Source organism: Mustela putorius, unplaced genomic scaffold, assembly GCF_011764305.1.
Source record: "Mustela putorius furo isolate JIRA1106 unplaced genomic scaffold, ASM1176430v1.1 tig00000174_pilon_pilon_pilon, whole genome shotgun sequence".
Lineage (NCBI taxonomy): Eukaryota > Metazoa > Chordata > Mammalia > Carnivora > Mustelidae > Mustela > Mustela putorius.
Genome location: NW_025421304.1, coordinates 17949503 through 18014868, shown reverse-complemented (window position 1 = coordinate 18014868; position 65366 = coordinate 17949503). Strand labels below are relative to the sequence as shown.

At 50.2% G+C, this 65366-nt stretch overlaps 4 protein-coding genes across 5 annotated transcripts; 2 read left to right on the top strand and 2 right to left on the bottom strand.

The window, feature by feature from the left end:
* Nucleotides 1-7443: 7443 nt before the first annotated feature.
* On the top strand, nt 7444-19803 carry DOK4 (docking protein 4). The gene is made up of 9 exons (XM_004744250.3): nt 7444-12101; nt 12666-12913; nt 16486-16593; nt 16755-16869; nt 17150-17269; nt 17365-17554; nt 18262-18400; nt 18518-18641; nt 18746-19803. The coding sequence occupies exons 2-9, from the start codon at nt 12848-12850 to the stop codon at nt 18862-18864; spliced, it is 981 nt and encodes a 326-aa protein (XP_004744307.1). The 5' UTR covers nt 7444-12101; nt 12666-12847; the 3' UTR covers nt 18865-19803.
* A 320-nt stretch (nt 19804-20123) lies between these two features.
* On the bottom strand, nt 20124-32913 carry POLR2C (RNA polymerase II subunit C). The gene is made up of 9 exons (XM_004744249.3): nt 32747-32913; nt 32514-32563; nt 30088-30156; nt 29663-29715; nt 22659-22787; nt 22176-22227; nt 21786-21954; nt 21582-21656; nt 20124-21086 (listed from the first exon to the last, which is right to left on the bottom strand). The coding sequence occupies exons 1-9, from the start codon at nt 32830-32832 to the stop codon at nt 20942-20944; spliced, it is 828 nt and encodes a 275-aa protein (XP_004744306.1). The 5' UTR covers nt 32833-32913; the 3' UTR covers nt 20124-20941.
* A 1960-nt stretch (nt 32914-34873) lies between these two features.
* Nucleotides 34874-48402, bottom strand: COQ9 (coenzyme Q9). Of its 2 annotated transcripts, none has more exons than XM_045076110.1 (9): nt 48291-48402; nt 45316-45484; nt 43453-43588; nt 39653-39795; nt 39297-39381; nt 37703-37807; nt 36203-36358; nt 35837-35890; nt 34874-35519 (listed from the first exon to the last, which is right to left on the bottom strand). In XM_045076110.1, the coding sequence occupies exons 2-9, from the start codon at nt 45432-45434 to the stop codon at nt 35484-35486; spliced, it is 834 nt and encodes a 277-aa protein (XP_044932045.1). In that variant the 5' UTR covers nt 45435-45484; nt 48291-48402; the 3' UTR covers nt 34874-35483. The 2 variants fall into 2 exon arrangements, with proteins under 2 accessions (XP_044932045.1, XP_004744303.2); XM_004744246.3 differs by having other exon boundaries at nt 48280-48390.
* Nucleotides 48385-64489, top strand: CIAPIN1 (cytokine induced apoptosis inhibitor 1). The gene is made up of 9 exons (XM_004744247.3): nt 48385-48521; nt 53496-53685; nt 54326-54478; nt 55918-55994; nt 56650-56818; nt 58466-58539; nt 59410-59525; nt 63228-63309; nt 63798-64489. The coding sequence occupies exons 2-9, from the start codon at nt 53529-53531 to the stop codon at nt 63906-63908; spliced, it is 939 nt and encodes a 312-aa protein (XP_004744304.1). The 5' UTR covers nt 48385-48521; nt 53496-53528; the 3' UTR covers nt 63909-64489.
* Nucleotides 64490-65366: the final 877 nt, after the last annotated feature.

Here is a 65366-nt window from a genome sequence, read left to right as displayed (position 1 = left end):
GGAGGCCGCATGGGGAGCCTCAGCTTGCACTTGACCTGGCAATAATGAGGCACCCCTCTCCCTCTACTCTGGGATGATATCAGAGGAAATCTAGTGGAAACTCAGGGCTTTCACCACCACCCAGTGGCAGTGAAATCCACCCCCAACACACACACACACTGTGGTTTTAGTCGAGAACAGCCCTACCCAGCAAGAATGAGGAGCACTGCCCTCCTCCTCACCAACAGAGGCCAAATAGAGAATCTAGACCTCTCTCTCCACTTGGCTGTAACCAGGTGCTGGCCACCCCCCATTTCCTATCCCCTGCTGGAGCAGAATCAGAGGACACCAGCTAAAACAGAAAGCTTAAATAAGATCTAGAGTCTCATAATATGAAAGTGGCCAGAGTTCAAAACATCACTAACACCAAGAACCAGAATGATCACAAATGATTACAAAAAGACAACCAAGGAGCACCTGGGTGGCTCAGTCCGTTGATCATCTAACTCTTGGTTTTGGCTCAGGCCATGATCCCCAGGGTCATGAGATCAAGCCTGTTTCAGGCTCTGCACTCAGTGGGATGTCTCTTTGAGATTCTCCCTCTCTCCCTCTGCCCCTCCACTGGCTCATTTTCAATCTCTCTCTCTCTCTCTCTCAAATAATCTTAAAAAAAAAAAAAAAAAAAAAAAGGTAACCAAGAAATTTCAACACTGAGATGACAGAGATGTTAGAATTCTCTGACAAAATTTTAAAGCATCTGTGATAAAAAAAAAAAATGGTTCAATGAACAATTTCAAATATACTAAACACAAATGAAAAAATAAGTCTCAGCAAACAAAGTGTCAAGAAAACTAAATGGAAATTTTAGAACTGAAAAGTACAATCACTGGAAGAAAAACTCAGTGGGTGGGCTCAACAGTAGGATAAAGGAGACAGAGGAAGGAACCAGTGAACTGGAAGATGGAACAATAGAAATTGCTCAATTTGAACAACAGAGAGAAAATAGACTGAAAAGTAAAATAAAATAAAAAGGAACAGAGCCTCAGGGACGTGTGGGACTGTAACAAAAGGTTTAATACTCATTTCATCAGAGTCCCAGAAGGAGAGGAGAAAAAGGGCAGGTCTGAAAAAGTACTTGAAGGTAATGGCCGGAAATTTCTCAGGTTTGGTAAAGGATATAAACCTACAAATTCAAGAAGCTGAATGAATGCCAAAGAGGACAATCCAAATAAAGCCACTCGGAGACCCATCAAAATTAAACTTCTGAAAGCTAAAGATGAAGGGAAAAAGTCTTGAAAGCAGCCAGAAGGAAACACCACCTTACATATAAAGGAAAAACAATTGGAACAATAGATTTCTCATCAGAAACCATGGAGGCCAGAAGAAAGGAGCAAAATAATTTTTAAGTGCTGAAACAAAAGAACTGTCTTACCAGAGGCCCATACCCATTGGCAGTGTTCTTCAGGAATAAGGGAAAATCTAAACATATTCAGATGAAAAAAAAACTAAGAAAAATTATACCTATCCTAAAAAAAAAAAAAAAAAGACTAAAGAGAATTCTCTAAACAGAAAGAAAATAATGAAGGAGCCTGAGAACATCAAGAAGGATGAAAGAACACATTAAGCAAAAATATGAGCAAATACAATCATCCTTCTTTTTCTTCTCAAGTTTTCTAAACTATGTTTGAAAGTTAAAGCAAAAATCATTACACCACCTGGTGTCGTTCTAAAATACATAAAGAGAAAAATTTAAAGATGATTCAGTTATAAATTGGGGAGGGTAGAGGGACCTAAAGGGAGGTAAGATTTCTCTATTTCTTTTTTTTTTTCCCTAAGATTTTATTTATTCGACAGAGAGTACAAGGAGGGGGAGAAGCAGACAGAGCCAGAAGGAGAAGCAGGCTCCCCACTGAGCAAGGAGCCTGAGGCAGGGCTCCATCCTAGGACCCTGGGACCATGACCTGAGCCAAGGGCAGATGCTTAACTGACTGAGCCACCCAGAGCCGCAGATTTCTCAATTTCATTCAAACTGGTAAAATGATCACACCAGTAGACATCAAGTTATAGGCTTGATGCAATACCTACAGCAACCACTAACAAGCTGTACAAGAAGATACACTCAAAAACATAATAGGTAAACCGAAGTGGAATTGTAAGAAATGTTCACATAACTCATGCGAAAGCAGGAAAAAGAAAACAAAAACAAAAAAAGAACAGACAAAACCAGAAAATGAAACAGCAGACTGAAGCTCTAGCCTATCAAGAATTACACTAAATGCAAATGACCTAAATACAACAATAAAAAGTAGGTATTTGCCAGGTTGGATTAAAAACCACAACAAGGGGCGCCTGGGTGGCTCAGTGGGTTAAGCCGCTGCCTTCAGCTCAGGTCATGATCTCAGGGTCCTGGGATCAAGTCCCCCTGCTGAGCAGAGAGCCTGCTTCCTCCTCTCTCTCTCTGCCTGCCTCTCTGCCTACTTGTGATCTCTCTCTCTGTCAAATAAATAAATAAAATCTTTTAAAAAAAAAACACACAACAAAATATATGCCATCTCCAAGAGACTCACTTCAGATGGAATAATAGAGACAAGTTGAAAATTAAAGAATGGAAGAAGTTGTATCATGAAAACACAGATCAAAGAAGCAATTAATTAATATTAATTATCAGCAAAAGTAGACTTCAGGAGAAAAAAAATTGCAGAGACAGAGAGACAGTATACACCACTAAAAAGATCAATATATTGGAAGGATGTGACAATCCTAAATATGTAAGTACCACAAAACAGACCTGCCAGATATGTGAAGCCAAAACTGATAGAACGTGGGGAACCCGGGTGGCTCAGTAGGTTAAGCACCTGCCTTCAGCTCAGGTCATGATCCCAGGGTTCTGGGATCAAACCCCACGTTGGGCTCCCTGCTTTGTGGGAAGTCTGCTTCTCCCTCTGCCTCTGCCACTCCCCCTGTTTTTGTTCTCTCTCTCACTCACTCTCTCTCAAATAAAGAAATCTTAAAAAAAAAAAAAAAAAGACCTGATAAAACTGAAGAGAAATAGATACATCCACAATAATAATTGAAGACATCAATAGCCTTCTTTCAACTATTGATGGAAAACTAGATAGAGAATGAGCAAGGATATAGAAGAACCCAACGACACCATCGCCAAATATCCAATTGATATTTATATGACAATTCACGCGAGAAATTGAATGCTCTTCCCCCAAGATCAAGAACAAGGAAAGGATGTCAGGTCTCACTACACTTTCTCCACATAATGTTGAAAATTTCAGCCAATGCAAAAAGGTAAGAAAAGGAAGTAAAAGACATACAGACAGGAGAGAAAGAAATAAAATTGTCTCAATGTGAAGATGACATGATCATGTAGAAAATCTCACAATGGTGCTGGAAGAATTGGACATCCACAGGCCAAAGGGGAAAAACATCACCTTATGTCTTGTACCTCCTACAAAATTTAATTCAAGAGGGATCACAGACTTATATGTAAAACATAAAACTTACATGTAAAACACACTTATATGTAAAACTTACATGTAAAACTGAAACTATTGAAGCTTTAGAATAAGACATAGGAGAGAATCTTTAGGATCAAGGCTAGGCAAATAGTTCTTAGACTCTGCACCAAAAGCACAATCCATTGAAGGAAAAGTTGATCATTTGGACTTCATTGAAATTTTAAAATTTTGCTTTGTGAAAGATCTTGTTAAGTGGATGAAAAGACAAGCTACAGACTGGGAGAAAATATTTGTAAAACACATATCCAAAAAAGGACTAGTATCTAGAATATATAAAGAACTCTCAAAATTCAACAACAAAAAAAAGCAAATAATCCAACTAGAACATGGACAAAAGACATGAAGAAACATTTCACGGAAGAAGATAGCACACAGATGGCAAATTAGCACATGAAAAGATGTTCAGCAACATCAACCATTAGGAAAATGCAAATTTAAGCTGTAATGAGATATCATGACACACTTACCAGCATGGCTTTAAAAAAATAAAAAAGGGAAGCAGTGACAACAATAAATGCTGGCAAGGATGTGCAGAAATGGGATCATTCATACATTGCTGGTGGGAATGTCAAATAGTATAGCCACTCTGGAAAACAGTTTAGCAAGGTTGGGTTTTTTTGTTTTTTGTTTTTTGTTTTTTAAACTAAACCCAATTACCATATGACCCAGTAATTGTACTCTTAGGCATTTATCCTGGAGCAATAACGACTTGTGTCTGCACAAAAACCTGTACATGAATGTTTATAGCAGCTTTATTCATAAGAGCCCTGAACTGGAAACAACCCCAATGTCTTTCAATGGCTGTACGAATAAGCCAACTGTGGTACATCCACATCATGGAATACTACTTGGCCGTGGAAGGAATGAACTAGTGATACACACAGGAACTTGGATGACTTTCCAAAGAATGAGGTGGGGTGAAAAAAGGCCATTCCCCAAAGATCACATACTTAGGATTCTAATCTTATAACATTCTGGAAATAGAGTATAGAAATATAGTACAAAAATAGTATAGAAATAGAGAACAGATGGGTAGTTGCCCAGGGTGAAGGAGGGGATAGAGTGGGAGAGTGGGAGGGCAGGGGGTGTGGTTATAAAGGGCAACATGATGGATGGATCTTGGCAGTGACGGACACGTCTGTATCTTGACTGCTTCCGTGTCCATATCTGGGCTGTGATACTGTACAGTGGCACAGATGTCACCACTGAAGGAAACTGGGTAAAGGTACATGGATCTCTCTGGACTGGAGCTTACAATTTCACACGACTCTTCAACTGTCTCAGAATAAAAGGTTTCATTTTAAAAAATCTTTTTTTTTTAACTTTTTTTTTTTTTTTGACAGAGAGGGAGATCACAAGTAGGCAGACAGACAGGCAGTGAGAGAGGGGGAAGCAGGCTCCCTGCTGAGCAGAGAGCCTGATGTGGGGCTTGATTCCAGGACCCTGAGATCATGACGTGATGGAAAGCAGAGGCTTAACCCACTGAGCCACCTAGGTGCCCCTCATTTAAAATATATATATTTTTTTAATTTTTAAAAAAGAGTTTATTTATTTATTTGCCAGACAGAGATCACAAGTAGACAGAGAGGCAGGCAGAGAGAGAGGGAAGCAGGCTCCCTGCTGAGCAGAGAGCCAGATGTGGGGCTTGATGCCACAACCCTGGGATCATGACCTGAGCTGAAGGCAGATGCTTTAGCCCACTGAGCCACCCAGGTGCCTCTCATTAAAAAAATCTTAAGTGACAGTAGTCCACTTGGTGAGTGGATTGGGTGAAAATGATGAAGATAGAGAAGGAAGATATTTGTGAAACCCACTCTAGAGAAGATGCTTTTTTTTTTTTTTAAGTTTATTTCTTTAGACAGAGCGTGCGTGCATGTGTTTGCGTGTGCTCCTGTACTGGCAGGGGAGGGGCAAAGGGAGAGGGAGAGAGAGAACCTCAAGCAGATTCCCTGCTGAGCAGGCCCTGACCCCCATGCCCCTGAGACCATGACTCAAGCTGAAATCAATAATGGGACACCTAACCGACTGAGCCACCCAGGCACTCCGAGAAGATGCTTTTTTATCATGAATACTGTTGTTGTTGTTGACCAAAAGTCCTCCAGAGGTTTCTGTCAAAAACAGTTTGCTGTAATGGATCGAGTGCTGGGGGCTCTATCGGCCATGGTCTGAGGGAAAGCAGGTGGGGTCAAGTCTGGGAGATGCGTGGGGAGTTCAGAAGGGCGAGACCAGAAAGGCGAGACCTAGGCCAGACCCAGACCCAGCCCCAGCTTGGCCCGCAGGGACCAGGGCAGCAGTTTCCTCCTCTGGCCTTGTGGGGGAGGTTAGCTCGGGCCCACGGTAGGAGGCTGCCAGGGTCCTGGGGAGCACTCTTGGTGGTCCCCGGCACCATAAGGACTATCCAGGGAAATGGAAGCAGCCCTTTAAAAAGCTCCCCGGGGAAGCCTGGGTGAGGCTGAGGCCCTGTGTCTCTGGGGCAGGGGCATGGACGCCGTGGACGCCATGGGTGAGTGCCGAGGTGATTCTTGGCACTTCCATGCCTTAGGCCTGTCTCTCTGAGGACACCTGAACAAGGCTTGGACTTGGAGGTGTTTTCATCTCTCAGGGTTTCTGTTGTCCAGGTGCAGCCTTTCGTTTAGTTGTTGTTGTTGTTTCTGGGTGTTGTTTTGTTGTTTTTTGGTGGCAGCAAAGCTAGGTTTATTGAGCATTAGCACAAAGTGATGGTACAAAGCTCCGAGGAGGGAGGGGACACACAGAGGGAGGGGACACGAGGAGGGAGGGGACACGAGGATGGCCTTCTGTTTTGTATATTTGGTCTAAAGCTGTGGCTAGTGTGTGGCAGAATCACCTAGCTGCTTGAGAAAACAGAGTTCTGGGCGCTACTCCCAGAGATTCTGATTTCATGTGGGGTGGGGCAGAGGTTTGCATATCTAATAAGCTTCAGAGTGAAGCTGGTGATGACCCTTCTGGCCCCAGGAGCACACTTTGAGAACCACTGGTGCACGGGGTGGGGGCGGTGGCATTGTACAGACATGAAAACCAATGGGGTGAGGCCTTCCCACCCCAGGAAGTTCCCCGGGTCCTCATCCCTGCCCGGCTGAGAAGGCCTGTGGTTTGAGATTCCCCTGGACAAGCCACAGGGCACCGGCCCAACAGGCCTGAGGGGCAGGAGGTGAGTGCATGTGCTGGAGGGTGACAGCGAGGAATGGGGTTTGGACTTAAGGCCAAAGTCTCAGGGGGGACTGAGATTGGGGGTACTGGGTGTTCTGAGGGTAGAGCGGAGGCCAGGGGAGGCAGAGGCTGGCAGACTGCTAGAGGAACTGACCTTGGGGGTAGAGGTGCTGTTATGGCTCCCCGAGTGTGTGTGTGGAGGGTTGGGGGGACCGCTGAGGAGGCTGCGGGGAGGCTGGACTTGGAGGAACCTGGGAGACCTATTGGGGATAGGGGAGCAATGGGCGTGTGTGCGCGCGCGCAATTCCTGAAGGGATTGGGGGTTGAGATTTGGGGGCTGGAAGCTGTTCTAGGGTTCAGCTTTCAGGGTGGGGAGGTGATAGGAGGCTGGGATTGGGGACCCAGGGAGGGGTGGTGGGGCTGGGCGGGTTACCGAGGGCGAGCTGGGGGGGGGGCGGGGTCGGTAGTGGGTGTCCCGCGGCTCGGAGGAATACGGCGGGGGCGGGCCTCGGAGCGGCGGGGTGGGGCGGGCCCCGGGCGGCCGGGCGGCGGGGGCCACGCAGTCGAGTCTCCGCCGGAGCCAAGACCGGCGGCCGCGCCTCCCTCGAGCTCCCTACCCGGAGCCCGGGACGCCACCGCCCCGCTGCCCCCGCCGGCCGCGCCGTGACGCGGGCATGAGCCTGGCCCGCCGCCCGCCGAGCAAGCGCCCCGAACCCGGGCCTTGGCGCCCAGGTAACTTGGGGGGCGAGGCGGGAAGGGGGCCTTAGGCCGAGCCCGAGCCCGCGAGACCCTCAGGCGACCCCAGCTTGGGAACTCTCCAAGCTCATGGGACCTACCTACTCTGTCGGCGGAGGGGCCCTCAGGGACCCGCCCCCAAAATCCCTCCCCTGGATCCCCCGGGCCCCTGAAACTCTCCCCGAGCTCCACCTACCCCAGCTCTCTTCTCCAGGGAAGCCCAGGTCAGGGCCTGCCCTCACCCCTGCCCCACAATCGCCTTCGGAGAAGCCCAGGCTCCTGTGCTCGCTGCTCTGGGCCTGCCATCCCCAGGGGGAATATCCCAGCCCCCACCCTCCCCACTTTCCTGCTCCCCATGGGCTGCTGTCTCTCAGCCCCCCCAAACTCCAAGAGACTTCTCTACCCCAGCTGCCCACTGCCCACCCCCGCCTGCAAATGGTTGCTATCCTCCAGCTTGAAGCTCATGGCCAGCTCCCCTCCTTTCCTTGAACCTTCCTCCTGTGGCTCTGGGGGACAGTCAGCCTTCTCCCCCAGAGTCCCCAAGGCCCTGCTTCCAGTGAAATGTTTTCTGTCACTGCAAAGCGGGATGAGCAGAGGCTGAGCACCTGGGTGATGTGGGCAGAGCAGGGCCTCTGAGCCGGCCAGCACCAAGCAAGCTGCGGGGGCCGGTTAGTTGCCGGGATACTTGCATGGAGCATGGGCTTTAGGGGTCTGCAAGTCAAGGGCAGTGAGAGGCCCCGCAGGCTCCAAGGCAGTCCTTAGAGGCTGGTCTTGTTTAATACAGATTCTTTTTCTTGCCCCTTGCGAGAAAGCTGGGTCTCAAGCACAGGCCATTTCTACTCCTCTTCAGGGATGGGTTGTCAGGACCTGTGCCCCCTCCCACCCAGTTGCTTGCCTCTCTGTGCTTGGGCGCTGGTTACTTTTAGCTCTCCCTTCCTGGGCAGGGCACAACCCTGACCAAGGTGGGGCAGCCTGGCCAGGCCTGGACACAGTGTCAGCAGTATTCTGTCCCCTGAGGCAGCTTTGAACTGAACTGGGTCCGGGGTCTCGCTGTTTTTCCAGGAACAACAGCTTGCTGGCCTTGGCAGTCAGCCCTCTGAAAGCCCTGGGACCCAGCAAAGTGGGAGCCCATAGCTGCTGACACGCCTCTGGAAGTTGAGCTGGGTCCTGCCAGGTGGATATGGTTGATGGTGGGAGGAAGGATGAGAAGGACAAATGCTGGAGAGAATTAGCTTTCAGGCCCCAGTTACTGAGCACCTTCTCTGCACTAGGCACCAGTCTGTGCCCTGGGATGGAGCTACGTATAACTAGACTGACAAGGCACTGATGTTCTAGAGTGTTCTAGGAGACTGAGAACAGCCAAGTAGGAAAGGAATAAATAGATGAAGGAACAAGACAATTCTGTAGTGATGTGTGTGATGGATAGAGACTGACTGGCAGGCTTCTTTGGCCAGGTTGGTCAGGGAAGCCCTCTAGGAGGAGGTGACATTTGAGCTGAGACCTGAATGAGGCGGTGGAATGAACCTTGGACCGTCTGAGGGAACAGTGTTGTAGGTGTGGAACAGCAACTGTGGGGTTCCCGCATGGGGAGGATTTAGGCATCTTGAGGAACAGATAGGAGGCCATGCACATGAGCAGCAAGGAAATGTGGCCAGAGGGGTGGGCGAGGGACCAGGAGAGAGCAGAGCGGTGGTGTGTGCCCCGTAGCATCACTTTCCCAACCTAAGGGCCCAGGACACCATGGCTGTTCCGATGTTCCCTCCTCCCTCTGTTCCTCTCTGTCCAGGTCTGTCTTTGCCACCCACCTTGGGTAAGACCTGTATTGTTTGAGTTGGTGGTTCCCCATGAGGGGTTTTCAGGGGTGGAGGCAGAGGGTGGAAGGGGAGAATCCTCTCCTGGCTCCTGCTGACAAACATACCAGGGCAGAGGGGACCTGAGTACAGGTGATGCGAGATGTCCCTGGTGCCAGAGAGAATCCTGCGATAGGATCTTTGCCAGGGGGCGAGACAGCTAGATGACAGCTTGTCCAGGTAGGGCTGTCCTTGAAGCCCTGATAAGATCCTATCTGGCATGGGGCGGGGAGGCCCAGCCAGGCAGGCAGCCGCTCCTACTCAGCCATTGGCTGCCACCAGCAGCAAGTAGCCTCTGTTCTGGAGCCAAAGCCTCCAGGCAGAATCCAGGTGCGGGGAGGGAGTGCTTAGAGCTGGCTGTCCTAGGGGGGCAGGTGGGCAGGGGGCACCCTGTCCCGCAGCTCTGCTGGGCACCAGGGAGTATCCCTGCCCCTGCCCCCGCCCCCCAGGACACCTGCCCTTCCTGGGGAGACCTGGGGAAAGGGGCCTTGGAGTCTGGCTCTCTCTGGACAGGAGCCCTTGGTGGCCTGGCTCAGGGTGGGTCCTGTCTCTCGTTGATTGGCCATGTTGATGCCAAACTGGGTAGGGGGAATGGGGTGGCCCTGCTCCCCTCCTGCAGGACTGAGGGGGCTGCTGGGTACTCTGCTTAGGTTTTCTGGTTGTTGAGAGTGGAGCTTCCAGGTTTGAGACCTCAGGCCTTGAATGAGTGGGGCATTCTTCCCAGCTGCGGGCGGGCTCATGAGAGGCAGAGCAGATGGTACCGCTCATCAGTGATGGGGAAAGTGGCCTCAGCCTTGTTCCTGGCCTTCCCAGCAACAGTGCTACACTCCTTGATGCCCCTGTGGACAGGGCACAGGCCCTGTGGGCACCCCCTCTCCAGCTTCATGCAGTGCAGTCCCTCAGGGGGATGTGTGTGTGCTGGGTTCTGATCCCACTGCCTGTCAGATTTGTGGGTCCACCTGTTGGCCTTTCCCCCCTCCCCTTTGCTGTACCACCATGGGTCCCGGGCTGGGTCTTGGTCTTGCAAACTCCACTAGGGACTGAGTGCGGCCAGGTGAGCTGCCAAGCCTTTTGCCACCCAGGCTTCCTGTGGAATTTTGCTCTTTTGCTGGTTTATTTCTGCGGGGCTGACTCTAGGGCTTGGGGAATGGACCTGTGCTTGGACAAACACAGCAGTGGTGCTCCTGAGAGTGTAGCATCACAGTCACCTGGGCAGGTAGCCGGTTGGTGGAGCCCTGACAAGAGGCCTGCGCCAGGCAGGTGGAAGGTTTGGTTTTGGCGGTTTCACAGCATTCGAAATAAAAATAGCCTTAGTTTTTAAGGCAGAAGCTCTGGGTCCCAAGTGGGCAGACAGGTGCCCATGGATTTATTTCCTCTTTTAAAGTAGGTGGATTTATTCTCATTTTTTTACTGATGGGGAAACTGAGGCACAGAGAAGCAAAGTGGGTGCCCAGAGCTTCCAGGCCACTAGATTCACATTCCTGACTGTGCCACTCCCCAGACGGCCTTGAGTGGACTCAGAGGCCTTGTGGCCAGTGGCCAGCCTGCTGTCATCTTGGAGAGGAATTGTAGGGAGCTGGTCCTGGCCATGGGGGCAAGGCAGCCCCACGGGAAGGCAGTAGCAGAGAAGCTGGGAAAACTTACCAGTCCCTGCTGGCCAGAGCCCAGGTGTGGCAGGGCTGTTTGGGATCAGTGCTGGGGAGGGGACCCTAGGCAAGCAGAGCCCTTGGGTGTCCCATCTGGGAGGGTCCTGGGCCCCAGAAGGCTGGGATAGAGGGAGTGAGTGGGCAGAGAGGCAGCTGAGGGTGTGCGGAGGAGGCTGTCAGGTGCAAATAGGCTAGGGGAGCAATCCCCTCTCCGCCCCTCCCCTTGTTTGTGTGTGCCCACTGGGGTAGGCCCATCTGTTCCTTGTTAGGGACTCCACAGACAGTCCTCCCAGAGAGTAATTAATGCCGCGTTGCTGGCAGATCCAGTAGCACGCCAGCCCCAGGGCTTCATCCTGGTAGCACAGATGCCCAGCTGACCCCAGAAATGCTGCTCTGTTCCCACCTAGCAATCCTGGAGACACGGTGTGTGGGTAGGTGGCGGTGGGGGAGGCACGGTGCCGGCCAGACCCTGCTGCTGTGTCTGGGTGGCAGAGAGGGTTTCGGTGCTGGTAGGCAGCCAGAGATGGCCACAGGACCTTCTTACCACCCTGGGCCTGCCTTCATCCATCGCCTGCTCTGACACTTCTCATTCATTGTTGGCTGCGCCCTAGACTTGCGGTGTGACCTTAGCCATGCTGCTTATCCTTTCTGGAGAATTTTCTTTTCCCCATCTGTAGAATGGGTGTGTTGGGCTGCGTCATTACTGAGACAGCCCTGCCTCCCCTTGTCTGAGTCCCAGCTATGTGTTTATCTGCCCACTTCTGAGCGGCCCTGCTGGCATCCCCTTCCCGCCACCACCCCCCACCACTCCGTGTTGACTTCCCCTTGGTGCTCCTCCTGGCTCTCTGGCTGTGTCCTCAGCCCCAGAGGCAGTCCCCAGAGCCAGATGACTGCCGGTTCTCTCTGTAATTAACCCCTGCCCATGCCCAGAACGAGGGGCGCTGCATTCCCTGTGCCCTGCGCAGACCAGCCGGTTTTCCTAGCACAGGGCCGGGCCGAGGTGACTGCCTCCACAGTGGCCACCTCCAGCCGGCCCAGCACATTCCTCAGGCTTATCTGGGGGCCCGCCCCGCCGGACTCTGCCCTCCCACCCAGGAAGCAGCACCCAGCGGAGCTGCTGAAGAGTTCCAGGGGCCGGGAGGAGAGCCTGAGTGGGCTTGGTTCGCAGCCTGCCTGGGGCTGGAGAGAAGCAGGTATAGAGTGGGGTGGGGCAGAGGGGCTTCGGGGAGGGGGTCTGTTGAGCCTGACCAAGCAAATTGTCCTAAAGGAACCCCAGGGAGTGTGGGGTTCACTTGATCCCAGACTCTGTGCCATCTCCGGGGAACCCCTGCCTCCCCTCTCTTGGAAGGCTCTCCTGTGAGGTTCCTGAGCATAGGAGGGGGGCCAGGCCCTGGGCCCCTCAACGGGAGTCCACTCCAGAGTTGTAACGGGAGATGGGACGGGACTGCAGCTCCCAGGCCACCTCCCTCGGTCCCCAGCTCCACAGCGGGAGCCAGTGCCAGTCCTCCCAGGAAGGGGTTAACCGCCAGTCCCAGCCGTGAGGGAGGGGACTGGGCTGGACCATTTTCCTCGCTGCTTGCCTCCACCTCGGTTTTCCTGAATGGTTCTGCCGTCCCGGGGTGGGGAGGGAAGGGAAGGAAGGAGGGCGGGGGGAGGGAGGGAGGGAGGAGTGTGGGAAGAGGAAGGAAAAAGGAGCGAGACAGCCAGGGGAAGAGAAAGATGTCACTGTCTAATCTCCCTGTCATTTTCATTTCCAGCAGGCGCCGGGCAGAGGAGCTGCTAGAACAATGCTGAGGCGGACGAGGTGAGGAGCGGCCGGCGCGGCCCCCCCGACGGAGCGTCGGGAACAGGTGATCGGAGGAGCCGGAACCCCCGGCCACCTGGGCAGCCCTCCCCGCGCCCGCCCGGCGCCCCGGAGCCCCAGGTCGGGGGGGCAGCCATGGCGACCAATTTCAACGACATCGTCAAGCAAGGCTACGTGAAGATGAAGAGCAGGAAGCTGGGGGTGAGCGGCGGGGCGGGGTGGGGGGGGGCTGGCCGGAGTCCGGGGGGCGGGGTGGGGGGGGGTGCCCGCGGGGCCGGCGTCGCGCACTTGTGGTCTCGAGGCTTCTGGCCGGCGGCCGCCCCGCATGTGCCGCCCGCGCCCCCGCCGGCCTGGCCGGCGTCCCAGCAGCCGGGTCAGCGGTGGCCGCCGACGGGCAGGCGGCTCCCCGGCCATTGTTGAAGTTGCGGCTCGGCCGGCGGCGGCGGGAGCGGCGGGAGCTGCGGTGCCGCGTCGGAGCCCGAGACCCACCTCGTACTTCCCCTGGCCGCCCGCGGGCCGCCGCCGCCGCCGCCGCCTCGCTTCCCCGCCTCTCCCCTCCCCTCTCCTGGCCTCTTTTCTTTTAAGTCCCTCGTCTCCCCCAGCTGCCCGGGGCTTTCTGTGTGCGGGCCCTTGTGCATTTATCTTAGTTATTGCTTTCACTGTTAAAAAGAAGTGTTTCCAGCGGAGAGTGGTCGGCGGTGGGGCAGGGCAGGGGTGGGAGGGCGCAGAGGTTGGGAAGCTGGTATTTATGTGGTTTATGAATGGGAACTGAGGGCAGGATGGCCTGTGGCTCTGGGACAGGCTGCTTTTATCCGAGTTGTTGGCGGTGACTCCTTGCTCACTTGCGGGGTGCTTGGCCCGGAGCTGGGGGCTCAAAGGGTCTGTGGGTATGAGGCCTCAGACACACCTTACCGTGATCCTGGTGTGGATGGCCTCCCCCCCTCCTCCCCAGAGGGCCTGAGGAGGGCCTCCTGGGACCAACATAATAATCTTGGTGAGGTTGTCCTAGAACTGCCTCTATTCCCCTGCTGACCCTCCCCCACCTCCAATGAGGGGTCCTGGTAGCCGCACCCTCCCCAGTAGGAAGGTAACCTCTTGAAAGCGGTGGCCCAAGTCTGTGCTTCTTCCCGGTCTCCTGTCTCTTTCTTCCTCCCCTCCCCCATTGCCCCGGTGGGGGTGGGGTGGGATCAGACTGCTCAAGGCTTCCTTGGCTCAGCCTGAATGAGGTGGAGGAGGAATAGGGCTCTGATAGGGCTTCCCTGCCTGGATCGCAGACGGAACAGGACTAGCCTTGTAGAGGGATGGTTCTTGCCTTGTAGAGGGATGGTTCTTGCTGGTCCTCCCCTCCTGTGGCCTTAGGCAGGGGGTGGCAATGGGGTGTGTTCTGTCCTGGCTGAGTGCAATGGCCGAGCTGGGGGCCTGTCAGGAAGCTTAGCTGGATTTGAATTTGTATCCCAGCCTGGGTTCCAGCCCAGAAGATGGGGCCCTGATGGGCATCACCTGCCTTGCTGTTGTGCTGAGAGAGGGATGGAGCCCATTTGGAGCACAGAACAAGGAGAGAAGCTGAAAGCTGAGGTGGGGGACCAAGGGAATAGGGGCCCAGCTTCTAGGATGGGTCTTCCTTCCTGTGGACCCAGGGGCCAGCTGGGCCACGGCCCTGTATAGGTAGAGCTTACCAGAAAGGGATGCCCCTTGAGGCAGCCACTTGGGCTCAGTATCAGACCTGTTCCAGGAGACCTGGGAACCAAGTGGCCTACAGGTGGGCAGCCAGAGGAGGAGCTGGGAGCCTGGGTGTGGCTGGCAAGGCCGAGTTTGGGTCTCCCTCTATCTGGGGGGATTCAGCTTCCCCCCGCAGGCCTGATGTGAGGGGCTCAGCCCCCTAGCCATTCTTGTCCCAGGGTGGCTCTTGTCTCAGCTCCCAAAGGTGAGCTGGGAGGGGCGGAAAGAACCGGCGAGCAGACCCCGCCAGGGCCTTCCTCTGGCAGAGCTGTGGTAGAGTGTTTCTGGTTCTGAAGTGCTGATCAAAGACCAGGAGAAGTGGGGAAGGAGGGCTCTTGAGCATAGTGGCTCCCTGGGGCTGTGCATGCGTGTGTGTGTGTGTGTGTGTGTGTGTGTGTGTAACCAAGCAACCAGGGTGCTCAGGCCCCTGGGCCTTCTGCCCCAACATTGCAGGCTGCACGGAGCCCAAGCTGGCATATCTGGGTGGGCTGCCTTCGTTCACTCCTCCATCCATTCATTCATGAGCTCCTCGTATGGTCACTCACTTGTTCAGCAGAGCTGTGCTAGCAAGGTTGCCAGGATGGGAGGGAAGAGTGTGAGACTAGAATACAGCCTCTGTCCTAAAGGAGCTTCCCAGCAGAGAGCTGAGGCTGCTGCGGTTTGGGTGGACAGGCCAGGGCGGGAGCCAGGGCCACGGGTACGGGGACAGAGATGCCTCCTATAGTCCCAGATAGGAGCCATTAATGGCCTGGTTCTAAGTGGCTTCTTGGCATGGGGGCCGCCTAGGCCCACCAGGCCTGGGGTCCTGCCTGTCCAGGACCTGGTGTACGCGTGGCAGAGCAGAGCATGGAGGGGCTGTGGGATTGGGGCTGTGGGCCCCTTGCTTCCTCCACTCTGCTCTGGCAGCCCTCAGGCTCCCTACAGTTTGCCAGTGGGAGAGTGAACCAGAGATTCCTTGCTAGTGGGCTCTGCCAGGCTTCTGGAGAGCTTGCTGGTGGTGGGTGCATCCCAGCCAGACTCTGGGCTGGAAGAGCGCCTGGGATGGAGGGGGCCAGGAAGGGCCAGCAGCCTGGGCAGGTGGCTAGGCCAACCCTTATGGGGTTTGACAAGCAGTTTGCCCCGTAGCCTGGAGTGTGGTCAGCATCCTGCACCCTGTTCCTTATGTGTCTGGAGTAGTGTGTAATGCTACAGGAAATGTAGGTGGCTTTAGGCAAAGGGTCATTGGCAGTGGTTGGACAGGAGGGAAACTTGCCTGGAGAGGCACTGTGCTCTGGGATAACCCCAGGTTCTAGACTCTGCCCCTTTATCTGTGAGAGCCTCTGGTGTCCCAGCTGGAACAGGGAACGAATCCTTGGCCCCCCACACTCCAGGGCCTCAGAACAAAGAAGGGGCAGGCAGAGATTCGAGGGGCAGGTATGATGCCCATCCAGAGCCCTCTGCTGGCTCCGAGAACAAGGGCTGGGGCGATGTGCAGGCCATAAGCCCCAGCAAGGGTCTATCCCTGCCCCTAGGACACTCCTCCATCGTGGCTGGCACAGAGGAGCCCTAGACAGAATGTTTATTTCATGGGCTCTGAGTATCAGCTCTGGGCCTAGCCAGCCTTTTTAAGATAACGGTTCCACCATTGTATCAGCTGGGACTTAACTTTTTGGTGCCTCAGTTGCCCCTTCTGTGAAGGGCAGATGATAAACCAACCTCAAGAGGGACCTGAGGTTAACTGTGAGGAGCACTAAGAAGTACAAATCAGAAGCATTCAGTATGTGGTGGCTGTTTATATTAAGCTTAGAGCCAAACGCACAGTACATGGTGATTCAGAGCACCATTTGGGGAACAGCCTTTCAGAGCCAGTGAAGAAACAAACCCCTATTTTCTCAATTCGGGGAGGGGGCGTCAATGCCAGTGGTGTTCGCCTTCCCCAGGTTTTCTCCTGGGTGGGTCTCTGGGGAAGGCTGTGTAGCACTGCCCCCTGTGGTAGGCAAGGGTAATTTCAGGGTCATGTTGGGTGGGAGCGGTCACGGGAGCCCTGATCCCCTTGCCATCTCGCCACCTCGCAGATCTACCGGAGGTGCTGGCTGGTGTTCCGGAAATCCTCTAGCAAGGGGCCCCAGCGGCTGGAGAAGTATCCCGATGAGAAGTCCGTGTGCCTCCGAGGCTGCCCCAAGGTTAGGGGTCTTGGGCCCTAACTGGCCCAGGCTGTAAGCAGTGATGATTTGCAGAGTCCTGAGGTCTGGGAGCACCCTCCTGGGGGTGGCATAACTTGGGGGGCAGGGATGTAGTGGGAGGCGCGCCAGCCTGCCTTAGTCCCTTGTGGATGCTGTCCCAGGTGACCGAGATCAGCAACGTCAAGTGTGTCACAAGGCTCCCCAAGGAGACCAAGAGGCAGGCGGTGGCCATCATATTCACTGACGACTCGGCACGTACCTTCACCTGCGACTCAGGTGAGGAGCTGGGGCTGAAGGCTTCCATCCATCCATCCTGCCCCGGGCCAGTCATGGTCCAGTGGTCCAGCGGGGAGGAGGCAGAGCAGGACCAGCCCCAGCTTGGTATGATGTGTGGGGGTGAAAGTAGGGGAGGAAGCAGGTCCCCAGGACAAGGCGAAACAGGCCAAATCCACTGGCCTTGTCCTCCCTGCCCTGCACAGCGGGACACTTCAGGCTGAGGCAGATAGGGTGGGCTGCTGGGGGACCCTGGGCTGGCATGAGGTACCACTTTCTCTAGAGCTGGAGGCAGAGGAATGGTACAAGACGCTGTCCGTGGAGTGTCTGGGTTCACGACTCAACGACATCAGTCTGGGAGAGCCAGACCTCCTGGCCCCAGGAGTGCAGTGTGAGCAGACAGGTGAGGTCTGGTGCTGGCAGGTGGCCGGGAGGAGAGGGGGAGGGAGGAGAGTCCTCCCCTAGGGAGGCTCCAGGCCTGCTCCTCTCCCACTCCAGACCGCTTCAACGTCTTCCTCTTGCCCTGCCCCAACCTGGATGTGTATGGCGAGTGCAAGCTGCAGATCACCCACGAGAACATCTACCTCTGGGACATACACAACCCCCGCGTGAAGCTTGTCTCGTGGCCCCTCTGCTCACTGCGTCGCTATGGCCGGGATGCCACACGCTTTACCTTTGAGGCTGGCCGGTAGGACACTCTCGCCTCCCCCTACCCTGACCCACTGTGGTATGTTGTTGGCTGCCATTCACTCTGTCACACATGGTGCTGGGAGCTTTAGTTCTTTATCAGCATAGAAAACCAGAAGGGAACCTAAGATTCCCATTTTACAGCTGACAACATTGAGGCTCATGCCAGCCAGGTCGAGTGCAGCTGTTTACCAAAAGTCAAACTGTTTGTGCTCAAGTCAGAGCTGGTGCTGGTGCTTAGAGGTGTGGACCAAGGCTTTGTTTCTTCACTGTCAAATAGGGGATCATAAAAGTACCCACTCTATAGAATGATGGTGAGGATTGGGTAACCTAGAACTTGAACTCTGGAGCCAGCGGGCCCAGACTTACATTGTGCGTGATCCTCTGTATAACCTGGCTTCGGTTACCAACCTTCTTGTGTGCCTGTTTACTCATCTGCAAAATGGTTTGAGAAAACTTGGAATAGAGGAAACTGTGCCGGTACACAGACCAGAGGGTGAGAGAGAAGGCTGAGTGGGCGGAGTCTTATAAAGCACTGAGCTCCTCTGGGACCCAGAAACTGCCAGGCAGGTTGGGGCTGTGTAGACAGCCCCACCTGCTCCCCAGAGGGCACAGGATGCAGCCATCGGGTGGTGCCGGAGCGCCTGGCCAAACATGTGTGTAACCCAGTCCCCAATACCTCGCCCTCTGTGCCTCTCGCGTGCCTAGGATGTGCGATGCTGGGGAAGGGCTGTACACCTTTCAGACCCAGGAAGGGGAACAGATCTACCAAAGGGTCCACAGTGCCACCCTGGCCATTGCTGAGCAACACAAGCGTGTCCTGCTAGAGATGGAGAAGAATGTGCGGGTGAGGCTCCGGGAGTCAGCCAGTCTGGGGTGCCGGTGAGGCTGGAGGGTGGGCATCTAGGAGGGAGCCACGGCCCCCAGAGCTAATGGGAGGGACCCGCCCTTCTCCACCCCACAGCTGCTGAACAAGGGCACGGAACACTACTCGTACCCCTGCACGCCCACCACCATGCTGCCCCGCAGCGCCTACTGGCACCACATCACAGGCTCCCAGAATATCGCTGAGGCCTCTAGTTATGCCGGTGAGTCCCTGTGGGGCCCCCTGCTCCCTGGCCACCAGGATCTGCGGAAGACGGGGGCCTGCTGACCTGCACCCAAAGGCCTGAGCCTGCCTCTGTATCCACAGGTGAGGGGTATGGGGCAGCCCAGGCCAGCTCAGAAACAGACCTCCTCAACCGATTCATCCTGCTAAAGCCAAAGCCCAGCCAGGGGGACAGCAGCGAGGCCAAGACCCCAGCCCAGTGACGGCAGGGCTGGTGCATGGCAAGGACTGCTGTGGGCCCTGTGGTAGGGCCGCCTGCAGCCTACTGAGGACAGCCTTGGGGGGCTGCTGGCCAAGAGCCTGGAAAAACGGAGCAAGTGGTCCTTTCCCTCCTCCCACGGGTGAGGCTGGACCAAGGCACAGGGCTGGCCACACCAACAGAGCATGTGCAAGGGGCTGGAGCTACTGTGGGACTATATACTATTAATGATTTTAATATATATGGCTTATGACATATTCTATATTAATGAGATTCCCCCCCCACCTACACATTTTTTAATCCCATGACCAGGTCCCAGTCAGGCTGTTTTTGAACATGAGGGCAGCTGTTCCTGTCCTCTGTGGGAAGCCCTCCCTTTCCCCCCACTGCCTGGACGCGCTGGAGCTGCTGGGGCCTGAGGTGGTAGCCAGCTCTCCCCAGGCAGCCCAGCGGCTACAATGGCAGGTGGCTCTCCCTTCCTCTGGGCCTGGAGCAGCAAAGGAAGGATCTGAGCTTCTATGGTGCCACTCGGCAGCCTTGCACTTGGGAGTTTTAAACAGAGATGACATCTGGTTGATACCTCACGTGAAAATCTGGTTTTAAAATGTAGTTTTTGCCAAGACTCCTTCCTGCTTAGTATGCTCAGAAGATACCCCAGGGCCAGGGGTGCTGGTTCCCTCAGCCAGGCAGAGGGTGGCCAGTCCCAAGCTCTTCCCTGCCTGAGGGCTGGCCGGGGAAGGCAGGACTGCTGTGGGGAGCACCCCTGCTGCCCCCTCTCACTGACCGAGGGCAGGCGAGGGCCCAGCAGAGGGAGCCCCTCTGCCCAGTTTGGCCACCCTCTGGTCAGCCTAAAGCACTCAGAAACGGAGCCCTTCCCACTTCCTCTTCCCCACATGGTGCTGAGGCTCCCTGCTGAAATGCAATTAAAGCAATTGATTTTCTAGTGCTGGTATTTATTGACTACCTTGCAGAAGGGCTATCTTTATACTCCCATCAAACCTTTGGTTGCGTGTGTGGGTTTTTGTTTTGTTTTTTAATACTTTTGGGTTCTGATTTGTGGGAACAGACCCTGTTGTAAATAACCACTATTCAAGTTGTGGCAGGACGATCCAGCCAGAGGCCCCTCCTGGAGAGCCCTGGATCTGGGGAGGGGGCCACAGCCAGCTCGGCTCCAAACCTGACCCAGGGAATGACCACCCAAAGGCCTGGGAGAGGGAGGCAGGGCCAGGCTGGCTCAAGTTAGTGGCACGATGACGCATGAAGGAGATTATGTTGTGCTCTTTATTGCCAAAAATAAAAACTTTTAAAAAAGACAACTCCTGTTAATAAATATCCCTTCCTTTCTGTAGCAGGTCTCCAGTTTTCTCCTGGCTTCTCCTTCTAGATGGCCTAATTAATTGCCTTGGGGGTGATTCTACCTCTAGGGCTAAGGGGTCAAGGCCAGACCTCCCTTAAGGCCCTTGCTCCCCAGCCTGTGAACTTAAATAATCAGGCCCCTGGCAGTGAATGCAGACACACAGGGTTCATCTGGGGAGGGGGACAGCCACAGTCTTAACACCATTTACTAAGGGTTCTCAAGTCTGGGCCACTCGGGGGTTTGAGTGAAATGCCTGTAGGCTGGCTTGGGCCGGGAGCTGGACCGATAGCTCCAGCACTCAGTCCTGACACCAGACGCCCAAGGTACAATGGTGAGAGCTTTTAGAAAGGGGCTGAAGACCTGAAATGACCAGAAGAGGTGAGTCTTACCCTGCAGTTCTCACCCTACCCAGGTATGTCAGGAAACTGGCTGAAGGGGTGATCTGGGGGTGCTGCTGGCAATCAGGGGGCAGGGCCAGGATGCTAATGTCTAGTAAAAACCTGTCTGGACTCAGATACCAGTGGCACCCCGGGGCCATCTGTCTGCAATGGAGCAAAGCTGGGAGGGGACCCCTCCCCCTTCAGCTACTTTCCTACGGTTACTGATGGCTTGCCAAGAGGCCTAAGCAACAGCTGGCCACCCCAGAGGCTACAGGTATCTCTGAAGAGACTGGAGAGCCAGCTGCCGGTCTAGAACCCCTCTTGCTGGAACAGGTGAGCTGCCACTAGTTTATGGTTAGAACATCACTCTGGATCTCGTGGCTTAACTGGGTCTGTAAGTCACTCAGCTTTTTCTTCAATCCAGAGAGGGCTGAGAGAACAATGGTTTCAGGACGCAGAGAGCCACAGGACTCCACATTGTAGTAAAACCTAAGAGGAAGAGTCGGGTTAAGAGCCCTCCATGAGGCAGGCCGGCTAGCCCAAGCTTCAGCCCTGGATCATGCTCTCTCCCTTCTGGGTCCTGACTCCCTTTCAGCCTAGAACGTGGCTTTGGCCCAGAGCTGAATTCCAGCCTCTTCCTAACAGCAGTCCTACTACACACTAGAGGACTTCAGGAAGGCCAAGCCACCTCAAAAAGCTTGCTGTTCACCATCAGAAGACCGGTCCCTTTCTCGCTCTGGGCTGGTCCCTTCTCTGGGGACTGAGTCAGTAGCAGCAGAGTCAGAGTGGCTAACTGGAGGGCTCCTCCGTCCCCCAATGATGAGGGGAGGATAATCTGCCCTGGGACGTGCACGCGGCATGGGCTCTGCAGTTCTCCATCCTGCCTCAGCTCCCGGGCACCGGGATGTCTCCCCAGCTCAGGGCCTGCACCAAAACCCTATGTTCTTCCACGCTTCACTTTCAGGGGCCAGACGAGGGTCTTACCTCTCTGGCTTGCCATTGGGGTCGTAGGGAGCCTGGGACTCATCTTCATCCAGCTCGGAGTACTCACTCTTCGGCCTGAGACCAAACACAGGTCAGCAGGGGCAGCTACTGATGCCATCTGCTGTGAGCCGCCCCCCCCCCCTCGGAGCCAGGTCCACACCAAACCCCTGTAAAGGCCCGCCCTCCCTCCCAACGAGAACTTACCACTCCTCGGGCTTGGGGTACACCGTGTGCCGCAGGGCATTGTCAGGATCATATTCAAAAGCCACCCCTGCAGTAGGGTTCCACTTGGCATGCTCCTTGCCAAAGCCCTTTTTGGCATAGGCTCGAAGTCTTAGCTCCTGGCCTTTCCTCAGCTTGACAATGAGGATGTCTGCGGGGAGAGGTGTAAGTCAGCCAAGGGCCAGCAGACACACGGTCCCCTGAGTTTTGACCTGGAATGTCACTGGAAAAACCACAGAATCCGGAAAAATAGCTCAAGGTCAGTTGACAAGGAGACCAATCACTGTAAGAGGCTGTGTCAGGTCCCTGTCTCCGACTGGCCTGCAAAATGACAAATCAGTAGCCATTCGCATGCGCCTTCCAGCCCCTTACCATCCTGTTCCACGTAGTCATTGGGGTCATTATCTCGGTTCCGAGAGGTCACCTAAAGGGAGCCCAAACAGAGACGGGGTTAGCGGCTCATCTTCCCAATTACCTCTTCCAGCAACAATGTTCGAGCATCTGCCACACCAGGCCAGGAGGCCTAGGAATGGCGGGGGGAGAGGGGAAAGAAGTGCCTCCTAGGGCTAGATCGGCACTGGGGCTGGACTCTGATCCCCATCTCCAGGCACGGGGACAACTTTCTCAGTCAAAAAGGTACCAAGGTCTTTAAAAGGGTGCTTGGGGGACGCAGGACCCCAACAGTGCTACTGTCCACACTAGCTAGTATCCAGAATTATTAGTACTTTTCAGACCCCAGACTGAGAAGAAAGCAGAGGGTAACACCAGGGAAACCACATCTTGTTAACACCATCCGAGTCTGGCCCACTTGGAGCTCAGAGGAGGAGGATAAGGAGGATGTGGTGAGACACTAACTGGAATGACCCGGGGGCTGTTGGAGATGAGGTCTCGAGATGTGACGTGACGAGTTTGGTCTTCATTGCACCGCACGTCGAGGGTGAACTCCACTGAGCACTCGGGGCAGAACTCCTCACACGTGCAGTCCTGAGGGAGGAAGAGAAGCTGGAAGGGGTCCATGGAGAGATGGGGAATCCTGAGCTCCCCGTTTCTCATACCTGGTTCCTTCCCTTTCTCCATCTATAAAACGGCCAGCCATGGGTGAGCCGTGTCCATCTGGTGCACATTCTCAGGGGCTGCTCAATGCAGGCACTTCCCAGTTTAGAGACCACCTATACCCACTGATGCCCACGTTCTCCTTCGCGGAGTGCTAACAGCCCACCCTGGCCCCTGGGGTGCTCTTCTACAGAGAATCAAGGCGCTGAGGGAACGATGCTTTCATGCTTCATAGGGCTTCCCCTAAACTAAGTGGACTGACTTGGGCAGGTCACCAAAGTTTAAAATAAAATGATCCAGGGCACAACACAAAAAAGTACATTTCAAGTTCTAAACTACTTACCTTTTCTTAAAAACAAAATCTCTCCCTTATGGAAAATTTCAGATTCAAAAGAACAGAGCGAGTATGAAAGGCTATGACCATGTAACCATCACTAGTTTCAATAATTATCCACAGTTCTTTAAGCAACTGATCCTGGAAACAACCCATTCCCCTCGTAGGGACCACCACCTACAGTGTAACTTCAGACAAGAAGAGTTACTGGAATGTAACTAAGCCAACTGTTCTCCCCCTCAAACCAGCAGGAAACTTTAACCTGCTTCTGATGTTTTTGAGATGAGAAGGAAGAACAAGGGGCCACACCTGGATAGTCTGCAGTCATACACAGGTGAGGCAGGAAGGCAAACTACAGCTTTAGCAGAAATATGAAATGGAGGGGGTACCTGGCTGGCTCAGTCCTTGGAGCATGCGACTTTCGATTTCGGGGTCACAAGTTCAAGACCCACATTTGGTAAAAAAATTAAAAAAAAAAGGGAAGACCCATTAATATGCTGTCTGCAAGAAACTCATTTCAGAAACAAAGACACCCCTAGATTTAGAGTAAGGGGCTGAAAAACCATCTACCATGCTAACGGACATTGGGAAAAAGCTGGGGTGGCAATCCTTAACACAAATTAGATTTTAAACCAAAGACTAGTAAGAGATGAAGAAGGACACTATATCATACTTATTCTTAAAGGTCTATCCAACAAGATCTAACAATTGTAAATATTTTTGCCCTTAACGTGGGAGCAGCCAATTATATAAGCCAATTAATAACAAAATCAAAGAAATCCATCAACAATTATACAATAGTAGGAGATTTTTAACAACCCCCTCATTGAAACGGCCAGATCATCCAAGCAAAAGATCAACAAGGAAATAAGGGCTTTATTTTATTTTATTTTATTTTTAAAGATTTTATTTATTATTTGACAGAGAGAAATCACAAGTAGATGGAGAGGCAGGCAGAAAGAGAGAGAGAGGGAAGCAGGCCCCCCGCTGAGCAGAGAGCCCCTATGCGGGACTCGATCCCAGGACCCTGAGATCATGACCTGAGCCGAAGGCAGCGGCTTAACCCACTGAGCCACCCAGGCGCCCCGAAATAAGGACTTTAAATGACACACTGCACCAGACAGACCTCACATATACTCAGAACATTCCATCCAAAAGCAACAGAATATAAATTCTCTCATGCACATGGAACATTTTCCAGAATAGATCATATCCTGGGTCACAAATCACATCTCAACCAGTACCATAAGACTAGGATCATTCCCTGCATATTTTCAGACCACAATGCTTTGAAACTTGAACTCCATCACAAGCGGAAAATTGGAAAAAACTCAGATACATGGAGGCTAAAGAGCATCCTGCTAAAGAATAAATGGGTCAACCAGGAAATTAAGAATTAAAATAATTCATGGAAACAAATGAAAATGAAAACACAACTGTTCCAAATCTGTGGGACACAGCAAAGGCAGTCCTGACAGGAAAGTATATAGTGTTAGAAGCCTTTCTCAAGAATTAATTTCTATTCTCCTGAAACTGTTCCAAAAAAATAGAAATGGAAGGAAAACATCCAAACTCATTTTATGAGGTCAGCATTACCTGGATTCCAAAATCAAAGAGCCCACCAAAAAGGAGAATCACAGAGAACCCGATGAACACAGATGCAAAAATTCTCACCAACCTAGTAGCTAATAGAATCCAACAGTAAGGTTTTTTTTCTTTTTTTTAAAGAGAGAGCACAAGTAGGCAGAGAGGCAGGTAGAGATAGAGGGGGAAGCAGGCTCCCCGCTAAGCAGAGAGCCCGATGTGGGGCTCGATACCAGGACCCTGAGATCATGACCTGAGCTGAAGGCAGAGGCTTTTTTTTTTTTTTAAAGATTTTATTTATTCATTTGACAGAGATCACAAGTAGGCAGAGAGGCAGGCAGAAAAAAGTGACAGGGAAGCAGGCTACCTGCTGAGCAGAGAGCCTGATGCGGGACTCAATCCCAGGACCCTGAGATCATGACCTGAGCTGAAGGCAGCTGCTTAACCCACTGAGCCACCCAGGTGCCCCCCAACAGCAAGTTTAAAAGGATTATTGACCACAACCAAGTGGGATTTATTCCTGGGCTGCAAAGTTGGTTCAACATCCACAAATCAATGTGATACAATACATTAATAAAAGAAAGGACAAAAACCACATGGTACTCTCTATAGATGAAGAAAAAGCATGTGACAAAGTACAGCATCTTTTCTCAATTAAAACTCTTCACAGTGTAGGGCTAGAGGGTACATACCTCAATATCATCAAAGCCGTCTATGAAAAATCCACAGCGAGTATCATTCTCAATGGGGAAGAACTGAGAGCTTTTCCCCTAAGGTCAGGAAAATAGCAGGGATGTCCACTATCACCACTGCTGTTCAACACAAAGTATTAGAAGTCCTAGCCTCAGCTTTCAGACACTAAAAAGAAAGAAAAGTCATCCGAATTGGCAAAGAAGAAGTCAAACTCTCACTCTGAGATATGACACTTTATGTGGAAAACCCAAAGACTCCACCCCCAAACTGCTAGGATCATACAGGAATTCAGTAAAGTGTCAGGATATAAAATCCATGCACAGAAATCAGTTGTATTTCTACCAACAACAAGACAGAAGAAAGAGAAATTAAGGCATCGATCCCTCTTACAATTGCACCCAAAACCCTAGGAATAAACCTAACCAAAGAGGCAAAGAATCTGTACTCAGAAAACTGTAGAACACTCATGAAAGAACTGAGGAAGACACAAAGAAATGGAAAAACGTTCCATGTTCATGGAATGAAAGAACAAATACTGTGAAAAGTTCTACTATGCTACCTAGAGCAAACTACACATTTAATGCAATCCCTATCAACATACCAACAACCTTTTCCACAGAAATGGAACAAATAATCCTAAAATTTGTATGGAACCAGAAAAGACCCCAAATACCCAGAGGAACGTTGAAAAAGGAAACCAAAGTTGGCAGCATCACAATTCCAGACTTCAAGCTCTATTACAAAGCTATAATCATCAAGACAGTATGGTAGAAGCATAAGAACAGACAAATCAATGGAACAGATTAGAGAGCCCAGAAACGGACCCTCAACTCTATGGTCAACTCATCTTCGACAAAGCAGGAAAGAACGTCCAATGGAAAAAAGACAGTCTCTTCAACAAATGGTGTTGGGAAAATTGGACAACCACATGCAGAAGAATGAAACTGGACCATTTCCTTACACCACACATAAAAACAGGCTTAAAATGGATGAAAGACCTCAATGTGAGACACGAGTCCATCAAAATCCTTGAGAAGAACATAGGCAGCAATTTCTTTGAGCTTAGCCACAGCAACTTCTTCCTAGACACATCGCCAAAGACAAGGGAAGGAAGCAAAAAAGAACTACTGGGATTTCATCAAGATAAAAACCTTCTGCACAGCAAAGGACACTTTTTTGTGGACAAAAAGTGTTCCTTTTGTGGACAAAAAGTCAACAAACCAAAAGACAACCGAAATGGGAAAATGGGAAAAGACATTTGCAAATGACATACCAGATAAAGGGCTAGTATCCAAAATCTATAAAGAATTTATCAAACTCAACACCCAAAGAACAAATAATCCAGTCAAGAAATGGGCAAAAACGACGGACATTTCTGCAAAGACGACATCCAAATGGCCAAAAGACATGTGAAAAAGTGCTCAATATCACTCAGCATCAGGGAAATACAAATCAAAACCACAGTGACATACCACCTCACAACAGTCAGAACAGCTAAAATTAACAAGTAAGGAAATGAAAGATGTTGGCAAGGATGCGGAGAAAGGGGAACCCTCGTACACTGTTGGTGGCAACGCAAGCTGGTGCAGCCACTCTGGAAAACAGTATGGAGGTTCCTCTAAAAGTTGAAAACAGAGCTACCCTATGACCCAGCAATCGCACTACTGGGTATTTACCCCAAAGATAAAAAATGTAATTTGGAGGGGCACCTGCACCCCAATGTTTACAGCAACAATGTCCACAAGAGCTAAACTATAGCAAGTACCCAGATGTCCACTGACAGATGAATGAATGGATAAAGATATGGTATATATATATATATATATATATATATATATATATACACACACACACACACACACACATACACACACACACAATGGAATATTCTGCAGCCATCAAAAAAAAAAAAAAGGAATCTTGTCATTTTTAACAATGTGGATGGAAATTATGTTAAGTGAAATAAATCAATCACAGAAAGACAATTATCATATGATCTCACGGATATGTGGAATTTGAGAAATAAGGCAAAGGATTATAGGGAAAGAGAGGGAAAAAAATGAAACAAGATGAAACTAGAGGGGGAGACAGATCCTAAGAGACTCTCAGGAAACAAACTGAGGGTTGCCGGAGTGGAGGGGGATGGGTGGGATAGGTGGCTGGGTGATGGACATTGGGGAGGGTAGGTTCTACATTGAGTGCTGTACCCCTGAAACAAATAATACATTATATGTTAATAAAAAACAAAACCCCCAAACTGTTAAAAATATGAAATGGAAAAAATCAAAATGTCATGGAAATTAAAAATATGAAAAGGTAGACAACCTCAACAAAATATATGTATGACAAAAGGGGAGGAATCTGAGATTAACAGACTAAAGAGGTTAACCACCAAATGCATGCATGAATTTTGGATGAATGACCGACCACAAACAAAAAAAATCAAGAAAGCCCATGTGGGAAACAACTAGGAAAATCTGGATAAGGACTGTGCACAAGTATAACAAATTATTGCTAATACTCTAGGCATCACAGTGTGGATGTGTGGGAAAATATCCTTACTCTAAGGACAAGCATACTAAAGTAGTGAGGGGAGAAGTGTCATGGGATCTGCAACTTTCAAATGGTTTAGCAAAAAAATGGGTAGGAAAAATAAAGCTAATATAGCAAAATATTAACAATTGGCAGCTAAAGGTGAAAAACTAAATAGTTGTTTATTATTGGAGATTTTTAACTTTTCTGTAGATTTTGAGAAAAAGCCAAAAAAGGGTAGAGGAATCCATACCATCTTTGTTCAGTCAACACTAGAAAAAAATGTAATGGATGGAATTGCTAGGTCCTGGGGCATGCATATCTTTACCCAAGACATTGCCAAACTGCTCTTCAACTGGTTGTAAAACTATCCTCATCAATATCTGTGAGGTTTCTTTCTTTTTATTTTTCTTAAAAAAAATTTTTTTTTTAATTTATTGACAGAGAGAGACAGAGAAAGAGAGGGAACAGAAGGAGGGAGAATGGGAGAGGAAGAAACAGACTTCCCAGGGAGCAGGGAGCCCAATGTGGGCCTCAATCCCGGGACCCTGGGATCATGACCTGAGCTTCTGAAGGCAGACAATCAACTGAGCCACCCAAGTGCCCCTGATGTTTCATTTCTCACAAACAAAAACCTGGAGATGTGAAGCAAATAGTGCCAAAATGTTAGACTATGAAAAGTTATTTGACAGGAGCAAGAGTTCTCGTCAGATGAGCTCCACAGTTCTGTGTTCTTAAACTTCTCTTTAAAAAAACATGGGCGCCTGGGTGGCTCAGTGGGTTAAAGCCTCTGCTTTCAGCTCAGGTCATGATCCCAGGGTCCTGGGATGGAGCACCGGGATCGAGCCCCGAATCAGGCTCTCTGCTCAGCAGGGAGCCTGCTTTCCTTCCTCTCTCTCTGCCTGCCTCTCTGCCTACTCGTGATCTCTGTCTGTCAAATAAATTAAAAAAAAAAAAAATTAAAAAAAACAGATTTATAAGGTATCAAATTAGCTACCACAAAATGATGTGCCCCTGGGAATATTAGAGAATGGGCTGATTCAGGATCACCCAAAGCCACCAAGAGGGAAGCCTCAAGCTGTTACCTAACGCAGCCCTGGAGGAAGGAAGCAGGGAACCTAATCCTGTCCGGCTCCTGCCCAGTACAAAGCCTGTTAACGTATCATCAGAGAACAAACACAACCCTTGAGGAAGGGGCCATGTTTAACGAGCATCATCTAGGGGAGAGGCACAGACACCAGCCTTCCAGTCCCTCAGGTCTTAATGTGGGGAACAGTTCTCACTCCCTTTGTTCTCACCCTCATGCCTCCCTAGCCCCCAACCCTCCGCTGACTTCCTTTAGCTTCCCAGGCTCCTGTCACTGGGAAGACAAACCCTGGAAAGCAGAGTCTGAACATATCAGTCTGAAAAGGCAGTCCGCACCGTTCAGTATAAAGGGGTATTCTGGAGTGTACTTGGTCTTGTGCGGCTGGCTGGAGAGACTCCCCAGTGCCCTGGAGCCCCACCAATCTATGTCCGCTCGGGGACCCATGTCCACTTAGGGTCTGGGCAACAACCCCAGTCTTTGTAACAGCTAGAAGTAAGAGATCGGGACAATGCCTCTAAGAGCTCAACTCCCCCACGCCCTGCCCCTCGCCCCCCTTCACCCAATCACACAGCATACCCGGGAGTACTGCAACTTGTCCACAATGTCGTCACTAGTGAGGGGGATTAGTCCTGGAAGAAACAAAGAAGCGCTTTAAAGAAGTCCAAACCAAGAGAGAAGGAGAACCTAGAAAGACCCTTGGGAGTGAGGAGGCTTCCTCCTCTGATACCAATCACAGTCCCCTCCCTTTCACCTTCTAAAACTCACACTATGGGGCGCCTGGGTGGCTCAGTAGATTAAGACTCTGCCTTTGGCTCAGGTCATGATCTCAGGGTCCTGGGAATGAGCCCCGCATCAGGATCTCTGCTCAGCGGGGAGCCTGCTCTTCCCCCACCCCGCCTGCCTCTCTGCCTACTTGTGATCTCTCTCTGTCAAATAAATACATAAAACCTTTTTAAAAAAAAAAAAAAGGAAATAATATTAAAAAAAAATCTGGTACTCACCAAGTCTGTGAGCAATGAACTCATCATGAAGGACTGAGGAATTGGCATCAATCTGAACCCAGTCAATGGCTAAAAAATAAAGAAAACAGACACAGTTTAGCCACCAAATTCACTTAAAGACTTACAGCAGTGGTTCAAGATTTAAGAAACACCTGATGCTTACTAAATCGCAGAAGCGTAGGCCAGGCTGCCAAAGGCTGATTCTGCAGCTCAAGTGGGGACCAGGGATCTGCATTTTAACAAGAACCACATGCAACACCCTCCCCTCTTCCCTACTCAGGCAGATTTAATGCAGGGGAGGCCTCTTTCCCACACAAAATACTGACTTAGAAAATATCCATGGGAGTGGGAACATGTTTCTCTGAACTGAGGATCTCTGTGAGAAGCATCTACGTCTGCTATTCATGTCAACACCAAATCCAAGAACAAATCCAAGAAAATCCAAGATTTTCCCTTTGAGGGAAAATCTCAAAGACAGGGAAAATCTCAAAGACAGACTTATGGCCCATATCTCATTTTATGATGCAATGACCAGATCACCCAACTGTAACACTTTATTGTCACTCAACCGACTAATGTTTAGAGAATTCCTTTAATGGGCACAGTACACTAAGTATCAAACCGAATTCTTTTTTTTTTTAACGATTTTATTTATTTATTTGACAGACAAAGATCACAAGTAGGCAGAGAGGCAGGCAGAGAGAGGGGGAAGCAGGCTCCCAGCCGAGCAGAGAGCCCGATGTGGGGCTCAATCCCAGGACCCTGAGACCATGACCCGAGCTGAATGCAGAGGCTTTAACCCACTGAGCCACCCAGGTGCCCCAAACCGAATTCTTACCAGCAATGACTAAAAGAAGGGTAAGAATTGTACTGTCACACACACTTGACTTAAGCACATACTCATTCATTCATTCACAAATAAACATCTGCATTCAGACAAATTCATAAATCAAATGGCCAACCACCAAAGGGCATGGACACTAGGAATGGAAGAAGTCAGAAGAGGACCAGCCAGTTAGGTCCCAATCTGCTTTGTCCTATGCTTTCTACTGCTTCCCCAACCCAAGCCAAAGGACCATGAGCCAAGCATTTCTGACTCTGCCTCCTTACTCCCTCCAAGCCCCTCCCCCAATCTCACATACCCTGATGCTCTCCCTTGCAGGTAAAATCCTCTGAGCCTCCTATAAAGCTTTGCTTGACCTCCAAGATACAGATACCAACACTCCCTCCCTACAAGCTCCTCCCTCACAAAACTGTCCAGACTAAAGACACTTGTCATATATACAGATATTTTTTAAAGATTTTTTTGAGAGAGACATGGAATGAATGCGGAAGGGGCAGAAGGAGATTCCACGCTGAGCAGAATCTGATGAAAGACTTGATCTCACAACCATAAGTTCACGACCTGAGCCAAAAATCAAGAGACGGGGGTGGGGGGGGGCGCACCTGGGTGGCTCAGTGGGTTAGCCTCTGCCTTCGGCTCAGGTCATGATCTCAGGGTCCTGGGATTGAGCCCCGCATCAGGCTCTCTGCTCCTCGGGGAACCTGCTTCTCCCTCTCCCTGCCTGCTGCACCCCTGCTTGTGTGCTCTGTCAAATAAACAAAATCTTAAAAAACAAACAAACAAAGATCGACTCCCTTATTTTACTCATGATGAAACTGAGGCACAGAAACATGAAGTGATTAGGGAGGGGGAGGACCAGCACTCTAAGCTCTAAGTGAAGAACTGACTGGACATGTGTAGCGGTGGAGACTAGTGTTTTCTTGTTCACCAATCATTCGGCCTGCTTACTTCCTTAGGCGTGCAGCAGATAGGAATTACATTTCTTTTTCCAACCCAAACTCTGAGCGGACACTCAGAAAGTGTAACATACTTATAAATGTGAAAAACACCCGCGGCAGGGTGGCTGGAAGCACAGCACATCCTCCTTCCTCTGGGCACAGCAACAGCCCCGTGTTTCTACTTCTGAACTACTTACTGATCCACGTCTGTCCCGCAGTACTATTATCTGTGGATTCGCCTTTGTCCTGTAACTGCACTGTGCGTTCCATGAGGGCAAGAACCCTGCACTATTTGGCTCTGCATTCCCAGTTCCTAGCTCACTGCCTGGCACTTACATGTTCCGTGAGTGCAGCTGAAGGAACGGGCTCGTAAAAGGAACTTAACTGGGCACTAAACACAAGGCATTTAGTAGAAATTCCCTCACTTAATCCTTGCCATCACTCTGTAAGTACTACCAACGTCCCAACGTTACGGAGAAAACCACAGCAATGTAAGAGTGGGCCCTAGTGTCCCTCAGCCAAGGTTACAACACTGCGGTCTTCTCAGAGCCCCTCCCAGCTACCCGCCCCCACAACCAAGCGCTAGGAGCAGGAGCCCTAAGATGTGCGGGGGGATCTGGCCACCACAGGCGGGTTTTACTTACCTATTATGGGCACCTCGGCGATGAAGACCCTTCGTATAGAGTTGGCTACCCTGAGGGATGAAAACCAAGCGGCATGAAGGCGCCGCATCTTGGACGCCGAGGCCCCGCGCCCACGGTTCCCAAAGCGGAAGCCCCACTACGGGGACCCAGCTCAGAAAGGACCCGACCCGCCCGGCCCGGGCTCCAGCCCCGCGCGTCCCACAGCCGCCGGCCTCTTTCCTCAGAGGTCTTACGCCAGGTCCGTGTTCTCGATGATGAACTTGACATTCTCATCGGTGAGCTCCGTGATCCGCACGGTGGGCTGGTTGGCATACGGCATCGTGCCTCAAGACCCACCAGCTCCTGGGTTTCACCTGCGCTGCGCCACGGCCTCCGCTGCCGCCGGAAGTGGGTCAGCGCGGGCCGCGCCGTTTCCGCCGACTAGCGCTCACATCGCCACCTGCCGCCCGGAGGCCGCCGCTTCAGAACCCACGGTTTACACTTACACCTGCTTTTTAAGCGCACCAGGTTCAACCCGGGGTTGGGGCGAAGGGGGCGGGGGGGGGGCAGTGGGAATTGGCAAAACCTGTGCACGCCCTCGACTCAACAATAACATTTATAGTAATTCGTATTACGAAAACGGCTGCAGTTGTAGGCAAAGATACACGTGCGGAGGCGTTCCCTGCAGCACTGTAACAAAGATAACAAAACTACTTGTCTATTGACAGAAAGCAGGTTAAATATAGGAAACATATTACCACCCCTTTAAGAAAATGAAGTAAGGGACGCCTGGGTGGCTCAGTTGGTTAAGCAGCTGCCTTCGGCTCAGGTCGTGATCCCGGTGTCCTGGGATCGAGTCCCACATCGGGCTCCTTGCTCCGCAGGGAGCCTGCTTCTCCCTCTGACTCTGCCTGCCACTCTGTCTGCCTGTGCTCGCTCTCGCTCTCTCTGACAAATAAAATCTTTAAAAAAAAAAAAAAAAGAAAGAAAATGAAGTAAATCTACACACTTACGGATGAACATAAGTATGCTTCAGCAAAGTCTGGCTCACGCCCTCCTGAAACTTCGGGAGGTTCCAAGACCTTTCCCTTCAGTCCATCATCAGCATCTGTGTGGTTGTGGCAGGTGGGTGGGGGGCTCATCTCCGCATGCCTGGCAGTGTGCCCCTCATCAGTGGATGCTCAGTAGAGATTACTAAAGCCCCCCGCCCCCCAACTGTGTAGAGAAAGGTTTGAATGGGCAGCTGCTCCTAACAGAGAAGAGGCTCTAAAATAGAACTTAGCAGGAGCTACATTTAAGGGGCAGAAGAGTAAGAGAGGAGATGAAGAGTTTTCCTTAGCTGGGGATGACCCTCTTCCTGAGACAGACAGAACTGGCACTGAGAGGGCGTGTGCTTCCCGGCCTGTGTCATCTCAGGAAATTAAGGATTAAGGTTGCCTGCTGAATGCAAGAATGCTATGAAGCAGAGAATGGGATAAAATTTGGAATAGCCACTGTAGGGGACTTGACAGGAAGTCATGATACCAAGAATTAAAGAGGTACAAAAAGGGGCGGGTGGAAGGCCAAAGAACTGGAAACAACTATTAGCTAGTGACTCCCCCCTCAGTACCCCATCTGGAAACAACTATTAGCTAGTGACTTCCCCCTCAGTACCCCATCTGGAAACAACTATTAGCTAGTGACTTCCCCCCTCAGTACCCCATCAACTTAAGTCGGATCTGGCAATGCAGAAGACAGATGCTCTGGACAAAATTGTATTCCTCTTAAATGTTGAAGCCTAACGCCCAATGTGGTATTTGGAGACAGAGTCTCTGAGAGGTCAGGAGGGTGGGAAGGGTGCCTTTATAAGAACAGGAGGAGACACTGGAGCTTGCTCACTCTCTGCCCTGTTAGAACATAGAGAAAATGTGGCATGTCAGAAAGACTTCACCAGGAACTGGATGGCACCTTGATCTTGGACTTCCAAGCCTCCAGAACTATGAGAAACAAATGTCTCCTGTTAAGTCACCCCATCTATGGTATTTTGTTATAGTAGCTCAAGAAGACCAAACAAAGTTAACCAGACTTGCAAAAGGAACTCAGCCAGTGTAGGGAGAAAATCATTAATGCTAAAGAACAGAGCACCGAAATGATTAGTGATAGGAAACAGCAGCCAAGGGAGCTAACAGTGCGGGGAAGGCCACCATCACCCACACTTCTAGAAGGGAAGCTGGATCCAGAGAGGCAGAGCTGCCATAACCACCCCCTGGTAGTAGTCCTCACAAAGACCAGAGCCCAGGTATCCGGGCTGCAAGCCTCAAGCCTTTCCAGCCTCACTGCTGTCCTCGCTCTGGGGTCCTGGATACCTGCTGTGGCCCACACGGAAACTGCCAATATGAAACTGCTTCAAACATATTTATTACTATTTTTACACTCTTAAGTTCACGAATAACCCTGCCACATGAGCTGGTGTAATGTGACAGCGGGCCCGGGTTCCCACCCCTGGCCGAGCTGAGCACTGCTGTCCAGAGGCTCTGGTCTCAGGTGTGGCAGCTTTCTGATGGGTTCCCAGGTGCAGCATCTCGGATACCAGAGAGGAGAGCGGTGCAAGGACCACCTATGTGCACAAGTCTGTGCTGTGCCGGGGGTGGCCAGCCACCTTGAACTGGTTCCACACCGTGACTCTGATCTGGGAGCCCCAGAGAACACTCCAGGAAGGTTAAGACGTGATCAAGGAATCCGTGAGACCATGACAGGGATCTGCTGGGTTTCTGTGGCTCGAAGGCTTGGATGAGAGCTTCATTTTCCAATCACACGGCTGCAGCGCAGAAAGGCATCAAAAGGCCTGGCCTGGTATTCGGAACTGAGGAGGTGGCGGTCGCAGTGACTAAGGAGTCCTTCAGTGTCTTCCCATTAACACTCTGTTCGTGGATGGCACTTCTTATTTTCCAAAGCCCTTTCAATGTATCTGTAGCTTTTCTTCTGGGCACTCTAGCTCACACCCCGTGATGCTCACCGGCGCTGGTTTAGACCTGTCAAGTTCTTGAGCTGATACAGGGCAGAAAAGGGAAGGATGAGGCCTTGCCCTGTCCCCAGGACTCCCGTGGGAAAGACTGGGATTTCCAAGGTGGCAGGCATGACTGAGACCCACAGATCTGACATGCCAGGGACCCGGGAGTCAGCCATGATTTTTAATGGCAGCAAAAAAAGGAGGTGGGGAATTTGGGATCAGAGACTAGGACTGAACACTCTTAGTTTTATTAGTAGCTTTCCAGTATAAAGCTTTTCGGATCCTTGACACATGTTGTAAGGACCACAGGGCAGGAGTGGAACAGGAGGGCAGGCGTGAGGGGGGCGGTACTCACCGTCACTGCTGCACCCATGAGTCCCTGCACCAGTGCCTCTCCAGTGGACTTTACCTAGAAGGAGTCAGGGTCAGGTTCTCTTAAGTCCCCCACACAAGCTCAAAGGTCAAACAGGCAGGACAAATCAGGGGGGACTCATGAGGACCCTGTGGACTGGAGGAAGAGCCTACGGACACAACCACAAGTGGTCCAAGTGTGGCTCTTAGGGAAGGGCTGGTATGAGGAAGAGCCAGCCCGACTCCCTGGGCAGGCCCTCAGGACTGTCCTTTGGGGCCAAAGGGGAGCAAAAGGACAGGAGACCAGCTGTGGCTTGAGGAGGGTGGTGTGCCTGAAGAGGTGGCTTCCCAAAGGTCTAGCCCCTACTACCTGCTTGGCGGTGTGGCCCATGTTCATTGCATCATTAATCCGGTTATCCAAGAAGCGCCAAGTGTCCTCAAAGTCTGGGGAGGAGTCCTGCATCATCACCAGCTCTGTCGTGTTATAGATGCCAGCCAGCACAGCTCGCCGGGTATACCAGTTAAACTGCAGAGAAACCCATCCAAGAAGGCAGGTCACCATTATTGCTGTGGACTGGGGGAAGTCTGGGGTGGCTCCTACCCAAAGCCACAGGCTCATGTGGGCTCCCTCCTGATCCCTTCTTTCCCCTAAAGATACATTTGCCCTCCCTGGATAACACTACTGGCTAGGCATCAAAATTACCCGGGAGATTAAAATGCAAGCTCCTGGGCCCAATATCCTAGAGCTTAGAGTCAGGGGGTCTGAAGAAAGTACAAGGAGTTAGATGTCTGATAAGCATCCCCGGTGATTTTTGCTACAGCCAGTCCATTTCGAAACTGCTGGTGAAAAGACTAAGTCTCAGGCCACCTAAAACGCTGGAGAGGCCCTATGGTTAGCAAATTACGAGCACACTGTGGTGTGTTTATCAATCATTTGAGGGCGGAGACAGGACCGAGGACAGATCAGAGCACCTGGGCTGAGCTGAGGGTTCCGGTCCCTTGGCCACTTAGGCGGGCCCAGCAAACTGCTCTTTGCGTACTAGCTCAGCTACTTCATGTTTTATTCCTTTAATTTCTTGGGTTTCTAATTTCATTTTCTCACCACTCTGTTGGTGGTTGTACTCCCACGCGGGGGAAGCTTATTAAAGTCCTTTGTTAGAACTGTGGCAGGAATATTTCTTTGCCTCCCCAGCGTAGATTCCACAAGGCACCATGACAAATTAATTTCATCTATGAAGGTGTACTTTTTATTTTTTAATTTCCTACCAGAAATATGATAGCATTAGCAAGTCAGACTCTTTCCTAGTGCCTATTTAAAGGTTTATTGATCTCTTAGCAAAGCAGGCCAAAGTGGCCTGGGGGAGGGAGTTTCTTTTCAAAGTGATAGGTGGCTCCATGGCATTCTTTTTTTTTTTTTCTTTCAGGTAGGCTCCATGCCTAGCGTGGAGATCTCATGACTCTGAGATCAAAACTCAAGGTGAAATCAAGAGTCGGACATCTAACTGACTGAGCCATCTAGGCACCCCCCCCCCTTTTTAAATCAATCTCATGCAAGACACACACTGAGAAAGCTCACTGCAGAATCTGAATCTTAGGAGAAAATGTTTATAAAATAGCAGTCTAATCACCACTGGGGTCAGAGGGAACAACTGCTTATCTGTGGCTAGAGTGCTGGCCCTTGGGTGAGGACCTGGCTCCCACTGTGGCTTGCGGAGGGACCTTCCCCACCTCTAGCCTCTCCTTCCCTAGACAGGAATAGCACCGCAGGCCCCCGAAGGGATCTGTGACCTAAGAAATTTCACAAACTTCCCGAAGAAATGCTTAACCCAAGCCTTTCCCGGTATCCAGTAGGTTTGCAGAAAGCACTCACGTCAGTGGACTGGTCCCCAGCGTAGTGCCACATGTCATCCACCATACTGGTGAGCAGGCTGAGGCTGGACGGGATGTTGTGAGGAAGCATGAGGATGCTGAGGGCCTGAACACAGAAGGACAGAGAAATAGGACACAGGAATGACAGCGCACAGGTGGAGGGTGCCTCATCCCTCCATGGAGGTGTGTAAAAGGGTCTGCCCAACTCTCCTGCTGATGCCTACCATCTCCACCCAGCTGGTGTGAGCTCCTGGCAGTTGACCAGCCTGGCTACAGGTGATAGGAGCCAGGGATAGATCCTACCCTCAGCTGGCCGGCTCAGCTTCTCCATCCCCAGCACATGGCCTTGGAAAGGCCAGCAGCCAGAAGGTCTAGCCTGGTCTAACAGCCCTGAGAGCAAAGATGAGGGAGGGCACCCCATTCTATAACATGCAGGGAGAGGCAGAGATGGGAGAAGGGTCCAAGTGGTTTCTAGGTCCAAATGCCAGGCCATTCCCAGGGCCCAGCAGCATTCCTGTCCTCAAAGCCCCACCGCAGCTTCTCTGGTGTTTTGCTTAACTCAAGTTGGTTTCTCATACCTGAAACCAAAAATCCTTCAACTCATACAAGAAATGGCACCCCCCAGAGCTGCTTCCTTAGCAGATAACTCCTGAGAGGACAAGGTCTTATCACTTTACCAACTCAAAAATCCATTGGCTGTGGCCTAGTCAGGACTTGGCTGGGAGCTAGTCAGAGGCCCTGGATTGGCTGGAAAGTTTTCTCTTATTGAAGGAGCCCACAAGAAAAACATGCTGAATCAGAAGGCAGCTGGGGCCCAATCCAGACTTCCACTGCTTTAACTGCAAGGTGGAATGAGTCAAGGCCAGAGGTCTGAAGATCAAGTGTGGCAGGCACAGGCAGGGGACGGGAGTTGACTCACTGTACTCCCTCCACACAGAGCCCGGGGTTAGGCACAGGCGTTCTCATGCCTGTCCACTGACTGACTGACACCACAGGCTCCGTGGTACCCCAGCTGGGTGAGGGACACAAGATAATCTTGGCTGTCCTCTTATCCCTGATATGCTTGGACTCAATTTTCTTAACTAAGAGGATGGCCCATATGGTGACATGCTTGGAAACCAGAAAAAGGAAGCTTCCGAAAAGGGGATAAAAAGCCCTTGGAATGAATACTCTAATTCTCAAGCACCACGTGGACAGCTGGCGAAGCCATCCCAGGCCTCTGACACCCGGAACACCTCAGGCCTGTTAATGGCGATGGCCAAGAAACTCCTCTCGTTTTCTAATCTCTGTCTTGGATTCCTCCTCACTGAAGAGCTGGTGGCACGCTTGGGCCACCAGGACCCAGCATAGATGTGACCTAGTTCCCCGGGCTACTCATCTTTCTAGGTACTGAGACCCAGGTGTTCCTCCCTCTGGCACTCCCCAGTTTGCACTCCTTAGCTCTACCGAGTGCACTGAGAATCCCAGTATCCCCGGGTCTGTGCAGATGAACGAGCTAACTTCCGCAGAATGTGCAAGGTCCTCTGAGGGCTAGGCACTGAGAACTAAGCCCATGAATACACTGTTGCCCTGGGGCCTAAATATGGACACTGTACCCGGGGCCAGTGCTCAATGTACGGGATCAGCATTCTCAGTCTGGTTTCCACTGCGTCCCTCAGGAACTGGTCTGTCTTCCTCTTCCTGGAAGAGGGAAAAGAAAATAGTGTGTCTCCAGGTCAAAGGCATGGGCTCAGTGCTACACCACTTACTCGGCTCTGGGTTGGTGGGGGGCCCACTGGCCCCTGATGCTGGCCTATCACAGACGGGTGGCTGTGTTCCAGGCCCGTCCAAGCAGCAGGGCTGCTCCATGCTCCTCTCTTCTGGCTCTGCTTGGATTGGCCTTCTGGGGCAGACAGTGGGGCCTGAGCCTCCCCCCACCCCGATCCCTAGCTGCCATCCTGAGCAGACTTACTCTGCCTGGCCCAGCTGTACCAGCTTCTGCTCCTCTTCCAGCACACGAGCGAGCTTAGCATTGCACTGGGTCACAAAATGCAGGATCAGCTCACTGCCGTCATTCCCAAACATGCTGGCTGCCGCACTGGACAGACCTAGGGACTACAACAGAAGACAGGGAAAACAGGAGAGTGGTAGACAGATGTAGTGGACCTGTGCTGCCTGTTCCTCACTGGTGCCTCTTTATCTAGCAACAGCAGATTGATTCTTAATGGGCTAACTCTACTCTTTGTTTCTGGTCCCTGTGGTTTGGGTAAAGCTGATCAGAAGTTCCTCCGTGCTCCATCAAGCCCCCTGGTGTACGGTAGAGCGTGAGGTCCGGGCGTGGACAGCTGGAGTTCATAGCGACTAGCTCAGGGACCTGCCAGGACCCAACCTAGGCCCTAAGAGGCTGCCTCTGGGCTTCTGCTAGTGCTGATGGGAAAGAAGTGCTCTCTTTCCACTGAGGCTGCTGAACCATTTTTAGTCCTGCATGGGAAGCCCCTGCTGAGAATGAAGCTCACAGAGAGGAAAGCAAAGGAGACAGGACGAAGAGACGATTCCCAGCCGCAAAATCCAAGAACACTGTGCCAGAACTACTTCCAGACTTTTCTGTTACTGGATGACCCCAAACACTCCCTTTCCTGCTAGAACTGAGCTCTGACACTAGTAACCTGGAGCCTGACAAAAAAAGGGGCTGGGAAGAGCACTCAGCAATTCCTCACTAGTTGGCTTCACCTAAATCTGCTGGAAATTAGGCCTCTCAGTTATTAAAAAAAACCCAAAAACCAAAAAACATTTCTCTTAGTGAGTTATTAAGGAGTTAAGAAAGCCACAGAGATCCTCAACTCTTCCTGATATATGGCGATCATTGAGCCGCTACCAGAGGCAGAGCCCTGAAAGCACCAGGGACAGAGGACAGAGAAGGAACAAAAAAGATGATTAACTCCAGTCACCAATGCTGGGAGTGGAGACAGAGCTCCTGCTGACCCAGCCTTCCCAGACCGCAGTACAGCGGGCTTCACAACACACATGCAGCGGCATCACTTCTAATGGAGATGTCCGCTTACCAAGTCAGGCGTTCCACTAAGCACGTGACACACACCATCTCACTGTGGCCTCGCGGCAACACCCACTGCTGGGACTTATCCTCACCCACATTTTACAGACCAGGAAACTGAGGCTCAGAACTCATCACCACCAGGTTATACTGCTTCTACTACATGGGTTAACAACAGGCTCAAAAATATGCACACTTGGGCACCTGGCCGGCTCAGAGGGTAAAGCATGCAACTCCTGATCTTGGGCTGTGGATTCAAGCCCCACACCGGGTGCAGAGATTCCTTAAATAAACCAATATTCATACATACACGCACACCCATATCCGTATGCACTCTGGACTAACACAGTGAGTTCGCGTCTCGGCCCCAAGGCTGCCCTCAGCTTCGTGAGGCAGGGGCTGCAGCCCCGCCAGCCACCCGCCCCGCCCCGTGCTAGGCAGGGTCTGCAGAAGGATGGGGATGGGACTGCGAGGCAGGAGGAAGACTGCAAGGCTGAAGGGGAAGGAGGGACCCGGCAGGTCCGCTAGGGGCTCCAGTGGGCATCTCCCCAGCCTCACTTCTTCAACTCGGCAGCAGCACCCTCTGGCGGCCCCGCAGGACTGGTTCCAGCCAGCCACCACCCTCCCCTGCCCCCAGGGACCCTCTGTCCCAGTTCCCAGAGGGCAGCACTAGCAGCAGCCCAGGAGGCCTGAGTTCTGCCTCCACAGGGGCTCTCCTTCAAGCTTCTCCTTTTAACAATTCCACTTTCTCCCCCTGTCCCCTTAGCCCTGGAGATGGGAGCCACTTCTGCAGCAGCAGCCTGCATAACACCCTAGAGGGTGCTTACCCTGCCAGTGGCCCGGTTACCAACCTTCCACCTAGCTCATCACTCTTTGTATTAAATTCTCTCTATCTGGCGGTGCCTGGGTGGCTCACTCATTAAGCATCTGCCTTCGCCTCAAGACATGATCCTGGGGTCCTGGGATCGAGCCCCACATCAGGCTCCCTGCTCAGCGGGAAGCCTGCTTCTCCCTCTCCCACTCCCCCCTGCTTGTGTTCCCTCTCTCGCTATGTCTCTGTCAAATAATTTAAAAAACAAAACAAAACAAAAAACTTTAAGAAAAAACAAATTCTCTCTATGTGAATAACTTAACTGACAGTCTCTGTCCCCTGAGGGATACGCTCCCTGAAACTGCAATTCCACTTCTCCAAATGCACTTAAATGTGTTGCACAAATAGGTTTAGAACACTAAAAAATCGGAAACAACTCAAATGTTTGTCAGCTGAGATCAAGTAAACACAAAGGGTATTATGCAGCCACTACGAATGAGGAGATACAGAGTGAAAAGGACCAGTCACCCACAGAATAATTCAGTATCTTTCCAAACAATCCTGGTACATTTCTCTCCTCCGCTTGCTCCACCACTTCCTCTAACGGTTCTTTCAAATGTTCTCCACCACCCTCAAATCTCTGTCTCTTCCTACCCTTTCCTAACTTCAGGTTCATGAGACAACCACACCTGCTTCCCAGAGAACAGAGCTGTCTCCGGGGAATTCCCTTAATATTCCAGAAACTAAACCTGCAACTGTCTTCTCCAACCTCACCCCAATACACCTAAGACTGTCCTCCCACTCATTTTCTGGATCTCCTAGTTCCTGCCTTCAATGGACTTTGTACTTTTCTTTTGCCACTTTCTCTCGTACTTTTACCCCACCCTTGTTTCTGGGTTCTTCCAGCCAGTGTTCAAGCAAGCTCACCCTTCCATCCCATTTCCCCTGCAAGCTTGAGACAGGAGAAGTGAATCCGGAGTTCCTCTGCTCACTGCTCTCACAGAGCTCTTGCAGGGCAGTATGTGGCCCTGCCGGACAATTCTGTACACTGCGGCCTCAGCACAAGCCTGTGGCTTAATCTAAAGCAGCTACCTGTTCCTGTGCAGGAGGCATGTACTGAGAAAAATCAGGCGAGTTGGTCTCTTAAATGGTGCCTTCTGGAGAGTTTTCAAACAACTGATTTCATCAGTTCTAAGATGTACCTATTTTATCATTTCTTTCAAGATTTTTATTTTTATTTTTAAGTAACCTCAACACCCAACATGGGGCTCAAACTCACAACCCCAAGACCAAGAGCTGCAGACTCTACCAAATGAGCCAGCCAGGTGCCCCCCTGTTTCTTATTTTGTTTAAAGATTTATTTATTCATTTGAGGGGGCCAGGGGGAGGGGCATAGGGGGAAGGAGGGAATCTCAAGCAGACTCCAGGCTCAGCAGGGAGCCCAACTCAGGCTCAATCTCACAACCCCAAGACCATGACCTGATCTGAAATGAAGAGCTGGGTGCTTAACCAACTGAGACACCCCACTGCCCCATTTTTTTCAGTTTAAACAATCAGTGTGAATTATACACCTGACACGTCCTAAATAGCTTTTTCTCTTTTTCAGCGATGCATACTATAATGGTGCTTCTTACAACCACTGGCGTCTTAGACTCAAAGAAATGTGGTAGTTGTGATCACTGGCAACGCTTCCCTAGTGCACTGCCTTTAGAACTTAGCTCCCAAGAACCAACTCTACAGTATGATCTTTCTGTACTAAAAATAAAACCATTTCACCCTATTGGGGAAAAAAGCCTCCCCTCGCAAAATCCTGGAGCAGCGAGGGGCTCAAAGCTGGGCCAGAAGTAAGCACGAGGCCGTTTGCTCGGGCTGATCCCAGCCAGGCCACCTCACCCTATCTCCTACATACCTGGGCTCCTTCTGCGATGGCCTCTGCTGTCCACCCGTGTGCAGGTACGAAGTCCAGGGCTGCCGTCAGGATGCGGTGCTGCAACTGCTCCTCGCTCTCATGATCCTCCTCCTCCTCACCGCCCTGATCTGTGTACCTGAGACCCACACACAACAGAAATGTGGCGACAGAGCCCAGCACACCTCATCTCCCCGCCTCCTGCGTGACAGGCAAAATGTGCCTGACCAGATGCCAGAGGCTCAGTGCCTCCTCTGAGCACATGTCAGGAAGACATTAACTTCTGTGCCAGTATTGCTATTTCCACACCAATGGGACAAAAGTGATATTGTCGGGGCACCTGGGTGGCTCAGTGGGTTAAAGCCTCTGTCTTCAGCTCGGGATCGAGCCCCACATCGGGCTCTGTGCTTGGCGGGGAGGCTACTTTCTCTTCTCTCTCTGCCTCTCTCTCTGCCTACTTGTGATCTCTGTCAAATAAATTTTTTAAAAATCTTAAAAAAAAAAAATAAGTGATATTGTCTTTCTCTTCTCATATAGTCACTGAGAGAGGGGATCCAGGGAGCAAGGAGGCCAGGTCACAGGAAGGCAAATGCCCTTAGCACTCTGGATTTCTTTGTTCATAGCCCTCAGCACACTGTTTCTTTTTTTTTTTTAATTAAAGATTTTTATTTATTTATTTGGCAGACAGAGATCACAAGTAGGCAGAGAGGCAGGCAGAGAGAGACAGAGGAGGAAGCAGGCTCCCTACTGAGCAGAGAGCCTGATGTGGGCCTCGATTCCTGGGATCATGACCGGAGCCGAAGGCAGAGGCCTTAACCCACTGAGCCACCCAGGTGCCCCAGCACACTGTTTCTTTATCTGTATTGGTATCAAATGATAACTCCAGGGCCTAGCGCAAAGTAGATCTTAAAAACATATTTGCTGAATTGAAATAAAAGGTATTTTAATCAGGAGACCAGAAAAATGACAGGAACACCCTAATTTCAGAGCTAGAGGAACTTCTCAGTGTCAGGATTAAGAAGAAGAATAGGCAATGGAAGTATAAACTATTATCACCTTCCTGGATGGCGACTTGGCCCCACGTATGTAACAAAATCCTAAATGTGTAAGTCCTTTGATTCAGTGCTCTCACTGCTGAGAGATAATCACATTATTTTTTTATACCAGTGAAGGAAATCTAAATATTCATCAATAAAAGATAGGTTATGAAATTTTATTATTTTTTTAATTTTTAAAGAGATTTTATTTATTTATTTGACAGACAGAGATCACAAGGAGGCAGAGGCAGGCAGAGAAAGAGGGGGAAGCAGGCTCCCCGCTGAGCAGAGAGCCCAATGCAGGGCTTGATCCCAGGACCCTGGGATCATGACCTGAGCTGAATATAGAGGCTTTAACCCACTAAGCCACCCAGGCACCCCAGGTTAAGTAAATTTTAATACTGCCATACCACTGGAATATTATGCAACCATTACAGTCATACAGACTGAGAAAACATTAAAAATGTATTGTTGAGTGAAAAAGCAGCTTCTGGAACAGCACGTATAGTGTAATTAATTACTTACTATATATAGATCTATGTACGGAATATACTTAGAAAAACGTCTAAAAGGATATTCACGAAAACATTAAGTTATTTCTGGGTTTGTTTTTGCTTTATTTTTCTGAACTTCTTTGTATTGTTTAGGTATTTTAGAATGAACAGGCACAATTTTTCCCAAAAAAACCATAGATTCCTTTCACAGCAAACCTGAAAAATGATAGAAGGTGAAAAGGGGGATAAAAAGAAGAGCAGAAGGAGAGATAGGACAGACATATCCGAGCACGCAAAATGGCCAGAAATGGATGAATGGGGGTTCTGGCGCATACCTGGGAGGGGAACGAGAAGATTCTGGATTGGGTTCTTCTGCCTCGTGTGTCTCAGAATGTTGCTGCGAAAAAGATGGAGGAGGTTGTTGTTTCTGCTCATCTGTAGTCTTTAGCTGCATGGCTGAAGCATGGAAGGCACGTGACACCACGGCTGATTGGCAACGGGACACTGAAATAAAAACTGGGCTGGTCAGTCAGGAACACTTACCAGAGAAGACTCTCTGAAACTCAGAATGGTGCGAGGGATGGGGGAGAGGAAAAGCAGGGCTGAGTCTACTCCAGAGCCACTTATCCAACTGCTGAGTTCCAGGCAAAAATTTTGGGTAAGTTGGCAACCTTGTGATATGATGTGGGGGCAGAAGCATGAGCCAGGTATCTGAAGACCTGGCTTCTGGGCCTGCTGCTATCATCTGTTAACTGTTTGTTTGGTTTTTTTTTTTAAGATTTTTTATCTATTAATCTGACAGACAGAGATCACAAGTAGGCAGAGAGGCAGGCAGAGAGAGAGAGGAGGAAGCAGGCTCCCTGCTAAGCAGAGAGTCCGATGCGGGGCTTGATCCCAGGATGCTGGGATCATGAGCTGATCCAAAGGCAGAGGCCTTAACCCACTGAGCTACCCAGGTACCCCCATTTGTTAACTATCTTGATGGACAAACCACTTCGCCCCAATGACCATGATTTTTAAATATGCAAAATAAGAGTAAAAATCTGTTTGCTCAATGGGAGTGTTGTGAAAACCAATCAAAAAGTGAAAGTGACCTGAAAATGTCATATTTACATCATAGCAAGAGCACTGGACTAGAAATGAGAAGGTCTCAGTATTGGCTCCCATAGTGGTTATATGGTGTCATCAGATGTGTCATGCAGGACTTGAACCCACTACCCTGAGATCAAGACCGGGGCTGAGGGCACCTGGGTGGCTCAGCTGGTTAAGGTCAGGTCATGATCCCAGAGTCCTGGGATCGAGTGCCACATTGGGCTCTCTGCTCAGTGGGGAGTGTGCTTCTCCCTCTCATTCTCCCTGTGTTCTCCCCTCCCCCCAAATAAATAAATAAATAAATAAAGACCTGAGCTGAGATCAAGTCAGATGCTTAACTGACTGACCGACCCAGGTGTCCCTATTATAAAAAAACCGATACAACAAGTTGAAAGAACGATGGCATGAACACCTGTATATCTACCATCTAGGTTCTACAGATCTATCACACTCTTCATTCATCATTCCAGCTTGGTTTTTTAAATCCAGCTTTTTTTTTTTTTAAGATTTTATTTATTTATTTGACAGACAGAGATCACAAGTAGGCAGAGAGGCAGGCAGAGAGAAAGGAGGAAGCAGGCTCCCTGCCGAGCAGAGAGCCCGATGCAGGGCTTGATCCCAGGACTCTGGCATCATGACCTAAGCCAAAGGCAGAGGCTTTAACCCACTGAGTCACCTAGGCGCCCCATAAATCCAGCTTATTTTTGATGCATTTGTTGTAGCCCTCCGTACTCCTCACTCTACACATTCTGGCATGCATACCATTAACCAGAGGTTCAATATTTATTTACTGTTCTTTTATTGAGGTGACAGTTATGTAAAATGAAACACACAAATCTTAACTGTGCCAATTCTAAGTTTTGACAAAGGTATAGGTACTTGCATAACCTGAACCCCTATCTAGAGAATATAATCACCCCAGAAAGTTCCCTCATACTCTTTCCCAGTCACTCCCCACTTACACTGTTCTGAAATTTTCACCCTAGTTTAACCAGTCCTATAATTTCATCTAAGTAGAATCATACAATATATTTTTTGTGTAAGAGTATATTTTTTGCAGTCTTTTTTAGATGGATTAGTAGTTTTGTGGAAATTATTTTTTTTTTTATTTCTGAGCCGTATTCCATTAAGAAACACTATTCTGCTGGTGAACACCTGGATTGCTTCACCCTCGTCTTTCATGAACAAAGTTGCTATACACATACTTCTGCAAACCTTTTGGTGGACATATGCTTTCATTTCTCTTGGGTAAATACCTAGGAGTGGCTTTACTGGGTCACAGGCATTACTTTAACTAAACATACGTAGTTTGGAGTTCTGTATAAAAACAGTAATATTAATACTCATTTTTGTAAAAAAAAAATCTGGACTAACTCAAGGAACAATGATCTTAAAAGAAATGCAGAACAGTTATAACAGTGTTATAACAGTTATAACTGTAAAAATATCAATATTTTACTATTTGTCAAAAAAAAAAATGGAACAAATACTCATAAAACTTTGAAAAGGAGGGGGGAAGTCCCCAAGCACAACTGTGGAACCACTGAGGTTCGCAAGAAGATTTCTGATGAAATGCAGGAAGTTATAATTGTTTCATTAGTTATATATTCATGCTAATGCGTCAATGTGTTCATTCTATTTATGGATGTGACACTGGTTTTCCATTTACAGTAATAACATAAGGTAACCTCTTCTAAAGTAGACATCTATAGTTTTAAGAACTCGGATGTACAAACGAAGATACAGGTTCTGTTGTGGGAATAATCATAGAATTACTTTAGTGGTAAGAAGTAACTGACTTGGGAAACAATGGACTAGGAGCTCTTTGCAGCTGCTTCCAACTCTATCCCCCGAGTGGCCCTGCCCGGGGACTTGGCAACAGTTATTGAGACTGGGTCCGGGTCTGCAACTACCCAGCTGTGTGACCTTGGGCACCCACAGCCCTCTCTGGGACTCCGTTAACTTCGCTAAATGGGAGTGACAGGCCCTGCTCCGCTACTCTTTGCCCCTCACAGCTCGAGAATCGGGGCAGAAATCATCCAGGCGACCCCTTCGAGACCAGGACGCCGGCGGATCCGCGCCGATGCCCTTCACGTCACCTTGGTTGCGGGCCGCCACGACGACCTCTTCCGATCCCGTACCCAGCCCAGTCGGCTTCGTGCCCTCTCCCTCCCCCTCCACGCTCCCCGGCTCGGCCGTCCCCTCACCCGGCAGGCACCGTAGCTGCAGGAGCCTCCAGCCCGCCCGTCCGAGCGCGCCGGAGATCGCCGCCGCCGCCATCTTGGAAGCGGGCACGCTGCCCACTGTCACGCGGCTGACAGCCCCAGGAGCTCGGTGAGGGCACTTCCGCCCTGCCCGCGCTCCAGCAGCCTCCTCTTCTCGCGAGAGGCGCGAGGTGCGAAGCCGGTGGCGGCGGAGAAGCCGGGAGCGAACGAGCCCCGGGAGGCAGGTGAGCGTTGTGCATGCGGCCCAGGAGCTCGATATCCCCAACCGTCCCACCCTTATCCCTAGAACCTCTTGTTTCCTATTCCCAGCCCCGTCCCTCGGTGAGCACCGAACCATGACCACTTCCCGGGGAGCACGACGGGCTTTTGCTCGGGGAAGCCGGTGTAGGGCACCGGCCGGCCCTGCGTGTCCCGTGCTCCTGGCGCTGTGGCTTCTTCCCCTTCCGGGACTTCCTCGTCTCCCGCGCAGCTGGTATCGATCTGAAACCCCAGAGACAGCTCGCTAATGGGGTAGAGCCTTGATGACCGGGGTCCTGCTAATAGCCTGCCGTTGTGACCTTGGGCCTCAGTCCCTCGTCTCAAACACTGGGGGAGCTGAAGTCTCGTCTTTGGGGGTATCTGAACCCCCAGGTTGTAATTTTGAGGCAGTGACTTACCAGACCCTCCGTAGTGTGGAGTTGGTGTTGTTAAATAACAAACTTTTAACCGGGTAACTTGTAAAGATCTAGCTGGCTTTATTCAACTATTCATGAATCCGGCAGCATCCCATCAAAGTAGAGAGGAGCTCCAAAGAGCTACAGAGAAAGAAGGGTTTTGTGTTTTTGTGGGTTTTTAAAATTTATTTATTTGACAGAGAGATCACAAGTAAGCGCAGAGGTAGGCAGAGGTGGGGGCCGGGGTGGGAAGGAACAGGCTCCCTGCTAAGCAGAGAGCCCAAAGAGGGGCTGAATCCCAGGACCCTGAGATCATGACCTGAAGCTGGAGTTAGAGCTTAATTCACTGAGCCACCCAGGCACCCTGAGAAGGCTTTTTTTTTTTAAAGACAGAGAGGTGGTGAGACAGGGAAGTCATAAAGGGGAGTAAAGGGTTATTTCAAGGAAGGTCACCTTCCTTTGGGGGACAGATGGGGGTCTGTTAGCCAGATTATTTTACTAATGCTGACCAGAAAATTTCAGGCTGACCCCTTAAGATTACATTCCTGGAGAAAGTCGAAACTGCAGTTAGGTTAGGTCTTAGGTTCTGTGTGGTGATGATGTGGGCTTAGCACCACTTACTCCATTTTGGGCCCATTTTCCTCTTTTTAACAGTTTAACTGTTAAAAATATCGCAAACTTGCCAGATCAAAAGAACCATCTAGGATTTGTAGGTGATTTGTAGGATCTGAAGTTTGAGAAAGGCTGGTGGTGTTCATTCTGACATTGAATGCTAATTTCTGAGTGACTCAGGGAGGTCACGGACTGGGCACTAAACTGAAAGTATAAATGCAGAGTGCCTCACTGTGATCTGTCATCAGGGAAAGCTTCCTATTAATACGGAGAACTAACTGGTTTGGGGATTCGGGATAACTGATGACAGAAGCTAAGCATGTCATTCCGTAAATTTTGTGTTTGCAGTTGGACCCTTGTTTTTGTGTCTGTTTTGCAAACCCTTATCAACTCTAGTCTTTCCAAAACATCTTGCCCTCTCCTACCTCAGTTGCAGGGGAAGCCTTCCTAAACCAAAACTACTCCCCAAATGTGAAAATTCCAGATCCACATCTCTGAATTTCATTAAAACACTACTGATCTGTCCATGAGGTTTTGTTTTGTGAGTTCTGCCCACCCATCTTCAGTTGAGCCTTTCCTGTGGAATTCTAGCTCTGGGGTGTCCTTCCTAAAACCCTCAGTTCTTGACACACACATACCTAATTGCCTGAAGACAGTCTTCCATTTCTTTCTTTTTTTAAAAAAACAAGTTTGTTTGCTTGTTTTAATATTTATCTGATAAAGACACAGTGAGAGAAAGAACACAAGCAGGGGGAATGGGAGAGGGGGAAACAGGCTCCCGCTGAGCAGGGAACCTGATGTGGGACTCAATCCCAGGACCCTGGGATCATGACCTGAGCTAAAGCCAGACGCTTAACAACTGAGCCACCCAGGCGCCCTTCCATTTCTTTTCCTTCAAGTTTCTTGTTTCCTTGCTGATGATCACCTTTTTTCCCCCTGTGTGTGTGTGTGTGTGTGTGTGTGTATGCGCTTCAGCCAGTTCATTATACTTAAAATTTTCCTTTCTGATAGCGCTCAGTAGTCTCAGAATTTTTTTAGGCACCTGACTCAAGAAGATTTGATCCTTGGTTTGAACTGATATGCTAACTTCAGTCTTACTTATTTTTTTTTCCTTTTGGCCCTCTTCATCCTTGAGAGGAGCCAAATGCCTCAAGATTCGAGGTTTATTGGGTGCCTTGGAAATAAACAAGTGCATCTCCAGAAGGTACTTGCAGACCTCTGCTTTCCCATGGGCATGTGTGTAGGGCAGTGAGCACCAGAGAGGTTGTTAACAAACAAGGCCTGTGACATGACAATGACGTCTTCAACTCCACCTCTTTCTAGATATGAAACTAGGCTATGAGTCACTCTTCTAAGTATGTTGACTCAGACGCCAGACCTTTTTTTCCTTGTAGTTTTATTGTCGACACCACCAAACTCTGGTGACGTACAGTGTTGTCCTTTGGCTTTTGGATACTCAGAAGAACATTGTCTCCCATTTTATTTGGAAAATGCTGACCAAGAGGGATGGCTGTGTCTGTGTTTTGAGGGTTAATGTTTAATAAGTGCATTTTATGAGCTCCCTCTTGCCACAGAAGATTAGTTTGGGGTGAGGGGATATGGAATGCGAGCCACTTTACATTCATCTAATGTACTGGCACAGTCCCATGGGTCCAGTGTCTACGACGTCATAAAATACAGCTCTTATATTGTGTAATTCTAAAAATGAAAAGGAAGCTTCACATCTCTGCCTAGGGAGTCCTCAGCAGGCATGGCTGAGGAGAGAGAATAGGTTTTATAGGGACTCTTTGAAGTAGAGGCAAATAAGCTGGCCACCAAGAACTAAGAGTTGCCTTAGAATATCCATTCCTTGATAAGAAAAGAACAGTGGACCCATGATTGACAATCCAGTGGTAGCTAGAACCCCAGTTCATCTGTATTCAAAACCCGTGCTCAGTAAAACAGCCTCCATTAAGGTTGCTGGAGAGGTCTAGACACCTGGCATTTTGTTTTTCTCTGGCTAACAGCTAACCTTTTGGTCCTTTCTTTCATGATGGTGCGTACCTGTGAGTACAGTACAAGGTTGTAGCTGGTGGTGGTAGGCCAGGAGCCTATCCCTTTCTATTGTCCTGGGCAAACCTGTGTCAATATCATTCTGGAAACAGGTCCTTTATTTCTTATAACTTAATGCCCAGCAATCCATATTCCTGTTGGCTCATAAATAGGACCTTGATCCTAAGTTGCCTACCTGACAGATTGGTGAGAGTGTCCTTCCTCAAAGGTTTTAGATCTTGATTATGCGCTTTTTAAGGCTTTAAGAACAATTCAGTGACTAAGGAATTCTGCTTATCTGATAACACTTGGCTTCCTTTCACTGGGGCTTGCAGTCAGGTCAGGATAAAAAAAGAGTAGGCATTCCACATGGAAGCAAATAGATAAAAAGGCATGATTGAGGGGCGCCTGGGTGGCTCAGTGGGTTAAAGCCTCTGACTTAGGTCATGATCTCAGGGTCCTGGGATCGAGTCCCACATAGGGCTCTCTGCTCAGCAGGGAGCCTGCTTCCCCCTCTCTCTCTGCCTGCCTCTCTGCCTACTTGTGATCTCTGTCAAATAAATAAATAAAATCTTAAAAAAAAAAAAAGCCTGATTGAAGCAAAAATGAGGAGGTTTTTCATAGAACAAGGAGGGATTCCCTTTGGAGAGGTGGGAGATCCAGAGGGAGCCAGATCATGGAGCCTGACTCCAGAAGAATGAGCTTTGGTTTCTCTGTAGAAAGGAAACTTCTTTAGGAAATGAATGACAAAATCAAAGTCCTATAGTATTTAAAGATGACTGGCTAACATGACCATGTTTTATAGACAGAGGAGCCAGTCATTTGAAGAGAAGAGGGTAACGGACATGGCTTAAATTCAGTCCTAGAGTGTGGTGGCATCCTTGGGACCAAGTTAGCGACTTCTGCAGAAGCCAGGAGTGTTCAGCCTAACACTGATCCATGCTTGACCTCTCTACCTGGCTTCTGCCTTTATGCCATTTATTAGAGCTATTTTAAGTCGAGAACTTGATGGCATTAAAGTTGAAAGAAAGGAGGAGCTAAGTAGAATGCTGTCGCCTGACCTAATTGCATCCTGAGCGCATTCTATACTCCTCTTCGTATCAGGTGGAAAAGAAAGTTGACCCATGGTGGTGGCAGCGGGCAGGGGCTCTCCATCAGGTAAAAGCATGGACTTTACAGTCCCATAGATTTGGATTCAAATTCCAGGTCTTGCTTTATCCCACATTTACTAGTGTATGACCTGGCAAAGTCAATGGCTTCAGTGTTCTGTCCGTAAAATGGGAATAATACCTAGTTTCAGGTTGTGCTGAGGTTCAGTTGGAATAATGTATCCAAGGTGCTTTGAACAGCCTGGGTAATAGTACATGTGACACGTGTGGTAGGTACTATGATCATTGCAGATTCAATGGGATTGAATTTTCCTATTTTGCTGAAAGTGAAACCATTATTCGATTTGCCAAATTTAAATATGTTGTCTCTTTTTTGAGAAAATCTTAAGCTCGGGGTGGCATTATGTCTGCCAATTTATTTGCTTTCTTTGCTGAGTCATACTTTTGCCTAATATCCCGTGTGTTTTATATTCTGTTCAAGCTTAGTTGTCCCAAATCAAAGCAGAAATAATCTTTCTGCCTTCAGCCTCCTTCCTTGACTGCTAAGTCAGGACTCTCATCAAGGAAGCAGCCTGCGTCATTTGGGAACGTTGGGGTTATGAATCCTTGAGATAATAATGGGTTCATTATTTTTAGTCTCTCTGGTGTCTACACAGAGAGGTTCTAATGTGGACAGAATGCGCGGTGGGAGGTGGGAATTAGGCGGTGATTCTAATGGTATCTGCTGGTACATCATGGTACATCACGGGTTGAATTGTGCTTTTCACTCTGCTCAGTCCTCACTCTCCTTCAGCCCATAGGTTTTAGGTCCATCAGCACGGCTGGCATGGCAGAGTATGGGATCTCAGCTGGCCAGTCTGTGGCCGTGGTCTGGGATAAGTCGTCCCCCGTGGAGGCCCTGAAGAATCTGGTCGATAAGCTTCAAACGTTAACCGGCGATGAGGGCCAAGTGTCTGTGGAAAACATAAACCAGCTATTGCAATGTAAGTCCCTATCCACGTTGTCTTTACAGGGCCGGGGGCGTTGATAGGGGTGCAAGGAATGTGGTTCCTTGATAATCTGAGTTTTTGTTCTGGATGGCCCACGATGGCAGTGGGTGGTCACCCTGCTGTCTTTCAGTTGAGATCCAATGGACTTAGGAGTGTAGTTGATTTATGTAAGTATGTTGTTTCTTATTAGATATTCCACATTTTTAAAAAAAGACTTTATTTATTTGAAAGAGAGAAAGAGAGCACGAGCAGGAGGAGAAGCAGACTCTGCGCCAAGCAGGGAGCCCAATGTAGGGCTTGATCCCAGGACCCGAGCCGAAGGCAGATGCTTAACCAACTGAGCCACCCAGGCACCCAGATATTCCACATTTTTACAAAAAGTTTACTCTTCAGCCAGCTTCCTTTGTTACTTCTTTTCCTGAACATGTAAAAGGATATGAAATTACTAAGACCAAGGGAGAGCAGCAGCTTCATTGCCCCTTTTGCCAGTAATGGGGGTCTGATGGCATTTCCTGGACAGCTAGCTGTTCAGTCTTCAGGGCCAGGCCCAGAACCTCTCCAGGGTCTCCGGAAGGCTGGGCAGATTGCTTTGGGGGCCCTGGTGATTGCTGATTAGAATCTTCCTTCTTTTCAGCTGCCCACAAAGAATCTAGCTTTGACATTATTTTGTCGGGTGTAATTCCTGGAAGCACCACTCTGCACAGTGCTGAGATTTTGGCTGAGATGGCCCGGATCCTGCGGCCTGGCGGATGTCTTTTTCTGAGCGAGCCAGTAGAAACAGCTGTAGGTAAGGAAATCTTCATTTGGAAGACAAGAATTTAATAGCCTTGACTCTTCAGGTATATTTACTGCATGTCTGTGAGCGGGAGCTGTCATCCGGAGAGCCTCCTCCTCAGTGGTGAGTGATGATAAAAATCGGAAGCAGCTCATCTGAGGGGACTGTGATCTCTGACCGACCCAGGTTGGATCGTGCCTAATGGAAATTGATCACAGCCAATCCTAAAAGGATGCATGCTACGTGATTCTGTTCCTATAGCATTCTCGGAATAACAAAGTTCTAGGGATGGGGGCCAGACTGATGATTGCCAGGCATTGGGAGTCGAGGGAGGGGGATGTGTGAGGCTGGAAAGGGTCATAGGAGGGCTCCTTATGACTGTGGGAGCATGCACACTCAGCCACGCCTGCACACACACGCGCGTGCGCATGTGCCTATGAAACCAGTGAGATCTGGGGAGCTCTACGGACCCTCAGTGACCATCCCCTGGTCTTCCTAGCATGCCGCACTTGTGGAAGGTGTTCCCGTAGGGGGAAGGAGGCAAAGGGTCCTTTTTTGTGTGTGTGTAACTTTCTATGAATTTATATTGATTTCAAAATTTAAAAAATAAAAATGACTGGAAGTCTGGGAGTGATGAGTCTTATTATTGACTCACGTGAAACTAAGAGTGGGATCCAGGAAACAAAACCTCTCTTTCTTGCTTGGTGGTAAAGCTGCCAGAGAGGGCTACCAGAGAGCCATGCGGTTCTGAGCTTGTAAACTTTTCCATCTGTATGTGATGACTTGATTTGTAAATACAGTCAGAGAGTGAAAGGATTTTGCAATGTGTAAAGGTGGTTGTGTGGAGATACCGACTTGTGACACGGACCCTGGACACCAGCATCCTGTGTCGGGGGCATGGGCCGTGGGCGGCCGCACACAGTGTCTCTTTGTCAGAACCAAACAGAGAGAACACTCGTGTGCTTTCCAGTTAGTTCCTCAGCCTCCTTCTCACTCAGAGTCCAGCCACCCTGGGAAGGTCTTCCAAGAAGCCGAGGGGGTACGGCACAACAACAGTGGAATTATTATTATTTTTTTAAAGATTTTATTTATTTATTTGACAGACAGAGATCACAAGTAGGCAGAAAGGCAGGCAGAGAGAGAGGGGGAAGCAGGCTCCCTTGCCGAGCAGAGAGCCCGATGTGGGGCTCAATCCCAGGACCCTGAGATCATGACCTGAGCTGAAGGCAGAGGCTTTAACCCACTGAGCCACCCAGGCGCCCCCAGTGGAATTATTATATGACCCTTAAGGGCATAGGTAGGAGCACTTTGAACAACCAAAGGGATTTGTCCATTTAAAATACCATCCCTGTTACTGTTTATGGCCTCTCTGACCCAGATAGGTTGGAGCCTTTATGATTTTCCCTGTCTTTGACCCATAAAGTCACTAACTGGGGTTTTCCTCTTGGCAGTTAACAACAGCAAAGTGAGGACGCCCTCGAAGCTGTGTTCGGCCCTGACTCTTTCCGGTCTTGTGGAAGTGAAAGAGGTATGTTGGTATATGAGGTCATACAATCCATCATTCAGTCACTAGTTTTTTCTCCCACCTTTAAATATCTTCCACATTTATCCACCTCAGCATGTTGGCCCTCACTCTTCTTAACCATCTCACAATATCAAGAGCTGTGGAGGGGCTGGGCCTCCTGCGACCATTCGGTAGCGGTTGGACACAGGTGGCACTCCTCCATTTTTTTCCTCCCTTAGCGTCTGCTCCCTTTTCCCAAGAAGACATTTCCATCCCTCTGTGGTTTCTTTTCTTTCGTTTCTGCTGTGTTCCTGGTGGGTCTGCTTCTCTGCCGGAGGCTGTGGTCCTCACCAGCATGTCCGACTCACCTGTGTATTCATAACCGCTACAGCCCGCGGAATGACCGGCATGGTGCCGTGTTCCTCACAGACAGCAATTTGGTAAACACTTTAAAACTTTCCAGAGGGTTGGCTCAAACTAAGCACATAGACAAAATGACACTCCACGGTACAGAGCCCTGAGAAACCGAACATGAGGCATGAGGCGACATCTGTCATCTCCCGCTGCCATACGCTTTCCAACACTGAAACGAGTATTTGATGCCCGTGTGGGTGGACACAGTTCCTCATCATTTTGTGGAGAGAGTGTGGCCTCATCCTTTCGATGTCTTGAATTCCAGCTGCAGCGGGAGTCCCTGAGCTCTGAAGAGATACAGTCTGTCCGAGAACACCTGGATTACCAAAGCGACAGCCTGCTCTCTGTGCGCATGACGGGCAAAAAACCCAACTTTGAAGTGGGTTCTTCTAGTCAACTGAAGCTTTCTCTTGCCAAGAAGACTTCTCCTCCAGGTAAGACTGGCCCAGGGGCGTTGTTGTGTCCGGGTGGGCCTAGAAGGTCATCTTCTACGTTGAACCTGAGATCTAGATAGAGGCGGTGATGTCCCCAGAGTATCAATCTTTCCTTCATTTCTGTCATTTCCAAAGGGAAGAATATTTAATGTTCTGTTGTCCAGGCATATTCAGATCCAGATGTGAAATAATGCATAGTTGTTACCTCGCTCAGCCCTTCTGTGCCAGAAGACACTGAGGCCCCCAGATTCTAGAGGCCTGAGCCACATGGTTTAGCTGACAACATCTTGCCACACCCCAGAATGACGACAGTCGTCCTCAGGAGACCTCACAGTGGCGGTCGTGGTTGATAAGAGTGACTTGCTCCTCTTCCTTTATGTCCTTTCTGTGCTAGTCAAGTCAGCTTTTCTTTTTTTTTTTTTTTTTTTTTTTAAAGATTTTATTTATTTATTTGACAGAGAGAGAGATCACAAGTAGGCAGAGAGGCAGGCAGAGAGAGAGAGAGAGAGGAGGAAGCAGGCTCCCTGCTGAGCAGAGAGCCTGATGCGGGACTCGATCCCAGGACCCTGAGATCGTGACCTGAGCCGAAGGCAGCGGCTTAACCCACTGAGCCACCCAGGCGCCCCAAGTCAGCTTTTCTTACTGTGAGGAGCTAAAGCCGCTTGTAAAAATATTTCTTCTCAGAAAGTTGCACCCGCCCTTTGCCACCCCCGCCCCTCATCACCTCATCCCTGTTTCACGATGCCTGAATTGAGAGAAATTGTCCCAGCTTTGAGGTACATGAAAATTTGCAGGTACAGTCACACTATTCTGGCTTGACTGGCCAGCCGCAGTCTTTTAAGAAATACGCCGGAATCCCAGCCTTTGGATTCGTGGTTCCGGAATGGGCGGGAAGGCGTCAGAGGAGCAGTTTGCCTGGGGGACAGTCTGAGCCTCCACCTGCAACAGTGGTCTTCATGGCTGTGCTCACCCCCACGGTCCAGCCGAGGGCCTGCCTACACTAACTCCAGGCTCAGCTCCCAAGGCCTTCTCTGCACAGACAGGGTCGGGAGGGCTGAGGCTTGTGTCTGCCTCTGGTTTGCGTCACACCGCCACCCCCAGCTCTGGAGCTGGCTTTCTCATATGTGACAGGTTCCTGGGAGGCAAAAGCTTTGGCACACTTCCCCGCTTAATCTTCAATCTCTTGCAGTAGGTCTAGTGAGGACGACCAGCCCCAGATTCTAGGGACAGAAACCAAGATGAGGACAGAGCAATGTGGAGTAAAGTCAGGCACATCAGACAGACCCCTCCTCTGTGTGGCTCTGTGGAAGTGGCCCAAATGTCAGAGCCGGTTTCCTCATCTATAAAATCGGGACAGCACATACCCACCTTCAAAGGGTCTTAGCAGGACTGACTCACACAGCGCGTATGAGATCTTTACCTTAGTGTCTCCGAGGAGCAGGTGCTTAGCAGATCTTGGCATTGGTCACCACACAGTGACTGGCTGCAGACCACAACTTCTCCAAGCGGCACAACTGGGCCTCAGTCCCAAGCCCCCTGACTCCCAGTCCTGTGTGCTCTCCAGTCTTAGGAGAGAGCACACACATGGGCCTGTGTTTGGTTTCTGCTCTTTTGATGGACTCTTTTTCTTTTCTTGGTCTGACTCAGCAAAGCCTCCCATGGACCCTGCTGCGGCCAAGCTCTGGACCCTGTCAGCCAATGACATGGAGGACGAGAGTGTGGTGAGTCAGCCTGCGGTCCATGGACTGCTTTCCATGTGGACTCGCTCTGGGGCAGCCTCTCTGGACACAGAGGGGTAAAGCCCAGCCTGCGGCTCAGCCTGTGGCTGGCAGTTTTGATTGAGAAGGAAACTCTATATTGGTGGCATTTTAAGAGCCTTTTTTGGCATCTCTTTTCCACAGATTTTCTTGTTCTCACTTCATGTGATATGTTAAAGATTCTGGTGGGTGTGTGTGAAGCTGAAAAGAGTCTGTCAGCTAAAGTATGTCATTGGCTCCTTGGTCTGGGCAAGTCACTGCACACTCCTCATTGTCTTAAGAGCCATGCTTGTCCGTCTTTGATCAATACAGTCTGTTAAAAAGTTCTTCATTTCTGCAACTGTTGAAGTTACAGTGATAGCAAAACGGGTTATAGTTCATGTCCTTGAGGAATTTACAGATGAACTGTCCACACGTTTATCAAAGAATTGTACAAATGTATATGTCATTATTTGCCTTCTTCTCTGGAATTCTATAGAAAATATTTTATTACTTTTTTCATGTGACAGCACTTCATATATGCAAATAAATATAACACCTTTTTGTTCTTCCTGCTCCCTCCCCATACACACACACACACACACACACACACACTCACTCTCTCTCTCTCCCCACATCATAAATTACTTCCCAGTCCCCTACAACCTAGTGCATCTTCTGGGGACACAGTCAAGTTCCCCGTGGTGGTCGGCTTGAATGTGGTGATCAGCCCAGAGTAGGTCAGTGGATGCCCTCTTTATACGGGCTGGAGAAACCTGCTACCACAGCCCTTTATCCGGCCTTCGGGCAGCAGAGACTGTGATCATGTCCCTCACTTCTTCAAACACTCTCTAGGATCTCATTGACTCTGATGAGCTGCTGGATCCAGAAGATTTTAAGAAGCCCGACCCAGCTTCCCTGCAGGCTCCTTCATGTGGAGAAGGGAAGAAGAGGAGAGCCTGCAAGAACTGGTAAGTGTTCGCAGAAGCAGAGTCTGCCGGGCTGCCTCTGGTGCCTCCTGAGTCTCAAGGAATCATAATCCTTGACTATTACTGCAATATTTATTTTATCATGAAATGCGTACTGATGACCCAGGTTAAGAATCAGAAACATGGGGTGCCTGGGTGGCTCAGTGGGTTAAGCCGCTGCCTTCGGCTCAGGTCATGATCTCAGGGTTCTGGGATCGAGTCCCGCATCAGGCTCTCTGCTCAGCGGGGAGCCTGCTTCCTCCTCTCTCTCTCTCTCTGCCTGCCTCTCTGCCTACTTGTGATCTCTGTCTGTCAAATAAATAAATAAAATCTTTAAAAAAAAAAAAAAGAATCAGAAACATGACTGGTATTGGGGCTCCTGGGTGGCTCAGCGGGTTAAAGCCTCTGCCTTTGGCTCAGGTCATGATCCCAAGGTCCTGGGATTGAGTCCCGTATTGGGCTCTCTGCTCTGCGGGGAGCCTGTTTTCTCCTCTCTCTCTGCCTGCCTCTCTGCCTACTTGTGATCTCTGTCTGTCAAAGACAGAAAGAAAGAAAGAAAGAAACATGACTGGTATCTTAGAAGTCCCCTCTCCATGCTTCCTCGGCAGCGTCTTGCTCCCTCCCCCTACAAAGGTTACCATCCTCGCAAGTTCATGTTCATCGTTCTTGGCTTATTGGATAGTTTCCCACCTAGTGTGAAGCTCCAAAAGATATATTCTTGAGTGGTGAAGAACAGGGTAGGAGGCCCAAACCTGGTGAGGCAAGGAAGAGTCGGTATTCTCCGTCTGTGAAGGCGCCCAGTGATGATCTGGGCTGAGCTCTTCGAGGATCTCCCAGAGTCCCTTCCGGGAAAGTCAGTAGGGAGCGTCGTGGGAGGGCTCTGGGATACCGAGGGCATGCGCAGAGGGAACACCCGGCAGGGCTGCAGTGTGACGCGGTGACCTGGTGGCCAGCGGAAGTGTGGTCAGAGGGCGGGGACTGCTCGGGCTGTTTGGCCCTAAGCTGCCATAGCCCGAGTCTCCTCCTTGGAGCAGGGCAGAACACCATGTCCTCAGCAGATCAGCAGGGCGGGCAGGGACGGGAAAGCGGAGGGTAGGCAGCACGTGGTCCAGATAAGCCAGGGGCAGGGTCTGGGCTGGCTCTCCTGTGCTCGGGGACAAAGAATGATGTGGTGGCGGCTTGGTGTGTGACCTTGGCAGCCGTCAGCCCGGCCATCTACTGGGCCCCTGCTCTAGCACTCTCCTATGCCTCCGTCCACAGCAGAGCTGACATCAGGGGGTCTGTCCCACTGTGCCCCTCAGGGCTCTCCCCTTTCTGTCCTGTGTTAGCTTTTCTGGCTGTTGTAGCACCTGCTGCTTTCTTGGTTTTCTCTCTCACTTTGGTGGACTCCATTCTCCAGGAATGCTTTAGAAAGGCTACTTGAGAGGCAAGTTTTTTTTTTTTTTAGGTTTTCAGACTGTGTGTGGCTAATCTCTTTTTTCTGTTCTCATAAAGGATTGGACATTTCGATATAGACATTTGAATATAGAAATTAGGTTGGAAATAATTTCCTTACATGATTTTGAAGACATTTCCTGTCTTTTTTTCCAGTGATTGTGACAAAGGTATCTGAGACCATTCTGTCTCTTGATTCTTTCTGTAAGACCTCTGGTTCCATTTCAGAAGTTTATAGAATCTTCTTTATCCCTGGTATCATTTTGTAGTATGTCTCGAATAAGGGTCTGCTCACATCTTTTGCACTAGCCATTCGGTGCGGCTTTTCAGTCTAGAAGTCATGTTCATAGGCCTGGGAAACATTCTTTAATTTATATGTGAGGTTTGTCTTCTCGATTTCCTTTCTCTGTCTGTGGCCTGTGCCACAGACACTGGGCCCCTGTAATTGGCCCTGTCATTTTATTTTCTTCCACATTTTCTTTATGCTCTACTTTTGGGGAAATTTCTGCGGGTTTATCCTCCAAAATTTCTGTTGAGTTATTTTATTTCTACTGTTTTTGATTTCCATGATTCTTTTTTTTTTTTTTTAAGATTTTATTTATTTATTTGACTGAGATCACAAGTAGGCAGAGAGAGAGAGAGGGAAGCAGGCTCCCCGCTGAGCAGAGAGCCCGATGCGGGGCTCGATCCCAGGACCCTGAGATCATGACCTGAGCCAAAGGCAGCGGCTTACCCCACTGAGCCACCCAGGCGCCCCTCCATGATTTTTCGTTTTGTTTTGTTTTTAGCATAGCTTCCTTTTTTTTTTTTTAAAGATTTTATTTATTTATTTGACAGACAGAGATCACAAGTAGGCAGGGAGAAGAAGGGAAGTAGGCTCTCTGCTTGGCAGAGATCCTGATGCGGGGCTCGATCCCAGGACCCTGGGATCATGACCTGAGCCAAAGGCAGAGGCTTAACCTGCTGAGCCACCCAGGCACCCCATAGCGTTCTTTTTTAAATTTTGCAGGTGTGATCTCTTTTCCCTTGAGGTTTGTGATAGTTCTTTGGAGGTTTTTCCCCTCCCTGCATTTTCTCTGTTTCTTTCAACTTGCTCTTTTCTTTTCAAGATTTTATTGATTTGAGAGAGAGGGAGGAGAGCAAGCAAGCAAGAGAGTGCAAGAGCTTGGGGGAGTGGAGAGAGGGGCAGAGGGAGAAGCAGACTCCCCACTGAGCAGGGAGCCCAATATGGGACTCGATCCCAGGACCCCGGGGTTATGACCTGAGCCAGAGGCAGACACTTAACTGACTAAGCCACCCTGGCGCCCCTAACTTGCTTTTTCTCTTTTAGGAGACCTTCCACCTCCCAGGAAGCTCCGTTGTCTCCATGATTAAGAGGGGAGGACAGAAAGCTGGGAGCCCTGAGCTTAGCGCTGGGATTTGCTGACTGTGCTTTAGCGAAGGGAGCCTGAATGGGCCTGTGGGGAACACCACAAAGTCAGCATCTTTGGGTCTTTGCCTTTGGCATGGTTAGATGTTTCAGAGAAGGGTCTTTCTGGTGCCCCCTGTTCCTTTGGAGGTTTCGGGGTGTGATGTGGGTTGAGAGTCGGCCTCCTGTTTGACCGGGGCTACCTCCCCACCTGCTCGGAGTTCAGCTCCCCTCAGTTAGGGCCACAGTCCCCAGTGCCGCATTGCTGTTGTCTCTTTTCCTGTGGTCCCTGTCTTTGCGGGGTTAGGTCTTTTTTGAAGTTTTGGTGGGACCTCGAGGGCAAGGAGAGTAGACGCTGCTTTCAGTCTGTCCTCTTAACCTGGAAACCTCAGTGCTTGGTGTTTTTGCATTCATTCTATGGATAGAAAGAGCAGTGAACAGTTTACTGGTGGTGTGTGGGTTTGCCGAGTCATTGGCGTTTTTTTTAAGTGTGAAAGTTGCCAGCATTCACAAATCAAGCGATTTCAAGTAAAAATCCAAATTGTTTTCTGTCCTTTGCTTTGGAAAACGTGGTAACACGGAGTCTGCTTCCCCCTCCACAGCATTAATGAGCTGAAGCTGGGTAGCGGCCAGCCTGTGTAGACAGGGCATCTCCCCTCCAGGTCTCCCGTGGCCCACCATTCTGCCTCCCTGAATAGCTTCAGGCACTTCCCTTGTCCGCCCGACCCCGTGGGTGTTTGTGAGCTCAGATGCCCTGGTATAGTAAAAAGAGAGACGTTTCTGAGCGAGTTTGGGCTCTGTCAAGGACTTGGAGCCCCCGGGGGGTGGCCCGTCTCACTCACAAGCTCCTGATTTTACCCCAGCACCTGTGGCCTTGCGGAAGAACTGGAGAAAGAGAAGTCAAGGGAACAGGCGAGCTCCCAGCCCAAGTCGGCCTGTGGAAATGTAAGTATCCGGATCCTTACTTAGGACTCATGAGACGTCACTGGTGTTGGTCCTCATCCGAAGCCAGCACAGCCTAACTCCCGTTCCCAGTTACTGCCCGCATATTTTAATAACGGGCAGATTTCTGACACCGTGTATGCAGGAGAGCGCTCCCCCCCCCAGGGGGGTAGCATGCTCATGCCCGTAGGGGAGGCTCCTGTTCTTCCCAGCTCATAGTGGCCTGATGCCATTCAGCCATTTGGCTGAGCTCAGCTGTGATGGAAACACAGCCTCCCAAGGAACTTCTCTAGACCACTGTTTCTCGTAAAACCAGAGCCCTGCAAACCTCTTTGTATTTGGGTTTCAGATGGACCCCCGTCTGCGCCCAGCCATTTCCACCAGCTGACCATAGGCATGTTACAAACTTAGGGGTCCCTTTCCTGCCCTTGTATCTGGGATGCGCGGACACGGAGCTTCCCCGTGTGTGTGATCATCTCTTCTCTCAACAGTGCTACCTGGGCGATGCTTTCCGCTGTGCCAGCTGCCCCTACCTCGGGATGCCGGCCTTCAAACCCGGCGAGCAGGTGCTCCTGAGCAACAGCAACCTGAGTGACGCGTAGGAGGGAGCCGGCGTCCTCCGGCCAAACCCCGTCCCTCCAGTCCCGCCGGCGTGCTTCTCCCACCCCCTCTGCACTCGCTCGCTCTCTGCTTAGAATCCATTTGCAGGGGGTGTGCTTGGTCAACAGAGCAGAGAGGGCCCTGGGGTGCGGCGGTGTGCAGTGCTGCTGTCTGGCAGAAGACCTAAGTATAATGGGGCCTGCTTACTCCGAGCAGAGGGACTGTTTCTCCACCTCGTGTTAGGGCACGCTCTCCTGACATCACTATGCTGACCTGTCGCTCGGAGCCCAGACACCCTGGAGTGGTCACGCTCTGGGACAAAGAGGGCCCCCGCCCCACTTCAAAGCTCAACCACAGTGCCACGAGCTGTCTTCCAGAGGTGGCGATCTCCTCAACATGCAGTTGGTGGTGACGGGAGTCACGTGTCTCATGGCCTCAGGGCACCAAAGGACTCACCCATTGGTTGCTGTGATCGTACTCCGTGTCCCTCTGTCCCTTCCCCACCTCACCCCTGTTTTACTGTATTATATCCGTCTTGTGGTTTCTGTTCATCTACAGTTATTAAAGTTGTGTACTTCACGTACATTGTGGCAAGGGGTGTGTGTGTGTGTGTGTGTGTGTGTGAAAGCCCACCAGCAGGGGCCAGGATAAGCAAAAGCAGACTTAGAGAATCAAGCCAAGTTTTAAGGACAAATACCAATGAGCATTCACTTCCACTTATTGGTAAAATATACCAGTCCTGGTCTCTCTTTTTTTTTTAAGTCATCTTTATGCCCGATGTGGGGCTCAAGCTCAGGACCCTGAGATCAAGAGACACATGTTCTACTGACTGAGCCAGCCAGCGCCCCCCACCCCCACCCCCACCCATCCTGGTCTCTTAAATCCATACAAACTCTCCAACTATTTGGCGAGGTCAGTTCCAGTCTGTGTGAGTGAGAAACAAAGAGAATGAGAGGTCTCCTGGTCAGAGAGATTTATTGTTTCAGGTTTCTGTCCTGCTTTCCTTTAAATCCTTATCACCCTGGTCTCTTAAGTAGATGAAGAGAGGCCCTGACCCTAAAGTTAGGACTGGCCCCACTGGGGTGACACCAAGTCTCTTCAGCAAAGGAAGTTTTGTGGGCCAAGCTGTGGTCAGATGGCTGTGTCAGACATCACACACACACACCAACCCCTTGTGTCATCCCCAGCCCCTAAGTGAGACGATGTGAGCACGACAGGACATCACTGCTGGGACTGGGTTACATCGTATGGCAAAAGTAAAAGGATTTGGCAGATGTAATTCAAGTCCCTAATGGGCTTCAGTTCAAAGGGAGCTTACCCTGAGTGGGCTGCCCTAATCAGGTGATCCTTTAAAAGAACCAGAGAACCAAGAGTTTCTCCTGCTGGTCTAAAGCTACCATGTGGAGAAAAGGTCCTAGAGGGGCCCCTGGAGCTGAAACCAGCCCCTGTCAGCCAGCCAG

Excerpts from the sequence above, each read along its gene's own strand:
- DOK4 (XM_004744250.3), top strand. The coding sequence starts at position 12,848 with ATGGCGACCAATTTCAACGACATCGTCAAGCAAGGCTACGTGAAGATG. Across the intron at positions 16,594-16,754 it reads GCCTCCGAGGCTGCCCCAAG|GTGACCGAGATCAGCAACGT; the intron begins GTTAGGGGTCTT and ends ATGCTGTCCCAG. Across the intron at positions 16,870-17,149 it reads TACCTTCACCTGCGACTCAG|AGCTGGAGGCAGAGGAATGG; the intron begins GTGAGGAGCTGG and ends CACTTTCTCTAG.
- POLR2C (XM_004744249.3), bottom strand. The coding sequence starts at position 32,832 with ATGCCGTATGCCAACCAGCCCACCGTGCGGATCACGGAGCTCACCGAT. Across the intron at positions 30,157-32,513 it reads CGCCGAGGTGCCCATAATAG|CCATTGACTGGGTTCAGATT; the intron begins GTAAGTAAAACC and ends TTTATTTTTTAG. Across the intron at positions 22,228-22,658 it reads ACAGCCCCCGGGTCATTCCA|GTGACCTCTCGGAACCGAGA; the intron begins GTTAGTGTCTCA and ends GGCTCCCTTTAG.
- COQ9 (XM_004744246.3), bottom strand. The coding sequence starts at position 48,352 with ATGGCGGCGGCGGCGATCTCCGGCGCGCTCGGACGGGCGGGCTGGAGG. Across the intron at positions 39,796-43,452 it reads CCATCGCAGAAGGAGCCCAG|TCCCTAGGTCTGTCCAGTGC; the intron begins GTATGTAGGAGA and ends CTTCTGTTGTAG. Across the intron at positions 36,359-37,702 it reads CTGGGGACCAGTCCACTGAC|TTTAACTGGTATACCCGGCG; the intron begins GTGAGTGCTTTC and ends GTTTCTCTGCAG.
- CIAPIN1 (XM_004744247.3), top strand. The coding sequence starts at position 53,529 with ATGGCAGAGTATGGGATCTCAGCTGGCCAGTCTGTGGCCGTGGTCTGG. Across the intron at positions 53,686-54,325 it reads CATAAACCAGCTATTGCAAT|CTGCCCACAAAGAATCTAGC; the intron begins GTAAGTCCCTAT and ends CCTTCTTTTCAG. Across the intron at positions 59,526-63,227 it reads AGGAGAGCCTGCAAGAACTG|CACCTGTGGCCTTGCGGAAG; the intron begins GTAAGTGTTCGC and ends ATTTTACCCCAG.